We start from the raw sequence: 52,337 nt of genomic DNA on the forward strand, positions 1-52,337 counted from the left end.
ATAAACCTTCACATTTGATGTAAAAACGAAAACTTGCTCAAACCTTGCACTTACATTTTTAAATTACAGCATTACTGACAACCAGATACTTTCTGACTGACGTTTATTCACATTAAAAACATATGAATAAACATGTAATCTGATGTGTGAATGTCAACAATATTATTTTTTATTTTTATTGCTATGTGTTGTGCATGAAGTCTCATCTTCTCCAGAGGAAAAAAAACTCAAAGGTTTGCAAACTTAAGCAAGAAGTGTGAAGCTTGAGCTGTGGAGATGTGCTCTTTTTCTTTAAACACAAAAGCCCAGAGCTGCAACAAGACAATAAGTTATTTATTTTGTAACAGTTTCATCATGTTGGTACTTGTCTAAAAATGTGTTGCTTTTAGAAATAATACTTATCTAACACAACCAACCAATCTTACAGTATATACACATACAATGAAGACATGAAGCTCTAAAAAAGTAGTGCCAGTGTAACAACAAGCTTCAGAATCACACAACACCCAAATATTGCACGTACATTTATAAATATACACTTTGACATTGTGCCCCTTTTCTATAGCCTATGCATGTGGTAGCGTGTTTAGTGAATGTAAATGTAAACTGCAAGGTATTCAGCTTGGTTTGAAGGAAACGGGGAGAAATTAAGTTCTGTGGATTATAAATCCAGAAGCTACACTTCTTACACACAGATTTGCAGGAATTCATAGACACTCACTGAACTCATTAAATGCACTTGTGCATAGATCTCAGTTGTCTGCACAAAAACAAGAAGTTTTGTCCTCTCAACATAATCCACTCGGTCTTCAGTTGTGGTGCTTCATTGCAACGTATAAACAATTGACATGTGTGGGTAATTTAGCCTGACTTGTTTGTTGTTTTGTCCCACTTTGTGTGCTGTGACCTCACTTGTTCTGGTCCCAGAGTTCGTGGCACTGCCGGTTTTTTGCTTTGAGTCAGTTTCTTTAAAACAAATGAAGGTAAAAGACTTCCAAAACAGGGACTGGAGCATCCAGATATTACAGATCTCAGATCTGAATTAGGTCATTCAGAAGGTGCAGCTTCCTCCTAAACCACAAGCTTTTAATCAAGTGCTGTCATTCATCTTCTTCAGGCATCCCCAGTTTGATCAGATGTTAGCTTCTCCTGGTCAGAGACATTGTCATCTGCTGGCGGCCGTGCTCGATCGAAGAAACCACACTGAGGGAATCACATTCACAAGTCAATATGCAACAGAACAAAAATGCTGTCAAAGACATACTACAGAAACCATATTAGAAAACTGTGCCAAAGTTTAACGTTCTGAGTCAATAGATCTTGATTAATGGTTGCTCTTTGAGATCTTTCAAAGTTTTTCTCTGGACTTTTCCTGGTTTTATGCCAATTTCCACTCTAGAACAGTGAGACTCCAGAAAATCTAATCCTTTTGAAATCATAGTTCAGAATTAAAGGAACACTTGCTGTAAGCTTTAGCAACTGAAATGTATACATTTTTTATATTAAGTAGAGTGAAAGTCTATTCAACTGGGCAAAGAAATTAGTTGGCTGCAGAGCTTATGAAATAATGCATCTAAACTGGCCTTAGCCTTTCCAATTTAAAATATGGTGACTCTCTATTACAATTTATTGTGGTAATATCTGATATCTGCTTTATTGTTCCTTCACATTTGTACAAATCAAAGCTGGTTCAGGAAAGTAAGAACATATTTTTTGTTGTTGTTTCGACCACCTATGAACCGGTAATGGACGCAAAGGTAGTGCAGTACCTTTTATTGTAATGGGGTGTGAGAGTCTTTAACATGCGAAAAAACCTTTTGCTGCCAAGGCGGCAAAATATCTGTTTCCAACTGCAAAGAGGAACCTGATGACAGTAGAGGCTGCTTATCAGTGAGGCGTAGCCTTCATCTACCAGCATGACCTTGTCATGTCTCATCAGGTCTTATGCCACAGTTACAACAAAATCCAGCTCACAGTGGGCTGGCAGTGCTTCTTGTAATTTATCATACTGTTCTTAGTGGTGATTCAGAGCAGTGGCAGCATCCTGAATCATGAAAATACTATAGTGCTATGATCAGTCGCCTTGAATTCAAAGAATAGTTTTCACTTCTAAGGAGAAGTGCACAAATCTCCAAACTGTGCATGCAAGCTGAACAAAAGGAGTTGTGTCCTCTGGCCAGATACTGAAAATGCTAAATATTTTGACCAAACAGTCAATAAGACATCCTGCCACTGTAATTAGTGATGAGAGGAAGACAGGGTGACAGGGTGAGCAGCAGTCTACAGCAACTCTCAGTGAGATCATCTAAGAGTGATAAAAAATAAAAAATAAAAAAAAGAAACCGTTTTTATCTGGATCTTTGGTCACATCCTTACAAACTGTACAAAATAATCCCCGAGTTATTCTAGTTTTTTTTTCAGAACTATAAAAAATACAGAACATATCTGGATGTTATGTTGACATAGTACGGTAAAATGACTAAACAGAAAATGTCAGAAAAGAAGACAAGTCCAATGAAAAACTTTCAAAAGCTTATGGTAGCCTGAGGAACTATTGATGAGAGCCACAACCTAGAAGAACTGTCTTCCCTTTTAGAACCAAAATCTTTAAAAATCTTTAAAAATCAGAATTAGAATAAGACTGTTGCACAATACTGTGAAAACAACTTCTGCTTATTTACCTTCCACATAGCTAATGTCAGCATGGCCAGCACCAGCAGGCCTAGCAGTATGGCCAGAATGATGACCCAGAGTGGAACAGCAAACGACACATCAGGAGTCCCCCATAACACCAGGGTTCCCATCTGGAGACAAAAAAGATGCAAATGACGCCAAATTTATTTGACCAACCTGAGAATATACATGTATGGTGTTTACTTATCGTTTCTTTCTTACTGATATTCTGTGCTGAGGCAGAGCAGGGGGCTGAATACGATAAGGCACAGATATGACCATGAAGGACACCGTTGAGTTGAGAATGTATGGGTCGTTACGCCGCTTTAAGATAAAATACACAACTTAATAGGTGGGAAAACATTCAAAGCGCAATATTCAAACAATTTATGAAATTTAAGAATTACTACCTGTAGAAATGTATGTGCCCACAGTCTCGATCTAATCTTAAGCACAGCACTCTGGCCTCGATCCAACCGACCAACCACACACGTAATCCTTAGACAGGAGATGTTGGTGCAGTTCTGAATGTGGAAAGTAGGAAGACAGACATGAAGCACCTGTGGATCACTAATGAGTGTTTTTCTAGCTTGTTTTCTCACCAAGGTCTTGCTGCTATAACTTTCAGCTGTGCTGACAGATCGTTTGTGGCGGTGAGGAGGATCAGTGGTGTTCCTCAGGAAACCCAACAGCTCTGGGGTGTCCTGCAGAGAGGAGATCTGAAACAAGGAGACGGGGACAGAATATTAAGAGTCTGGGATTTAGAAATGGTGGCTCTAGACCATAAACGTTATGTTTATCAAGGAAGAGTTTCAGTTTTACAGTACAGACATATCTCTGTCTTGTTTTAGGGGTCTATAAGGTGCATATAACCATCGCAAATAAGCAGAGGAGGAAGCAATAAAAACAATGTTCAAATATCTTTGGCATGTATTTGGGCTTTCTGAAGACAATTCTTCCATGAAACTCAATGATTGCCACATACTGCTTATTTTATCAGCATCCAGGAGACTCATGAAGTGACCTTATCAACCGCTGAAAAGGACATGCAAAGCCCAAAGATTTAGACGACGTAATAAAATCCCACTAAACGTCCAGCTGCAGAAACAAGTGTAAAATCTGATCAAAGAATATCTGGTATAAAGTTGGATTTAAGGAGATTTAATTTCCCCGGTTACACTGTCACATGGACAATGAGAAAAAGAAAAGACAGGAGAAAATAACCCACATGTCCTCAAGTTTCAGATAACACAGATAGATTTTATTGTTTCTGCTCTGGAAGCTCAGCTTTGGAGGGCGGCCAGAGGGAACAGCTTGATTTAATATTTTAATTTAAATATTTGAAAAAGCCAGCACGCTGAGCACACATTGATTATTTTTTTCTCCTCAGACCAACTATTTTTGGAACCAGAATGCCATTTGTTTTCTTCCTCTCCTCCAGCCCTGTGATTAGAAACAGAACCACAGACTTTTTAACGAACAAATGAGGACATTTTATGCCACAGTTGGCCGATTGATTAAATGACTGATTCTGCAACGTTATCTCAGAAACATCAGTTTAAGAAGAATCTGCTGTAATCAAAGCAGTGTACACAAAGAAGCTAATATTTTCTCATTAAAGTTAAAAGAAAGATGGGATCACTGCTAATGGAAACTCTTCCAACGTCTGAAACGTGTGTCCCTCCTCCTTATTTTAGGATCTCGTTGGAGTAGCAGTAGGAACTGTATGCAGGACATTATTTTGTATAAAAATGGGATACATTTGTCTTTCACATTTATTGAAGCCACTGTAGACAGCCTTAAAATAACCATTTATGGTAGGAGTACACTATCACACTGAAAAATTTAAGCATTTTATATTGAGTACATTGCTTTACAGAGAAAACAAATCAGTTCAACCTAAAGGTTGACAATACATATTAACGTGGTTACATGGTTATTGTAGAAAGTTGAGTTTGTGCTTGGTGAACCTTTTCTGATTAATTAATTATTTATTTATTTATTTATTTATTTATTTATTTATTTATTTATTTATTTATTTATTTATTTATTTATTATTTATTATTTTTTTTTTATTATTTAAATGACAACTCATTTTCTGGTAGATGCTGTCAGATTTCTTTTTTAATTCTCAGATTTCAAAGAGTTCATGATGCTGTTCACCTTAGAATCATTCACAGACAAACGGCTTCACAGATCCTCCACCATGCAGAACAGTGGTTTTGAGAGATGTTCTACTATTATTGATCAATGGTTTCATGGCTAACTCAGTTTGCCAGTACTGGTTTTCTAAAAAGCTCAAAGTTGGCCTCCTCTCACCGATTCATGTCGTTCATTTCAGTTAATAAAGTTGGAGAAGCATTTAGAAAACTGTACATGTTTACGTTTGTGTGGGTAGGACAAAGAAGTATTTTGCCACGAGTCCCTTTACATTTAGCAAATAAATTAAAAGGCTGCTATGGAGACTTGGTGATCACTTGATACCAGTCTTCGCTGAATCAAGCTCTGACAATTTGTTTTTAGCCCCTTCCCACCGTCTCTGTGTGTGGTTCTCATTCAGCTTTGTTTATGCCACAGTTACCATTGTTAAAAAGTCAACTTTTATAGATGTGAGTAATTTAAGGTGGGTTGCAAATTTTTATAGCCGTGTCCTGACTTGCAATGATCAACACATGTCCGCCTTATTTGAATGTCAAGTTCTCTAGTCTTGCTCATTTCAAAGAGTGATAAAGGAGCCTCTGTGTCATGGCATGTTAATCTAAAATTGAAAACACTGCTAACCTCAACTTAAAATTGAGAAATTTAAACTACAAAAATGCTTCAGCTACATTTGTTTAGTAAGAATTGTCATACGGGGGGCAGTTGGTGTTGCACCCATGATTTTGTTAAAATAATACTTCATAACATGGGATTTTTGCTTCACTGAATGAATCCAAATAAAGGAAGAGAATTTTTTAAATATTCGCCGGAGGATTCTGCTACCGCAATGAAAACACGTCTTGACCAGGGGATGGTGTTGAATACAACAAAACACTTGTCAAATGAATCAAACCTTCAAAATTGCAAAGGTTCAGGACATATGTATATTTCATGTTTATGTATATTTATATTATTGATTTCCATTACAGCAAGTATTTCTATGAGTCCAAAAGTTTTGGTTTTGGAATACGTGTCCAAATGCATGAGCTTGTAAAACATTGATGAAACCTGGAGGCCTTGTGGGTTGAGGCTGGTGTTTGTCCGGCAGCTAATTGGGCCGTCAGTTTGAATCTCCATGGCGTACAGCAGGTTCTCGTCACGGAAACGGGCAGGCCAGCCGACCTGAAGCTCAGCCTGCCCAATACTACTGGGACCGGCGTTGTGGAGCTGGAGAGAGAGAAGCAAAAACAGAGAGCTGTCAAGGTTTTACCCTCTTCTCCCCTATTAGCAGGCCTCATGTGACCAGGGCTGTAATCAGGTTATCATAACTGTGGTACGATGAGACAGGCCACCTGTGTTTTCATGAAGATAATGCTAATGCAGCCTTCTGTCTCTGGGGATTGAAAGGCAAGACAAGTAAAAACTTCATCAGGTTCATTGTCAAAACTAGTGGGAATGAGTTATGAGCCTAAATCGACCCTCAATTTAATAAATCCTCTTTTTGCCGTCTTCGTCTCACCCCGACGCAGATCTCCCATCATCCCCTACCTATAATATACTGAAGCAAGTCACCCAAACAGGACAATGATTCTATCCTGGTGCTGCAGGGCAAGAATTAAAAAAAAAAGAGGAAAAAAAAACTCAGTCCTCTAGAACTAGAAGCAGCTGCCCACTGGGAAAAGTACCACAAATGAAAATCATTATCAGCTGCAGAACAGGACAGACAATGCTGCACTCAGGTTCAATGAAGCTGCCCGGCCATTTAAAGCAAAACGAAATCAGTGCAGACTGACAATGGCTTGCTGTAATCCGTCTGCAGTTCTCACTCCTTCTGCCTTTTTTGTCTTTATCTCAAAATGTTCATTTGCAACACTCATTTATTGCACACTTCCGTGTCTGTCCTCCCTCCTTCATTACTTAACTCCTTATTTCATTCTGTTTTTCTTCCTTCTAAGGCTTCCCTACCCTCACAGCAGTAATTACTGCTGAGCTGGAAACCTTTGATGAGCCACATCCTAATTCTTTATAGAGCCACTGGTTTTACTGTGACTGTGTTTTAGTGTTGCTGTTTACTTTATACCGAAGAGCTCTCGCCTCCTCTTAGCCTGACTGCAACGTTCAACACCTATTTTATCCCCTCATTTTTTCTTCTTTATCACCAAAATTAAGGACAAGAACCGCAGAGTTTGATGTGCCCTCCCCCTTCCCACTCCATAGCTCTCCACTTAATTTAATAGAAAACTGGCTAAGTAGTTTTCAGTTGATCTTTCTGTCTAATAGAGCTAATTGCTTTCAATTTTGACATATATGCATCTGAAATGTACCTCATATATGTGTGTTACTTGTGGACCAACGTCATCCTCCTTAACAGGTTTCTTTTTGGGTTCCCAGTTTGGGAATGGCAGCACAACCTGAGAGGGATGAGACACCCTGCAAGGACAAATTGATTGAATGCAAACACATGGTTTTATCTGAAAACACACACAGGGCAACAAACAGAAACGAAAAATGGCCCAACAAACATGCATGGACACGCCCTCACACCTTAGAGTAATTTAAGAGAGGTCAATTAACATGACAAACGTGATTCTGGACTGTGAGAGAAAGATGGAGTGCCTGGAACCCAGGCATGTTGGAGAACATGCAAACTCCACGTTTTTCCTCCTCTTTTATTTAGATGTCTAGGTTTCCAGTTAGCAGTGTGGTGTTTGCAAGCTGCATGGATATGCAATCAAACTATTTAGGCGTCACCCCATGATCAAGGCTAATTATCTCATTTCAACTTGAGAGTAAAATCGTCATCATGCTTTACAACAGTACTTTAAATACAACTAAAATGCAATATTCGTAATATTTCTCCCACTTCTCCCCATTGCTTCTTCGTTTGCGTGCTCAACTGACCACACCTAAACAACAGCATGTCGGGCACCAGGCTTTGAAGTGTGTGTGAGAGCTTGTGTGTATGCATTAGCATGGAGGAGCTGACAAATAACCCTGTATGAGTACAGCTTGGTTTGAATCTGTCAATAAATATGTCCTGTTGTATAGAAATCCAAGCATCGCTTCCTACAAACAAGCAAAAACTTGCAGACATGCTGGACTCACCCGCGTAAATCAAGCTGAGCTTTAGCAGCAACGGTCAAATTCAGACTGACCATGTTACTTTCAGAGTTGTCCTTGTTGGAGCTGCAGAGAAAAAACAAAATCACAAACACAATAAGCAGAAATGCCTTAAAATCTGTTTTTAAATACACTAACCAAACCTATTTAAAATAAACCCCTTTCAAAGAGATGCATGTTTGTCATAAGATAAAATGAAAACAAGATGAGTATTTGAAAGGACGGCACAACAAAAGAGTGAAAACAAAGTCAGAAATGGCAATTATAAGCATCTGTACGCTATGATGTAATAACCATTTCAAAACTGAAGACGCGGCTGTTCTAATCAAAAGAGATAATGAGTTCCAGCAATGATCTCAAAAACACATTTAACGTGATTTTGGTATAAATGCTAACAGAAGCTTCTGGAACGGCCCTGACCTCAGTCCATTTGGGAATGTCCTTTAAAGTCAGTCACTTTAAAAGAGCTGCGTGAATTTTGCCAAGATGTCCAGACAAATATTCAATCAGAATTATGCCAGAGGCTTTTTGATGGCTGTAAAAACAACTTAGTTGGAAGCAACAAGCTACTAATGTGAGTGGGAATGTGTGCATATTTTTTTTTACCATGCATGTATAATATTGACACTATAAAGGCAAAAACCCCCCCCCAAACAACAACAGTGAATTCAAAGTTTAGACTCATGTTCATATTTGTAGGATGTATTGAAGTTTCTTGTGTTATCATTGTACAGTGGAGGACAAAGAAAAGTTCAAATAAATCAATAGAATCTCAAAATGAATGTGACGTTTTCTTTATGAGTGCATGTGAAGTTTTCACCCGGACTGTGTGTCTTTCAATTCAATTGCATTCATCTCATTTATTACAAAGAGCTGCTGTAATAAACTCAAAGACGGTCATAATGAAAATAGTGTGATATTCAGCTGACTCCTTGAAAAGTTCGCTTTGTGAATAGCTGCAAGTACAAAATGACAAATGGTGCAATGGAAGAAACAGTTTGCGTTGCGTTTCTCCTGTCCCTAGCTCTCTCCGTCCCTGCGGCCAGCCACATGAGACGGCAGACAGTGGTGGTATCAGCACGGACTCGGGACACATGTACACAGATCAGAGGAAAGACAAACAAATCCCTGTGTGTATGTTGTGTGTGTGTGTGTGTGTGTGCGCGTGAGCTCATGATTGTGTCACCTGTGGATCTGTAGCTCAAAGCTGATTTTCGGTCCCGAGTCTTCCAGCCTCTGGACTGAAAACCTCAAACCAACGGACAGCTGTTCAGGAACATCAAGAAACCCAAGAAACAGAGAAAATGTATCAAAATCACGTGACGACAGAATGAGGAGGGACCCTATAGGAAGACGGTGAGGAATTAGATGCATGTGTACATCAAAGGCAGCGCTGAACAGACAGTAAAATCCTTGTAACCGGATCCCCCCCTCTGTTACTTCATAGTCACAATATCTGGATTGTGTATGCGTGTGTTGATAACAGCAAGTTTCCTAAATCTGACAAAAGCCAGACTACAGACACATACTTAAAAACCACAGTCAAGTTCCTCGTCTCTCCTCTGTTTAAATCTCCCTGTCCTCCAGGCTAACGCAAAACACGTGGAGGCTTCGGTATGCCATCGACTGCAGTGGCGCGTGTGTATTTACATGCACATGTGATCTTCGCTGAAAAACAGGACGAGCCTCCGATGCAGAGTGGGGGAAATGACAGCATGCAGACTTGTATTAAAAACTTCAAGAGCCATGTCTGCAGGGGGTGAGGGGCTACAAAGTCAAACTATCTTTACGGGACAAGTTAGGGAGACTTGGAAGGGAAAAACCAGGCAGGGGAAGATCTAAAGAGGCAGGCATCAAATTGGAACGAGCCTCCATCAGCTAAAAGAAGAGGATGGATGACAGGGAAACTCAAGGACAACACAGTCAACTCTGCTACTGGTCTGTCGATTGAAAACCTGAAAGTACAGGGAGTTGCCAAAAGTTTTATTTTGTGTGTTTGTTGAAAGAATTGATTATGTGTCTTCTTTGTGAAGTTGTATGTAAAAGAAGCTGCTATTGACACCCGTTTTAACTTTTCCCCAGGAGCTTGCAGTTGTCATGTCAATCTGAACTGTCTGTGTGTCCAAAACGCATTTAGGTGAAGTAAATAAACTTCTTCTGCGTCTGGGTATAGTAATCCTGGGGCTGCTCAGCTTTGGCTCATTAGTTTTAGATACAATGCAGAAAAACAATGGTTCTTCAGAGCAACATTGGGGAAAGTGGTTCAGGGCAGTGGCTTGAGAAATTCTTTGGGGTTATTTTGGTTCTTTCATCAGTCTACGTTTGCAACATTGCAAATAAAAGATGGTTTTTGTGCAGTTTGTTATAAATGTCACATGTCAACATAAGATATGTGTAAAACCATTTATTCACTAACTTATTAAATTGACTGAGGTTTTTGAAAGATTTCTGTATGATTTTCCTTACAGAAATGTGTCAACATTTCTTCTTAAAGATATAAATGCTTTAATTTGCTGTTATACTTAACTAAAGTATGACAAAAGGATTTTTATGTAAATTCTAACCAGTGTCCACACTTCTTTGATTTCCTATCGTCCATACAGCATCTTAGTTCACAGTTTTATCTGTAATAACAAAGCACCTTCAGATAGTTTGAACAGAAAAGCTCCACACACCATTTTATACCCATTTGATTAACCATACATTATCAGGTTAATTTTCTAGATAGTTAAATATTTTCATGAAATTTGGAAAGCAAGAAAACAATAATAGTCATGAGATTTGAACATTTTATAATTGTTATCTTATATTGAATTCTTATAAATAGTCTGGTAGAAAAGAGTCAAGACTGCACTGTAATTCATGGTGAAGGACTTAAAAAAAAACATTCTCCAGCTGAGACGCAGACAGCTCCATGTTGCAAAATAATCTCCTACTAAAGAGATAGATAATTACATTGATCGAAGTATTAGCTCTACGTGATCAAACGTCTTGAAATATCAGACATAATAAGACTCAATAAGATTAAAACTGAAGAGGTAAGCCACAGTGTCTTCATAAATTCCCAATTTTTACTTAAGGTTGGCCAGATCTCTTAAAAAGAGATTTTAAATCGCAATGAGACAAGCTAGGTTAAATAAAGTCTGTGTTCACAGGAAAACAAAAAGTGAATCATTTTTAGTAAACCTTTTGACACTTTTCTAAATTTTTCAATAACAAAAACATCCATAGCACAATTATAAACCAACTAATATTAGCTTCTTCTTTCATTACAAAGAGCAAAAACAATTTTCTTTTTTTTAAAATAATATTCTGCACATCAAGCCCAGAATGCACAACTACTACTAGATTAAGCAGCGGCCTACTCTTTTTGTATTTGGGTTAAATCTATGCATCAGAATAAAAACAACAATACATAAATGTTATATATAGAAATATGATTTCTATAAACTATTTTAGGATTGAAAGTTGGTTTTCTGTTTTAAATGAAAGCAATTAGCCCGTAATAAGTATTTCATATATACTATGATATTGTGTTATTTTTACCTAAGGCTATTAGAAATCTCATTCTTACATGCCAAATGTGCACCGTCCACAATTTTAAGCTTTCAGTGGCTAAACACTGACACAAAATGAGTAACAAAACCAAATAAATGCAAAAACAAACGTAATAGAAAACATGAAGATCTGCAATTAACCATTTAAGAAAACACTTTATTAGATTCCATGAATATTTTTCTGTTCATTGCAAATCATGTATTAGATAACATAGATAACATAGGAACTCCAATTTTCTGTGGAGTTCCACAGAAAATTGGTAAATGTTTGATAAACTAAATGAACTAAACTGTTTACAGTAAAGAAAGAGAAAATTCAGGCATAGCGGCAGACCAGTGAGTAGAAATCTGCATTTCTTCAGGCATGGACACCAATCACTCTGCACTGAGCCTCTACAGCCGTCATGTGGCACAAACAATGAGCTCTAGTGGTCCAACTAGAGCTTAGAGAGCTCATATGGAGTGTGTGTAAAGGTATGTTCTGCATAAGTTGATGGATTCCCGAGCGTCCAACAGGGCAAGGGGAAAAGTTGAATATGGGAAACATCTGGCCAGCTGTCGAGCACACAAACACACATGGCCCCCCTCCTCCAAACTGTGAAACATGACCGCATAATTGATTTATCAGAATGCCCCGTGTCAACTCCCAAGAGCTGACGCACCTCTCTGCCAGCCTTGACATCTTTAAAAGAAAGCCTCGTGCGACAGGCTCTTTTTTTTTTTTAGCCGAGTGCATGTGCAACAGAGTGCTAGAATTTCATGTAGGTAGAGACCGCTCTTTATCTTACAAAGCCTCAGCTTCCTGCATGTGTCGGCCGCGCAGGAGCTTAATGGATTATTACCGTGGCACGCATGCACAAGTTGAGCGTGACACAAGCACAACCATGGGAGCCAGAGGGTGAAGAATGAGGGTCAAGGTGATGATCGGTAAACTTTGGAAACCATCACTCAAATTAGGCTTGAAGGGGAGGCGAGGATTTCCTAGCTTGGATGTTTTATTAAAGCGCCCGAGTCTGTGTTTATCCTTTTTGAGGAGTCACAACTCACCTCCGTTCCTGTCACCATTGGGTTCCCGAGGTCACAAACCACCATTCTGGACTCGTTGATTGTCTTGTACTCGCAGTTCAGCTGAGAGAGAGACTGCAGGAAGAAAAACAGATGAGACTGAGAATGTTAGGAAAGAGAGAAGGAAGTAAGAGAGACCATCAGATCAGAGTCAAGAGGAGGGTGGAGATAGGCGAGGAAGAGTGATGGATACTCTGACACTAACAATATAATCAATCAAATAGCTCCATTACACACTCATTAGCACAAATACACACACACGTGGGGACGCAAACACACACACGCGCACAAGCTGACCCTATCCATTACCATGGTTCCTAATGCAGCCTGTTAATCATAATAGGGGCTTTTGGGCTGATGCCAGTAAAGCATATCCTGCTGATAGCCTCGCAGTAATTAGGCCAAATGCATGACTTAATGACACAACAGGAAGTGATGCTGCACCTTAACTGCAGCCTCAAATAGCACACTTCCTTAACTCATATTTGGCTGAGCCTCAACAAGAAAACTGTGTTAGTCTACATACATGTCATGTTAAGTTAAATTAGATTTTTTAGGGATGCATTTGAACCATTATTATTATTATTATTATTATTATTATTATTATTATTATTATTATTATTATTATTATTATTATTATTATTATTATTATTATTATTATTATTATTATTATTATTATTAAGTAGAAAGGAGAGATAAGACTAATTCAGAGACTATTTAAAAGAAAAACTAGGTGCACAAGTTCCATTTTAGTTCTGATTGTGTCTTATTGTCATAGTTTTAAAACCATACATAGTGGCTCATATATATTCATATAAGTCTTTTTAATATATAGATTAGCAAGTTGGGTACTGGCTATGAAACCAAACACTTTTCATAGCCAACTCTTGACAGAGGAGTTCATTAAATTTGTTTTTGTTTCTTGATATGGAACCCACTTTTAAACAAGGTACATATCTTTTATATTTTAGTTTATCTTAGATCCTTTCCAAAATCATAATGTTAGCCTGATTTATCCATTCAAAACGTTGCTTTATTCTGTGTTTAAGATCACTGCACTGTTGATATGCCAAGATGTCAAATTTACTGCTAATGAAGGGAAATGGAGAAAAATAACTTCTGGGAAAAGGTTTTAGAGTCAGATGAGACAAATATGAAGATGTATGGCCAGCATAGCAAAAACATGACTGAGATTGAGATTTTTAAACTTAAGAAAAATCTAACAGCAAGAATGGTGACGGTAGGATCATACCGGGGCTTTGTTTCAGTACCTCCAAATTCTTCAACGTTACCTCAGATGAACAGTTAAATGTTTGAAACATGGAAACCACTGGATGTTACATAAGTTTACCAAACATCCGAACTGAAAGCAGGTTAACACAACATCCAACTGAACTCAATTTAATAATTAGCAATTTATGGAGAATTTTTAAGAGCTAGATCTGAACCAAGAACATCAACCTGGAAGCTTACAAGACTGGTCAAAGATCAAGCCTGAAACACGCCACAAACTTGGTGATTGCTAAAAAAAAAAGTTTCTGGCTTCTCTGAAACTTGCTTTGGGAAATTTAACCCAATAGAAGTGTGTGTTCACTTGTGCACCCAGTTCAAGATTAAAACATCATGTCTGCGATGAGTGCATGTAAGCTTCTGGTCCTGAGTCCCTACCTCCACCCTGCGCTCCACTCCAATGTAGTCAGCCTCTGGTGGTATCAGTGTGTACAGCTCGCTCTCGTAGGCCCCCTCCCCGCGGTTCGCTGCGGTGATGGTCAGCATGATCAGATTGTCGTCTCCAATCACCAACTCTGAGCGATCCCTGGATTTGTGTGTTGAGACAACAGCACAGAGACAAAGATGGACAAAAAGACGCAAATTACTGCATTTATCATTTTTAGGACTGGAGTTAATGTGCAATCAGCTGCAAAGGAATGCAACACCCCCCGTCCAACAGTGCGTGAGCCTGTATATGTTAGTCACTGGCCGGTGAGAGGATATTTATATAAGGCTGCCATGGAGATGCCGTACAGCTGGAAACACTATACAGAGAAGGCTGTTTCACATACATGTGTGCACGCAAAATCTCTCACAGGTTAAAAAGGACCAAAATGTGAGCAGGTTCAATGTAAACTTTGTTCATTGGTTGAGGAATAGCAGATTTTCTGTCTTTTCTTTCTTGTGTGTCAGTTCTTAGGATGTCTAACTGTTGAGCATTTGCAGGTTGGGGTCAGAGGGCGTCACTGTTAAAGTCTTACATGCTGGCGGAGAGCTGCAGGTCGGGGATGCATATGTTGTCATCACCGCAGTCCAGCAGGATGTAAGCCTGGGAAGAAGAGGTTATGGGAAAATGTTTCAGGTAATTCTACACATGTGGTTCTCAAACTTTTCTCACCAGCTTTTGTCAAGCATCTCCTTCCTGACAAATATGTGCCAACAGAGATAAAACTATGTCAAAAAACCTTTATTATTCTCTTGGTACACACTTAGTGGTATTTACAGTAACTTTTTTTGTTTTTCTTTACAATTTCCAGGTTTAAAGATGAAAAAGTTAACAGAAATTTCCTCTGAGTTTCCCCTATTCCAAGTGAAATATTGTTGGAGGTTTCTTTCAACCCTGACCTCAATCCAATATGGCTCCCTTACATGCAGGACTTAATAGCCACAGTAAGAACAGTTCGTGGGTACTTTCTTTTTTTTAAACACATGCCCGGTACTTCTTAACGTATACAAACTATTGCTTTAGATTTTATTCATGAAACAAAAGTAGACAAAAAAGAAAGCTGGAGATCTGTCTGAACATTTACATGTTGAGTTCTCGGATTATCTTTTAACCTGACAATCTGACTAATTTGTTCGTAAAATGCTAAGAAAGTCTTCGAAACTTTCATCAGTGGGTGTTGAAAAAACACAAAAAGTCGAGACATAATTGATAGTGGAGTCTTGCAAATTATAGTCAACCTACAAACGGAGAAATTTGTGTTTTTCAAATAATTAAGATTAAGTAATCAACAGGTGGATGAATACTCTTTAGAAGTTTGATCAAATCACCTCGCCAAGCATCAGCTCGGGAAAATTTAGAAGCTCTCAGTGTTTATTTGAACACATCCAGTTTGTTACAGAGCAATCAAAGGAGGGCTTACATATCATCAGTTGCATATCTAAAAAAAAAATTTTCTGTTGGTTTTGTTGTACAGCAGGCCATGTCTTCATCATTTCCTTAACCATCATAGATTTTATGGGTAATGGGGTTGAGCCTTTATGTCATTTAAAGTTGGTTGATGTGTAATTTTGGCAGCATTTTTTATGTGCATGCCGATACTTTTATGTGTTGTATGTCAAGCTGGAACTTAGAATATATAAAACAGACACATCAGGGTTTTTATAATCTAAACGAGTTAAACGTCATCATTTCAAGGGTTGAGCATCTGAAAGAAGCATCTCAGCACTGAATAGATGATTATGTGGACACCCTAATATTCCAGTAGATCATCTGATTTCAAAATCATACGATCATCTGGTAAGGGTTTTCTAATCATCATCTAAAGTTTAATTGGTGGGCCACAGAGCAGTAAGCTTTTCCTGGAGAGCATTTTCCTGGAACTAAAGCCTTCTGTTGCACTTCTCCACAGATTCTTCACCCACATGTTCCTGGAGGAAGGTGCTGCTATACTCGTTGAGAATAGGAGGGAGAGTTTTGCCACTCGAAGGTGGGGCCAGGCTGTAGTTCAGGGCCAGTGCAATGGGGGTCAGCTTGTCCCTGAACTCGTCCTCCTCCTGTGAAGCAACAGAATTAAAAATAATGTGAACTTAATTATCATTGTAGTGGTTAAACTTGTAAATATATATTCTGTAACATTGTATGTGTGTGCGGCTGTGGGATTTGCTCACCTTCAGATAAATCTTGTAGCTCAGACACCCACGTGGGCGACTTTGACCGAGCCTGAGGAGCCCTGAGTGCTGAGCCTGCTGGGTGTCTAAGAAGAGGACTCTCTTAACCCCGCCCCTTGTGCCTTTCAGCCAATCCAGATGCAGCTCTGCCTTCAGATCTGAACAAATGTCAACAGAAAAGGAAGGATTCAGATCTCAGATAAGTGGACGTAATGACAGCAACACCACAACAATAGTAATGCAAAAAGATAATATTACAGTAAAAGAAATGCACCTCTTCACTGTCAGTGAAGAGCCACATGACAAAGTGGCTTGCAAAAGTGTTGGATCCCTGTCAACTTTTGCACATTTTGTCATGTTACATCCACAAACATCAGTGGATTTTTATTTAATAGACCAAAACAAAGTAGTGCATATTAATGAAAGATGGTTTTCAACATTAGAACCTGAAAAGAGCAGTGTGCACAGTGCTTTGAGACAACAAATTATAGCTCTACTTTTCTACTGCAACCACAAATACAAGTTTTTCGCGGAATGCCTCTACCAGATTTGCATCTGTGTGAAAACTGAGAAACTGTCCCATTGAGGCTCTGTTGTATAGATTCTGTTTCTTCTTCTTTCAGTGAATTCTGACAAGCTTCTCTGATCCTGCTTGAGAAAAAGTTTTACACTGCATGGTATTGCCATCACCATTTGTATAAATATGGATTTGGGATGATCTGCATTGTGTTTACTCACTAATGACTTCCAACAGCTGTATTTATACAGAGATTGAATGACTGCACTGGATTCAATGCCAATTAGGGAATTCCTCATAGCAATTGGTTTCTGTGGAAAATCTGTACACAAAATATGCCGTTAAACAATTTCTAAACAGTGTATTTTTCCATTTTACAATTAGGCAACGCCTTGTGCTGGTCTGTCACATGGAGTCCAAATTAAAACACACTAAAAGTTGTGGTTGCAAAGCGACAAATGGTAAATAAGTAAGTAGATCTAAGCTAAGTGTTATGAAACTATTTTCAAAACGTCAGTTTTTTTTCTGATGGATCAAACATTACTACAACATCAAAGAGGGGTCTTGGGTGTATCTTATTCCCATTTTGCCTTTTTATTGATCAAACTGGAAGGGATTCCGTTGCTTCGGTGAAACGGATCTGACAATTGCTCTTCCTCTCTGTAAAAGTTTCATCTTGTGTCCAGATGCTTACCTACATTGCTGGGAATCCCCATTCCACTTACTGCTGCACACACGTCCACCTTAAGGCTGGAGGAAAAAGAGAAAAATGTGTTTCGAATTAATTAAGAAAATCTTCTAAGTCATTCAAATCAGAACTAACTTTTCTACAAGTACAGGTGCACTGTGCTCTGAGCTCAACAAATCGAGTGCCTTAATTTATTTCTTACGTTTCTAACATGAGGTGAAATGAAAAAGCAACACACTAAGTAAATAAACTGTTTCTAAACAAGGCATCTGTTCCTTTCTTTCTCCAGGGTTCAATAGGAATTACAGTGGAGGCCCTACTATTAGACACGCAGACATGGGAGACTGGCAAACATTTCTGCATTTCCTCTTCTAATGTTTATTAAGCCATGTGTAAGTGTGTTTTTTTGTGCGTTATCACCTCTTTAATCAACAACAGGAAAGTGCCTCCCACAGGGGGGGATCTACACTGCTAATATGCAGTAATCTGGAGGATCTCAAGGGTGTAACTTACTGCAGTGAAGCAGATGACCTCATGCAGGTTTTGTTTCACAACTGGCACCTGAGAGTGTGTTTCAGTGTCGGGAAGGTTTGAACATCCAGGTTGCAGATGTTGTGGATGTGAGTGTCTCTGCTGATAATTAGGATTTCCATTCAATAATACAATAACGATGATAATCAGTCGTTAACATGAGTTTGTTGTGAATGGGAGTTAATGTGACAAAACATCAAATTGATTCTAGAAAAAAAACAAAACCTTTCCATGTGGTTGTGTTTTTGTTTAACATATGTTATCTAAATGAATGTGTGTGTTTCACTTGTGGCAGTGTAAGACTCTAATAAAGGCTGTGTGTCACATTTAAGTGCATGTTGCACAAAAATGACCCCCAGCTTAGTCATTACTGTATGCAATTTTCCCCGAAATGCATCTGCGCTTCACCATCCTGCATGATTGGAGACGGCCCTCAGTCTTTACAGTAAATCCTTTTCTGCAGTGCCAAGTCTGCTCCAGACAACCCACACAACTACATACATATATCATTATGAAATCGGATTACTGAGCTATTTTTTCCCTCAGACAAGGATGTATTGTTGCTGCATTAGTCAATAAAGATAGAGATGGATTTGGTTAAAGTCTTGTTTTGTTTTTTCTCTCAGAGCGCTTTTGCTTGGTTTGTGACTCGCTCACTGTTTATTAGGTCCAGCATTTCCTTTAGCCCTGGGTGCAGTTATTTGGCAGGTGTATGCACTTTTCATACTTAAGGAAGCCAGACAATGCGTTGCACCAAACAATTTCTTTTCCAGCTTAACTGTCTCTAATTTAAGTAATTACTCACTTAACAATTTCCCTTTTCACTGGCCCACTTTTATCTTTCCATTTAGCTCCAGGTGCAGGTCTCATGTCAAACTATTATATTAAGATCACTGAGCTAAGCATTGTCCTCGAAGGGAAAAAGTTTTGCAAAAAGTGTAATTTGAAACTCAACATATTTTTCTGAAACAAAGGAGAAGAAAAAAAAAATCATCACTTCTCTAGCTGGTCTTACAAAAAAGTATTTTTTGGTGGGGAACTTGCTAAAATCTTGCAAATGAATCCTGGCCGTGGAGGAGGAAAACACAACAAGGTTAGGATTGTATGTGAAAATACTGACTGGAAATGTTAGGCGGTTTTTCAGAAAAGCACAATATTTGTCAGAAAAACAGCTTGAAATAATACTTGTAAAATGATTTAAATGTTCCTAATAAACCATTAGAGTCCTAATTAATGAGCAGAGCCAAAGTCACTGAGTAAACTTAACACATCTTGGTGTGCTATTTGCTGCCCCCTCAGCCAGCCATGCAACCACAGCTTATGTGGCCTCTTTTAACCCTCCCACAGTCTTAGCGCGACGATCAGGTGAAACTTGGTAGATGTCACCGTCCGACAACGGGGGTGTCCAGAAACCAGTCGGTCTTTTAACGGGAGTGATAAAAATAATGGCGGAATTTCAAGTGCATAGTTTTTAAAAGCTGTATTACAGGCCGTGCACATGACTGTATGGAACTAACAAATCGGATTTTTTTAGTTTGAAATTATGCTCCTACTACTGAGAAGATGAAAACATTTCAATGGCTTCCATATATCTATAAAAGGACGTAAGTTATCCGGAAAACGCCAGACTTCGCCTGGGGAAAAAAGGTCTCATTTTGCTCTTTAATCTAGAAAAAGAAGGCTATATTTTCCAGCCAAAATGTTTTAAACAAACCTAAGAAGTCCATTGACATATACAGAACAGCAGCCAGCATTGTTTTAATGACTTCCAGGGTTAAAAGCAGTTGAACTTATCAGGAAATCGTATGCTTTACAATGTGACAAATATTTCTTACTGTGCAGCTTCAAGTCCTCAGAAATGTCCCCAAGTTTCTGAATGTCTCAATCATTGCTACTGGTCTAAAACTCTTTAGCAATTTATTTAAAGAGACTCAATTTCATTTTGACAAAACTTACACAATTTAGCGGTTTTTGTTGATCCAACTCAAACCCAGTTCCTTTCCCACTCGCTGCCAATACTCACACAGCGCCACAGAAAAACCACTAACCACTAGCCAAGTCCAACGTCTCTCGTCCAAACACTCCTTCAGCGGCTCCAGCGCCAAAACTTCAGGACCAACATCAGGCAATAGCCAAACAGCGGGAACATTTCGACTGGGTGTTCAAAGCCAGACTGCCACCCACACGAACAATGATATATTCAAAACAGAATTATGCAGTCTCAAAATAATTGCAGTCCTATAAATCTGAGTTTTCAGGAAATATGAGTCTGTTTCATCCAGGGGGCTGCTTCGTTATTGAATTGGAGAATTAGACAAACAGCCTTGGGCTGATGGCAGACGTTTAGTGCCCAGGGGTGAAATATTTGTTACATCTGTCAATGTGAGTGTGATTTTTGAAAGAGTATATTTCTTACTGCGTACCGTTTTAGGATGCAGTGTGAGCAGGACGATTTCTGCTACAGATATGAGTTTCAGTGCAGCAGTGGGGCTCATTCGTTTTATGTTTGTTTTAGAATTTGAGCTCTTTTTGCATTCTTTTACCTGCACACACATGACTAGCATAAGAGGGGATTAAATCTGGTTATGTAACCTAATCAGGTAGTCCACTGTGTCTCTTTTAATAGGTAAACTGGGGAAAAAAATACTTTGTTTAAAAAAAAACCAAAACGTAAGACTCTGAGTGAGTGACCTCCTCTAGTTGAAAATCCTCATCAGTATAAAAATGGTTGCTATGCTGCAGCACAACAACCATTTTGTTTGCTGCTGTTTTCCCCATTAAGCGCTTGTAAATTTATTACGTCTCCACCTGAGTGCAGTGGAGCCTACAAAGCAATACAACAGAGGTTCCTGTCTGCACCACTGGGCAACTGCTTTGCTTTGATGTCCTCCAAGAGGAAAGCATTCTGTTATGACCAACATTTGTATATTTCCACTTTGCGACACTGGTGTAGAGTTCCTTTTTGGTAATTTTGTTTTAAACAATGTTAAAAGGTCGATCAAAATGGGACGTCCTTGTCAAGAAAGAGCAGCTCAAAAATAACCCGATACATTGCATGTTTTGTTAAACAGAACCAGAGGAAGTTGTCAGTGGGGTGTATTTAGAAAAGGACAGACCTTTACAAATAGTCAAAAATAAAAAGGCATTCAATCTGACAAGCTTTCTGACCTTGAAAAGCTAATTTAACTTATCTGATCAAAAGGGTGAACCTGAAATTCTAATCTGTGCTAAAGTAAACTTGAAGAACTGAAAAAAAAAAACGTTTAGTATTTACATACAACACTGAAGTTTGGCAACTCTGTCTGGTAAGACGTGTGTTTCTATACTGTTAGTCTCTCCTGAGAGTCCAGCAAGAAAGAGCTCTCAGTGTTACTAATACCAACCAAAGATTGAATTTTGACCTTCGTTGCCAAACTATAACAAAAATACAGTTGGATGAAACTGTATGAAAATAACAAAGAACAACGTAAAACAAAACAGGACTGGGGACAAACTTAAAGTGCGGCTGACTGCCAATTCAGAAGAGGAGTCAGGAAATAATTCCCCAAATAAAAATTAGTTAGCTAATCAGGTAGCAATCAAAAGTTCAGAAAGTTGTAATTTTTTTTTTCATGTTCATTTAATGCATGGCAACTCAGACTCTCCATTTCCTGGCGCTCTTTGATGCATTTTAATTTTAGTTTCTTTTTTTGGTATAAAATAACGTTTGGGGACTCCTTTGAATGCATGAATATAGATAATAATTTTTTGTTTACCTAAAAACTACTAAGTCTTTCCTGAAGATAGATTCTGAGAAACCTCACATTTTTTTCTACAAGTAAAATACCATGAATGACTCTTAATGTGATTTAATTTAAAAATCCAGAGGCTTACAAAGGTAAGCTTACCCCTTTAACTTCAGATTTTGCTGTTACAATCACAAGTGTCAAAGTATTTTACCATAAATGTGGTGTTGAAGGACAAAGACACATTGGCTCAAAATGTTTTGCTAATATAACTCTGAAAACTGTGGCATGCAATGTTAGAAGCTACCTAATTTGTGAATATAGTCTTTCATATTATCAGCTCAAGATTCTTTTGCAGAGAAAAATGGGCAAAAAACTTTAGCAAACTAAAATACATGGAAGTTTATGGTTGCAATCTAACAAAATGTGAAAAAGTCTGAATACCTTTTCTGTATATATTTACACAGGTGCAGATAATTAAAGGAAAATCTGTTAGTGAAATTATAAAATAGAAATACAGAAGGTGATTTTACCAGGTAACCAGGTTATTAGTCTGAGGCAGGAGACACTGCCGGTCATCAGGATTCAGGATTCTGGGCGTTAGGCTCATTGTAGCTTCCACGGACACTACTGCTCGAGACCTGAACACATGCAAAGCAAAAGACTTCCAGCAGGATGAAACAAGAAGCACAAATGTGACAAAGTAGCATTGTTGTTTTTGAAACCTGTACCTGTAGACTGAGACTTGTCCTGCGCCAAACGCCCCTACGATCAGATCTTCACAGAGACACGAGGAAAGCAAGGGAAGAAGAGGGGGGAAAACAGTAAGCTTCAAAGAATGCAACAGATGGGACTAATTCTAAGGTCTCCAGCAATCTTCATCAAACGCAGACACAGCATGTAATAAACGCATTTAAACACACACACACACACACACACACACACACACACACACACACACACACACACCCGCATACTCCAACGGAGGTGCAGAGCTGACCCTCTGATATCATTTTGCATTTTTCTTTCATTCTTGGTCCCTTTTTTAAAACAGAGCTCAATAATGAAACAAAAAATTATCATGACATTTCTTTTTTTATTTTAATAGTGAGCATACGATTCGTTGCGAGACATGCGTGGACCACACGTTGCATACCAGGCCCAAGTTCACTCGCCCCAATCACAGTTTGCTAAACAACAACATTTCCCAACATCCCGCGCAGCGAGGACTCCAAATTGCAAGCAGCACCAGATCTCATCTATATGTGATTTTTTATTTGTTTTCATGGGCTTTGTGATGAACACATGATTTTAATCGCCTCCCAAAGTTTAAAATAGAGACGGCATTTAATGGATGTGGTCAGGGGACACATACCAGTGTAAGCCACACACACATACACACACGCTTACTCACGCACACATGCACACAAGTACTGATTAAAACAATGTGAAACTAGAAAAGAGCCACTTAATGGATACAAGCTATCGCTGCCAGATGCAGCAGGAAGTTGAGCTGTGTGATCCTGAGAAAAACAGTAACTTTAGGCTGCACGGGAGAAATCAGTTGTGATTTCGTTACCAAATAGTTTCTTATATTTTAGAGCTGCCTCTATTGAAAAATAAAACGTAAGCCATGTATTTGTGATTTCATTATTTAAAATCTGTACACTCTTAGCATAAAACCTCTTAGCAACCCTCCTCAGGAGGATGGAAGCAAGCGTTGCAATGTGCTCTTGCAGACCGTGCTTGCCAATTGGTGTGACTTCTCCCTTTGTGCATTTAGAAGGAACAAGACTAATTGAATCTAAGAGAAACACATCTGTTTCTGCCTTTGGCTACAGTCAATGAGTCCCCCTGAAACCACAACATTAAACATTCAGGCCTTGTCCCTTTTCCCCTGGAGTGCACTATGTTCCTATGTAAGTTGTTCTATGAGCGTGTGTGTGTGTGTGTGGGTGTGTATTCTGGTCTGATCGACATTATCTGGTCAGGGTCAGAAAGACCCTGAGCATCTCCGCTTCCGATACATGTTGTTGATCCACTGTGGCCAACTTTATGTCAGCTACTATCATGATGAACTGTGCAGCTATGTTTTTTTTTGAATCCTAGCCTATTTTTAAGCTTAAAAAGCTACTACATCATCGTGCAGCATCAGAGCCAGTGAAGTAAAAATGCCAAACAAGGTGATACAGAAGGCTGGCTTTGTAATCCAGACTGCTTGTGGAATCTTTGGAGATTCATCAAAAGACCAAAATTACAGAGAATGTTGAGACTGTTGTGCAACACTGTCTTCAGTCAGAGGCTTTTTTTAAAGTAGCTGCAATTTGGACTGCTACAGGTGATCCTTCCTCCTGACAGCTACCGCCATTTACAACAACTCTTTGAGGAAACTTGGAAAATAAAACAAAATTTAATCTTCTACTAGGATTATTAAATTTTTTTTATTTTTACATTTAATTAAATTATCAGGGAAGTATCTATTTAGGGCAGGAAATAACTAGAAAACTAACACACTATGTTTACGTTTGTTTGACGTCATTTTAAGGTATACAAGTAAGATATGAATGTTAGATCATTGCTGTTTTCCAGTCTGGGACTGGACCATGGCTGACCCGTACCACCTGGACTGATGTTCCTAACAAATGAGAGGAATCAGAAAACTTGCATCTCATTAATCTGAAACCAGCACTAAATGTTTTCAAAAATCATAGCAGCAGCTTTAAGAACCTCATGTTTTGTATGAGTTTTCCCTTTTTACAGCACTTTCAGAAAATTGGGAGCAACAGAGCAGGAGAAGAAGGAGGGCGGAATGACGGGAAAACAAAAGCAAAACTCTGCCTTAAAACCACAATCTGCAAAAGTCATCAGATCTAAGGTGTGGAAGAAAACCACCTCATCGTCCAAATACCTCAGTTCATCTTACCGTTGTATTTCTGAAACCATGTAGCTCAACTCCTGCCACAAATATGTCAGCTTGACCGATGTATTTTCTCCCTGATCTACCTCTCGTGTTTGCTCATGTAACTCTGCATGACATGAGACTGATTTTGGGGTTAAGTGTGTGTGAGAGAACATAAGTGTGCGCACGGATGATTGAAAAGCTAAATCAACTCAAATTCCATGTTTTCTTGTTTTATAAATTCTGCTTCCTTGCACAGAGGAAAGCTTTGCCAAATGCTGTTGTTTTTTTGGGGGTTTCTATGAACACTTTGACTTGAGCTTTTATTCCACAGGCAGATACGCGACACCTTTACAGAACTGGCAGGTACAGGATCCTTCTGGATAACTAGACTGCTTTAGCTGACTGCGTCTTTCCTGGACTGGAGAAAAACACATCTTCCTCTCTGAGTTTAGACAGACTGTCAAGCTGTCACTGAATGTCTGCTTCAACTGCCTGTTTGGCTGCAGGGAGACCGGCCTTGGTGAGGGAAGCCTGAGGACTGATGGCCCTTAGTGGTTAGAAAAAAGTAGTTAATGATTTCTTTATTCTCGGATTTGCGAAACCTTTGAAATATTTTGTTCGCTTATACCTATTTCGGTCTCAAAAACAGAATACAAACCATGCAGAGGGGTAATACTATATGGCTGGTTTAGTTAAGATTGTTTTGTCTGGAAGGCTAAAACACACACGCTAATGACGCAACCATATGGCATAACACGGTATAATGAATGAATAAAGTAAAAGCCTCACTATGAAACATGGTGGAAAAGTTTTTCGTCTGCAGCAAAGATGGATGGAGCTAAATACTCATTAATCTTGGAGGAAAAACCTAAAACTGGGGTTCCAGTTCCTGTAGAGCTGCTCACAGTTGCTGTCCACTCCATTTGGCTGAGCTTCCACTGTTTGGGGAAAAAAAAAGGGCGACAGTGGCTTGCATAACGTGTCTTAGGGACTGATCACAAATGTAGGAAATAAAACATCTAATTTGGGTTAAAATAATAGCCTAAGTCAATTTTGCCAAAAGTGATTTTTAATTTTATTCTTTTTTGTCTAAAATATCTTTTTTTTTTGGCTAACTCCCTTTGGACAAAACATGACAGGCCATTACTTTAAGAAGGTGAAGATATAAAGCCAAAATGCAACAGAGTGGAGTTTGTTGATTTGTCTTGATTTTTATTTATTTTTTTAAAAAAAGGGTGTGAATACTTTTGCAACTAATTGAAGAGCCAACTGAATTACCCTTTGGCTCCATGCTCGTCAAATAAAAATGATCCGCCATGACTGAGCGTCTGTTCCCTGTTCAACAAACGGCAGAGATTGGCAGGAGAAACACTGCCTGTTTTTGACCTTTTACCCAGAACCTGAGAGGCACGACGCCTGCCAACATTCAACTCAACACTCATCTTGGTTCGTAATTAGCCTTCATATTAGTCAGAGTACTTTTTAATGCACTGTCTACTTCTGTCTGTTATCTTTTCATCCAGATCACTTTTGTTTTGTGCAAGTTCAAAGTAATTTGGGGATTCATAGCCCATTAAACCTAAAAGTGGAGCTTAGTCATCAACTTCTGTCTCCTTCTCCAGTAAACTAATGACATTTAATGTTGATGGGAGCATATGGTGGCTCGTGCAGGCCTCCCAGACGCCTGTGCAGGCCCCTTGTGACGCTGATCAAACACCCTCAGCTCCTTTGAATGTGTGTGTGTGACTTTACTCTCCTGCAAGCGACACAAAGAGTGGATGTGTCATTAAATATCTATCTATTGGCAGACGGAGCATGCAGTGCATGATGGGGTGTGTGCGTGTGTGTGTTGGCCCAAAGCTCCACCACCCATGAGTTTCAGCTTATTTCTCCCAGTGGGTTTCCACCAGTTTGAATCTGATTTGCAGTGGGCCTGTGCAGGTCTGACTGGGATGTGGTGCCTGGCATACGCTCAACGCTCGAGTGAGTCCAACAATACTTGTGGGTGTGCGTGTGTGTGTGTGTTTTCTCCCCAATATCCTGTTTGTGGAGTGAAGAAAATCTGTTTTCATAGGCGAATGGGAAGGAAAAGGAGGAAGGAGAGTGGGGGGCAAAGAAAAGGAAAAGGGGGGAAAAAAACTAAACAAATTCTTCATTTCAGCCTAAATTGGATTAAAGTGGGACTCACGCAGCTTAAGTAATGCTGAGAGAAGAATGACTCCAAATTAGGTGGAAAATAACGTAGTAAAGCTGATTTTTACAGATCTGCTTTATTTGAATGCCTTTTATTGTGAGCCTAGAATTCATGGACACAAATAGCTGCGGAAAATGTCCTACGTTTTAGTTAGTTTTATAAATCGGGTGTAACATTTTTTTTACATATTTGTGAAGGTGAAAATGTGGGTGGCATATAAAACGGATTTGCTGCATGCAGCCTTTTCTGCACACAGATGCATGTCAGACAGATAGAACATGCAGATAATGTATTGTTCTACTTTCTCTCCTTCTTGACTACTGTGAATCCCTAAAGAAGGGATGCAGCTCATGTCAGACATCCCTGCACCCCCTTCTGATTACTTTAGCAGATAGAAGTGGGAGAACATGGAGAACACGGACATGGTAGAGCAGAGGAGGATGAAATGTGGAGGTCAGGAAGATTAAACTGTGAAAGAATGTGAGCTGAAGAAGGAATTTTGATTAGACGATGGATTGAACTGTCGACAGTTTACCAGGATACTCGTTGCCGTCCAGATCTTGGCCTCCCCTCAGAGTGAAGCCGTACCCTGGCAGGCTGCTGCTGGGCGTCCTGGTGGCTTGCAGCTCCTGGCTCAGGGTCAGGCCCCGTGTGGATACGTCTCTATTACCGTTAAAGATCAACACTCTGCCTCCGCGGTCTTCGCCTCCGAACGGACAGCCCACTGCCACGTCTGAGGGGTGACACACACACACACACACACACACACGCACACGTATGTTTTTGACATCAACGGCTGTTAAGAGCTCCTCCGAGACAAGAAGCAAAGAAAAAAACATTCAGGTTGGAGGAAAAGGAAAAAGGAAAGAAGAAAATAAAACAGCTTGACCTTTCAAACTTTGGAATGGCTACTTAGTTACTTCACCAAATGTTTATTTGCTTTGAATACTATTAAATTCTTTGCTCTGACCTTTCGTATCTGACCAGAGGCTGATTTTCTATCTATTTATGAGCATAACTGATAAGTGGAAGTAGAAAGAATAAATGTTTCTCAAAATTATTACAAACAAAAATCTGAAAATTATAGCCCTAGTTTATTTTCATAAATAAAAAACTGAATTAAAACTATTCACTGCAACCAAATTCCTTCTGAAGTCACCTATTATACTTACACCTAATATTACTTACAGGGTCCACCAGGGTGTAATTTAACCTCTGTGTAAATACAGCTGTCCGGTCAAGATCTTAGAGGGTTGTTACTGAACAAAAAGGAAATGTAGCTCCAGTGGAGATGGAGAAATCCTCAGCTCAGGTAGCAGAATCTGTTGACAGGAGAACTATTCGTGCCCTCCACAAAGACGGCCTTTATAGAGATTTGTGAAAAGGAAATTTGGTGTTGAGGGATAGTCAGAAGAAAGTCCTGTTTTCAGTTTACTACAAACCATGGCAGAGACACAGCGAAGCAGGTGGGAAAAGATGCTCTGATCAAGACTGAACTTTCTGACCTCTATGCAAACCCTGTGCATGACAGAAAACGACAGTTCACCCTGAAGATACCACACCCACAGAAAAGCATGTAGGAGATTATTTTGCTGGGTTCGTTTTCTGTGGGATCAAGGTTTGCATCGCAACAAGATATCTACTTTAAAGATACAGCTGGATTTAGATTAAGCATTTATGCCTTAAAATGGCTCAGTCAAATTTAAGACCCAATCTCTTAAAACAAATGTACAGAAGATGCTGTCCATGTAACCTGAACCATTTTGGAAAAGATAATGGGCAAAAATGTCTCTAGATGTGCAAAGCTGATAGAGACCCCACATATTAAAAAGAAACAAATTGAATTTCTTTGCCCTAGTTGTAATAGTTGATTTTAGTATTCAACATAAGGTCTGTGATATTTGTACACAGAGAAACGTTTGGTATCCAAATGGTTCTAAATTGATATGGCTTTAAAATACAGCCACTCAACTTTAAACACGTTCAACAAGATTACCTCTAATGGACTCTTAAGAGGCATCCCAAAACATTGGACGGATGGTTTTAGAAAGAAATTCAAATTCAACAATTAAATGTTCATCTTGGACGCTGATTTCTAAGTTATTGTCAGTAGTGACTCTCCGGAGCCATAAACAAAATCTATTTCCCTTTGTGAAGCAGTGCCAAGCCTTTATTTCATCTTTTCAGCTGTTAGTTTCTGTGTGTTTTAGTCTTTTTTCCTCTCAACAGATAGACTCCAATCCAGCCTGGTGATATATTGATGCATCTTCACCTTCAAAAACCACAGCTTTACTTTCACAGTATGCTTTGGGTCAGGCTGAACTGTGAAGCAACTGCCAGTCAAATGTTCTGTATTTGGCTCAATCTGACCTCACTATAAGCTGTAAACTGCAGAATTCAACCTATCGTTTCCCTTGAAATCGTTAAAAAGCAATAGTGACCCCATGCCATGGAAAGCCAAGCATGATATGTGGCACACAGCCTACATATGTTCTACAGATGATGCTGCTTCAGTTCACGTTCTGATTCCAGAGATCTGCATACTTTTGCCTTTCCATAACACAGGCACAGACTGATCTTATTTTCTTGTCTAGAGAATGCTGCTGCTGAAATGGATAGGCTTTTTATCTAACAAATACTGTAATTTACATTCTTGAAACATCTATAATATGCCTATATTGAAGATATGATGATATTTCTGTCTTTGGCTGTAGACCTCGTGGATTATTTATTTTATTTTTTTTTTGAGCTCAGGAGTATGTTTTATTTGCCACAAACTTGATCACTTTGTCTTTTTACCCATCATAGATTTGTCTGTACTGGCTTGGTGGATGTTTCCTACCTGCTTTGACAACAGATCAGTTAAAGTACTTTTTTTTATTTTACTCACGGTCTTCTGTAAGAAAGTATAATCACATTGCTGTCAAAATGACCGCAAAGTGACCGGGCATTTGCTGTCACTGCTCTTAACTTACCCTTCAACATTAGATCTGCCCATAGTCATGAAGACTTCAAATCACTCCTTAAAACTCATTTTTAGTCTTTGGCATTTATATAAGGCCTGACATTGTAATATTTTTGTCTTGTCTGTTTTCATTCTAGTTCTAGTTAGTTTGTTTTAATTCTTATGTGTTTTTATCTGTGGCTTCTTTAAATTAAAAAAAAAACTTTTTACATGAAATTAAATAACTTTCTGTCCAGAATTAATTAAAAAACAAACAATAAATATAAACTGGTACACTGTCATGTGCTCTACGTCTAAGAACGTGGGCAATAAAATGTTTTGGCTACAGGCTGTCAATGAAAAGTGTTGGTACAAAATGGATGTATGAATCATAGAAATTTACCTGGAGTCCCATATTTAACATGCTTTAATCAGCTCTAAATCTTTAACTTTACTAACCAATAGCAAAAATAATGCAGAAATATTCAACACGTCAGATAAAGCAGGTTTGATTTGAATATAAATTTGAGCCCACAATATAGGAGGCCTTCATATTGAAGAAAAATAAATTCTTCATCTAACCTGGACTTAAAAGTCAAAGTAAAGATGATAGTCTGTTCTTTAAGTCTATGAAATACTGTACAAATGTTGATTGTTGAAACAAAAGCACCTGTTTTAGATGAAAAAAAAAGCATATTTTAAGATACAAGAAGATTTTGGGATGTATTCTTTAACTTGTTAATGTCCATTCCTTTGCACTGTCCTACATCAGCACTACAACTGTCCAAAATCCCTCTAGACATCCTGTTTGTCTCTGGACCCTCTCTCTCGTAGCCTAAACAACTGGTTCCACATGAAGCAGATTGTGGGGTAGAGAGAGGATAAATGCAACCATGTGTGTATGCAAGTGTATGGGTGAACCTATGTGTGTTCATGTGTTCTGAGTCTGTATGTCTATGTGAGCCATTGTGTACATAATTGAATCGCTGTACAAAAATAATAAGCTCCTTTTAAAAAAAAAAAGTCTTCAAATAATGTGAAAGTCACTCATTGGTATTGCTCAACAGCGTCCCACACAATGCAGACAATCCAGCAGAACACCCACTGCGATCACTGAAACCAAAACTATAGGAGACTCTTACTCACAGACTGAAACAAGCTGATATACTGTACCCAATGGTGACAGGAAAAGCTGGTGTTGTAGGATGAAAATTATAAACAAGCGGAGCCACATGGCAAATTACATTAGCTAAATTGTAAGGGCTTACCAGCTGACACTTGGGGAAAAATATCGTAAATATGACAGAGAACGGGTATGGTTCTGCTTTTGAGAAGAATTTTGGGGTTGCTGTGGGAGATGGAGGGAGATCAGTGTCATTTCATAAAGAATGTCTGTGATTATGTTCAAATCAGAGGGCAGGTTTAATGGTGCCTTGCAATAGAACACATGACCCTTTGAACTTTCGTCACATTTTGTCTTATTACAATCATAAGATTCAATGTGTGTTATTGTGATCTTGTGTGATAGACCAACATAAAGTGGAAAAAAGTATATAGAGTTGTCTCAAACATTTTGCTAATAAATTTAGAAAAGAGCTCCATGTTTTATAGAGTCACCTTTAGTAGCATTCAAGGCAGCAAGACTTTTGGAGAATGTCTGTGGTGCACAACTAGAGTATTACGTTTCTGGCCATTATTTCCACAACAGCCAAAGGTCAGTTAGATTGGATGAAGTTAGTGAACTGCAATTTTACTTCAGTCTTGCTTTACATTATCAGTGGGATTTAGGCCTAGACTTTGATTAGGCCATTGTATCATATGAATATGCTATCCTCTACACCGTGCCACTTCAGCTGCTTAGTATTAAATGTCCAACCAAACTCCTGGCACAGTCTCAAGTATTTTGACTGTAAATGGTACAATTGTCTGAATTTACAGTATATATCTATTTTTTAGTGACATACTCACAAATGAGCACATATTCATACAGAAAGCTAGAAACAAATTCACAACTAATAGATTTTCTCCCAGTATTGCCCAATACTTAACTACATCCATCATCTGTGACCAGCTTCTATATCCTTGCTTAAGAAAAGCATCCCTTACAGCATGTTGCTGCTACTTTTATGTTTCAAAGTAGGATGGTCTGTTCAGAAGAATAGTTCATTTTCCTCCACAGTTGGCACTTTACATGTATTTCAAAGCATTAAATTTTGGTCTTATCTGACTAGAGAACATTTTGCCAGATGCTTTGCTGTGTCCTTCACATGATTTTTTTGTCTCTCTTTCAACAACGGCCGTCATTCTCTCCAGATAAAATGTTCACTTGTTAAGAAAGTCTTTCACCTGAGCTGCAGATTTCTTAAGTTATGCCACTTTCTATCTCTGTGAGATGTTCAAAGCTTGAAACATAGTTTTATAATGCTTTTTACCTCTCAATATCTTTATTCCTGACTTTTCTGCTGTGTCCCTTGGTCTTCATGATGCTGTTTGTTCACTAATGTTCTCTAACAAACCTCTGATGCTGTTACAGAATATCTGGATTTATAAAGAATTTAAGTCGCGGACTGACAAAATCCAGAAAAACACTGCTGAAATTGTAAGGTAGTACAATCTGAAAATGAATGCTTTTTTGAAAAACCATCGCACACGAACAGCATAGTGTAACAATAGCAAGAAAAAAAACAAACATCTCAGAAATCCTAAATCCCCAATCTGCCAGGATGACTCCAAAATCCTGAACAATAAAATCCTGCACATATCCGAACTGTTTCCCAGAAATCCTCATAGTGTCCCAGACTGACAGACAGCAGATGTGATTTATGTCTGTAGCAAGGAAAAGTGTCAGTATTGATCCCTTGGTTATTGATCTGCTGGTTAATGGGATTTAAAGGAGTGGTGTGCACTTTAACACATGCTGCCCATGAGTAAATAAAAAATAAATCAGTAGGACTGATGTCATACAAGGACCAGATGTGCGTCCCTTCATTCATCTTTAAAGGGCACAATCCACAGGTCTTAGCATTTGGGCTCCAGGCTTTGTGCGTGTCAGTCATTGTCTAATTAACGTGAGAATAAAACAAACACTTCCCTGAGGAATGAACTCTGGGCTGCAGTACAAAAAAAAATCCCAGATGATTCTATCTCAGGCCACATCTGGTGAGGTAAAAATAGCCCCCAATACACACAACATATGTGCCTTCAACGCAGTCGTCACACGATGAAGCAAGGTTCACACATGCAAAACCTTTCGTTGCCGCACTTCCTGATTGGCTGAAAGGATTTAAGGAGCCTGACAGGATTTCCTCAGTCAGAGAACTAACAGGCAGACAGTCACAAGATCACAGAAAAAACCTGGTGCTCATTATAAAGACCGCCGTAAAACGTAAACCGCACATAGAGATGTGTAGCAGCAGCACATGAAAGATATTCATAGGATTCCTTTTTTCAAATTTCTCTAACTTTTTCATCATCAGGAAACATATTTTCTGCATACCATTATATCCATCCTGGTTGACATCTCCCAGCGGTGCTATTGCGGTCCCAAAACGTCCAAAAGTGTAGGTACCACTGAGAACAATGGGTTCAGAGAACAGGACCGGAGCCAGCTGCAGGTACAGATACACCCTTCCCACCTCTCTGGGTTTGCTCTCCATCTCCCTCTCCATGTAGAGGGGTGCTCCAACCAGGATATCGTCCGTGCTAGGTGGACATACAATAAATGCTTTCAAGAACAGAAGCCAGGATGGCGGTGAAATTACCTTTGCTTCAAATGACAAGGGAATTCTCTGCTTACTCATCGCCGTTCAAGTCAGTGACGGCCACCGAGTAGCCAAAGTAGGACGCCATCTGAAAGACAGACAAGGAAACAAATATATAGTTTTTATCCAAAAACTCTATAATAATTCAATCTTAGGACAAGAATAACAGGTTCTTGGGTCTGGGAATGTGATGATGATCCCACCTGTTCCCCTGTGAAGTTCTGGATGAAGGTGAGATTAGTGGAGCTGATCATTGCCACCTGAAACAAACAGACATAACAGGGAGAATGTGTGACGCTTGCCTGGGATCAGGTATTGCTGCAAAGCTAATGACTTGATGCAACCAACTGCCCACTGGAAGAAAGACGAGGAATTGCTGCAGAATCAATAATTGCAACTTTTTATAAATTGGCATTGTAAAGTGTATTTGACTGCATTGTATTACATCTATAGTGGGATGTATGTGATCGAATTTAAATCTGTGTGTATAATGTTTTGGATTTATATTAGAGCTGCACAATATTAGGAAAATATATCATTTCAATACAGCAACTGACCATTTTGATGACAATATTTATAATTAACACATATTTCCCTGAGTTTTTCTTTCTGTACCATAACATAATGTCTCCTCCAAACTTGGTGAGTTTCAGTATCTTTAGTCACTAGTGTGAAAAACAAGCACAGCTTGAGGCTGTCCAGATAGGAATATAATAGCCACCATACATTGTATTCAAACAGGACTTTGTGGTTGTGATTTTGCTAACACTGATGAAGACTGCCATTGCATTTATTGCGCAGCTCTAATTGACCTGTTGTATATTTCTGTTTATGAACTGGACCAGCTTTTCTTGTAAATGGTCAGCAAGAGATATTTGCAGTGAATTGATGTTATATAAAATAATGACTTGACTCATAAAAACACCAGACTTTACCATTGTTGCCCCTCAGGATCAAACATATAAACCACATGACAGACTTTAATTCAAGAAAAGTAATAAAAAAGCTTCTATAAAACTGAAAGTTTCTTCTCACTGCTCTCTCTCTCTCTTTCTGCAACACACCACCTCCTTGCCCCCCATGTCTCTCTACTACCCCCATCCTAACCCCAGTTTCAGGGAAAGACAGAAAGGGGAGGCTAAGAATTCCTTCATAAGAACTAAAATAACAACCACATGGAGGCAGCCAGAGGCTATGCACACATACAGACACACACATGTGCAGGAGGATGCATGTTAACTCAATCACTGATCTCCCAGAAATGATCTAAAGAAGTGTAGACTTACAGAAATTCACAGACAGATGATCGTGTGTAAACACAAACACTGGATCAATAGCTTGAAAATTAACTTTCCTTTGGTCTCAATTGTTGGATTGGTCACAGAGGAAACCTGATCAGGCCTGACAGCCGTTCTAGAGCCAAGCTTCTAACATGGCTTACCTGCTCACTCACAGCCGCCTCTGCTCAGAGAAATGTTTGGACTGGACAGATTCTTCTGGCATTCTGTTTGTGGTGAGGCCTGTGGTTACACTGCGGGTTAAGGGGCTGTGAGTGTGTGTGTGTAGAACAAGGTTAGGAGGGTTAGGTGGGGTCAGTGCCCTCTAAATAAAGCGGAAGCTCTATGTCATTAAGGAGAATTGACACAGTTAGCCCTCGGGACATGTTCCCATAAGAAAAAAAATATTGAAAACTGAAGATGCACAAACAGAACTGGTGTAGCCATTTGACACATAGTAACACTCAGGACTACATTCATTTGGACAAACATCATTTCGGGGGAATACATTGATATAAAAAATAACTATGTGACAACTTAAAGTATTTTAATGTTTTTAACAAAATGTGTCCAAACTGTCAGTAATTTGTGCCAATCTCTGGAGTGCCAAATGCAGTCAATTTTTAAGAAGCCCTTGCCATATTTCTACTAAGTCAAATCACAATAAATTTGAATATCATCGAACAAGTAATTTATTTCAGTAATTCAGTTTTAAAACCTCAAGTGAATCATTTGAGAGTTATTTTAAGCATTTATACTTGCAACTTTGGGAATGTCATGGGCTACAGATAATGAAAACCCAAAATTCAGTTTCTCACTAAATAAGAATGTTACAATGTTACAGAGACCAGTAAAAAAGTATTTTTGGGAATTAAAAGTTCTCTGTTATGGTTATGTTATTGTCTAGAGAAAAATAGTGAGGAAAGTTGTCTGGCAGACAATTGCTGATGCCCTCTACAAGAAGGTTAACTACAAGCTTTTGGCAGAGTCTAATGTCCACACATAGTAATGGAAAGTTGAGTGGAAGGAGAAGGTGTGAAGGGAAAATGTTCTAAAGCAGGTTGAAAGGACTGTCAAGCACAGTCCGTTCAAAAGACTTCAGGAGAAGCACAAAGCATGGACTACAGCTGGAGCCAGACCACACATACATGTACCCAGGTGATGTGCCACAACTGGTCTAGTCCTTCTGATAGGCCCCTCCTGGGCAAGAAATGGCCGAAAAGTTTTACCTGAAAAATGAAGAAAATGACTGTACTGTTGCCCTGTGGTCCAAAGTCCTCCTTTCTGTTGAAAGTAAAGTTTGCATTTCATTGCATTGGAAATCAAGATCCTCAGCTTCGATGGAATTGTGGAGAAGCACAGAAAACAAGCTGTTTGAGGTCCAAGGATAATATGGGAGTCATGTCATCTGCTGGTCATAGTCATGTCATCTGTCCATTGGGTTTTTAAGTTCAAAGTCAACACAGCTAACAATTGGCACACTGCTCATGGTACCAATAGAAGAGTGAAGAGTGAAGAGTGTGTTTGTCTGGTCTGAACTAAACCCTCACAGACAATCTATAGGGGATTTTCCAGAGAGATCAGAAATACCATCGCCAGCAGTATAGATGAACTGAAGGTTGCCATTAAAACAACTGGGGCGTCTTTAAGATCATTCAACTGAACCACTGGATGATCTCATCCACGCTCCGCTCCATCGATGCAGGAAATCATGGAAAGAAGCAGCCTTGACCTAGACTGCAGGGACAAACTTTCCAGTAGGTATTCATGTATAAAAACCATTTTTTCATTAGTTTTACGTAATAATGGAATTTTCTAAGATACCGAATTTCGTTATCCGTGACAAAATGAACAGAGATAAAACATTTAAATATATCACTGTGTGTAATAAATCCATAAATACGAGTTCCAATTTTAATTGTTTTGTTCTCTTTAGATGAATCTACATTATTGCTATGGAGACCATGAATGTACCATGAAATATAATAGCAGACCAAACGTTGCATTAAAGTTATTATTTGTATACACTGGACATTATTTGTGTATTGTTTACTGTGCCCTTTGCAACGGGGATATAAAATGAAACTGCATTCTAATGAATACTAATGAGAATATTTTTTTTCTCTTCCCTCAGGTTAGAGGCAGGGTAAAAAGCATAAAGGGAAAGAACACAAAGCCAATAGGCAGGCCTTTGTTGTCCCAACAGGACAATGACTTATGACAAAATGTCAGAAGAATCCATTATTAAAACAAATGGAAAATTCACTTTATGAGTAATAAGTCCCCTAAAGCAGGTAGAGAAAACTGAAAACAGCTGAATGATTTTTTAACATTTGCTTATATTTTCTTTAATTAAAAAAAAAAAAAATCATATCAAATAATATGTCTGGGGCTACAATATAAATAAACACATTAAAACTCTATTTGTTTGAAATTGTATCAATACAATTTCAACGCACAAGTTCAATAAGTTTGAGTGTTTTAGTTTGGTGTAAAATGAGTTTGACATTTGTGAACTGTGAATAATCTGATTTAAATAACATTTTACTAAATGAATTATTTGGCACCTTCTGCTGTCCATACTTACATATCCAAAATTTTGTGCTCCTCTTGGGACTCCAGCGACAAGCTCTAGGAAAATAAAGACATATTTAAATTTGTTTTGAAAATGATGCACAGACATGAAAACATCCTGATAAAAAGTTATCTGGGAGGCCACCACCCTCCCATCGGTCCCACAGCCAAACCCCACCGATTGGGCACTCAGACTCTTCTCCAACGGTGATTGATGAGTGCAGCGCTCTGAACTTATGAGGATGATCAGAGGGTCCCACCCAAAGAGAGCAGATAGAGTCCCGACTTCCTGCCTTGTGGGTCTGAACCCAGCAGACTCGACTGCCAGACTAATTCCCCGCTCCATCTTTGCTCTGAACTCCCAGTTACAACCAGTTCTCCAGTCTGACAGTGGTTTAAAGAACACGACCACAAGGAGCTTTGTACCACAACACAGCGCATCAGTGAGCATGTGTTGCCTCTTTAGACTCACTTTAAGACTCTGTGACATGTGTTGTGCTTGAGGTTGTTGAGAGGCTCTGCAGGGTTGGTATGAGGGCATGCATATGCAGAGCTGTCCCACAGAGTTTCCACTGAATGCTGATTGGTAAAGATGGCTGAGAAAATGGGGAGTAGCTCTCTTAAATTTTTGACAGACTGTGTGGTGACGCTCTTTGAAGAGAAAGCTATAAATTGTGTGAAAAATATCATGATTGTGGTGTTGTCTGTTTTGTCTTTAATAAAAGAAGAGCTGCTTTTCTGCTGAAATTCCTTGTGCTTTTTATTTGGATTGCAGAAAAAAAAAATGAAATGAACTTTAGAACTTTAAGTTGAAACCAAAATGGTTGAAAGAAGAAAAGCAAAACAGCTTGCACATTCCTATATGCAGAGCTTTGAAAAAATATTTATATCCCAGGAACTTTCTCACATTTTGTCACTTTGCAATCACAGACTTCAATGCACAGAAAGAAATAATAATTCCCTCCTTATGTGTAAGAAGAACTATACAATTTTCAAAGGTTTTGCAAATGAAAGACTTAAATACATCACGTTTGTATTCACTCCTCTCCACTCCGAAACCCTGAAATAAAATCATGTCCGATCAGGCTACACAGAAGTAACCTAACTGTCTTATTAATCAAAATATAGTTATAGCTATTCTGGGAATGTCCTTATGGCTATGTTAGTGAACAAACAGCTCCAACAAACTCAGCAGACAAGTTGTTGGACAAAGTTGCAGTGAGGCTTAATGCAGGTTTAAGTGATGAAACAAAATCCCCAAATCTAAATATCCCACAGAAAAATGCTCTGCCAATCATCTAAAATATAAACAGTAAAGTGCAACTGCAAACCTGCTGCCCATTTAAACCTGACAGCTTTAAAGGTAACTCTGAAAAAGCCGCAGAGTTCTATAGCTCAGGTGGAAGGATCTGTTGAAACACAGAGCCTATCGCTCTGAACAGACCAGCTCTACAGCAAAATGTAGAATTGCCAGAATCATGCTGAGAAATTGCTTTACTTCAGCAGGGAGAGGAAAGCTGGTCATAGATTGTAGGAAGAAGGTTGAACAGAACACTGACAAAAACAAACCTGTAACAGGCCTTCTACCACAAAAACCTCTTAGAAGCTGCAAACGTGTAATTTCAAGATGTACTAAACTAGTAGACACGTACCCCCAGTGACTAATTGCAGGGAAAGGTTGCTTCTACATTGTATTTACTCAGGAGGTCAAAGTACAAACGTACCTCCCACTTGTTTTGTTTGTAAAAAAAATATTTTCACCATCAATCTCTCTTCTTCCACTTCACAGTTGCCTACTTCATATAAAATCTAAATAAACAGCATTTGAATTTCTGACTGCAGAGTGACAGCGTAAGACGCTTAAAGGAATCTGAACGCTTGTGCAAGGCCGTGTAAAACCTTTTTACATTTTAGATTCCTAAGAAGTTCAAACTCAGAATTAGATTTCAATAAAAAAATACATTCTTTGTTCTTTAAGCTGTAAGATACTAAACATCTACCTTAAATATTAGTATATCTGTGTAACATTTTATCAACATACAAATTTTAGGTTTAAAAAATACTATTTGCTCTCCTAGAAACAACTTCTAGGAAATGCCAACATAAAGTCCATGTTTGCGTACAAGTTGGAGTCAAACAAACACAGCAAAACATGTAACTTCTTTGGAATAATGTCAGATCGGAGCCAGACAATGTTTGATTTTGAGCCAACAGTACCAAACAATAGATTTCCTAGGATGAAACTCCCACCAAAAAAATCATGAGTCTCTTCCTGGAGGACTCCTCTGATTGTGTCTTTGAGCACAGAAACGAGACCTCTCTTTTTTGTTGTTTTTGTGGGTGCCTGTATCTCTTTGCATCCCATATTTCATCACCTCCAGACGAAAGCCAGGATCAGCTCTTGACCTGAAAAGGTTTGTGAAGTCTGCCAGCAATCATCTTAACCGGTCAGAACGGTGGACAGGAAATCCCTTTATCAGGGGTTCCTAAAGTCTTGTCCCTCCTGGGTCATGACCTAGGTGGTTTGAGACTTGTTACTGCTTCTGACACAAGACAGCATTGTCCACTCCTTATCCATCACTGTATTAACCATTTTATTGTGTAAAATCTTCTCTCATTCATCTTCTAAATTAATAGCATTTCTGATTGAATTATTTTTTTTTAATCGAAAAACTTTGTGACATTTACTTGTAGTCATGTTGTGAAACGTTATTTGCAAGTAGAGTCTTCTTTTTTAACATTTCACTAAATTGAAGCTTAGAAAGAGAGAGAGATCTTTTTAGTTTTGCACAATCACTCTAGAACATCATGAGTTATGGCTCATTGCTTATATTCTATTCCATTTAGCTCATCCCACATGATTTCTCCAGGATTTAAATCCAGATCTTGGAAGAAGGTTCATTTATCCTGTCGAAGAAGACATTGAAGACTGATTTTTTTGCTTATTCATAGATTTTACCTGACATTTAAAAACATCTATGATGCCATGGACTCAAACAAGGACTCAATGTGGACTCAAAAGGGGTCCACATTTCATTTGCTGTATTTAATAATATGAGATACTTTTCCACTTTATTTCAAGGCAAACACACCAGGAGTGTTAGTTTTCCAATTCTCAGCCTAAGTCCAGTTTACCAGTGGTTACAGCTAAAGTCCCAGAAGACCTCAACAACCCACACATGGATTATGTTTGTGAATGTAAGACAGGAAAAGCTTTTTACTGCCATGCATGTCGAACCGATGACAGATATAATAGAGTCTATCTGCTGTTATGCCGACTGTATGACCCTGAGATGTCCCAATGTCATCAATGATCTTTGGAGACGATTCCCCTTTTCTTTGCTCTCTATACAGTCCTCTGTGTTATGTTTAAAAAATCACTGATTACTATTAATTCCTAGAAATTCTGATCAATGTCAAAAACATTTTTTTCCATTGAGTTTTCTCTGCAGTTGGTTAGAAGTCTGCTCACCTTGTTCTGAGTCTCCTGTAAACTCGCCCACTGCAACAGAGTAACCTGAAGAGACACACAATGTTGGAGCTCATTTTTAAAGATAATGGTTTTGGTACATGATGTTGTTCACTCTTGATAATTAGGCTGGTTATCATTAAGCTTATGATTCATGTGTGAGTGCATTCCTGAGCGTTACCAAGGTAACTGTCGTCATTTGTGTCTTCAGCAGCTCCGGTTTGTTTCTCTCCTGGAACTCGTCTCAGGACTGCCTTTAAAGAGTAGCCATTCAGTATCTCTGCTATCCCCGCTGTCATCACCTGACCTGCACTCACACACACATAAACACACACAAACTTGTTGGAGAAAAAACAAACAGACAGAAGAGAGTCCTTGAGACATCTGCTCATGGACAGTGCTTTTAACCACATGGGAGCTGAGTAGGGGAGCTAAAGTTTGGCTCAGCTGCCCGCTCCATGTGAACCATTCCCAGAGTAAAAAAGTAACACATTCCTGGTAAAGCAAGAGCAGAAAAAATACCCCAATGTTTCTCTGAAAAAAAAAAAAAAAAATCACAAATCCTCCACTTCTCTCTGCAGAGAGGATTATAAATGATAGGTGGGCACTCAAACAACACCCTTCCTCTGCTGTTCAACAAGAGGTTAAACAAACAAATGATTTTATCTGTGGCCGTCCTCTACCTTCCATAAATCCTCCTTTATGTGTGAGTGAACTGTCGGGAAGGAAAATGTGCCCTCTTAACCCCCTCACCCGTTCCTCTCCCACCGTGCTTTGAGTTTATCTCTCAAGCTAACACGTCCAGTCAATATTAAACCTCCCTCAGATTAATGAGACAAACTGTTAACACAGATGCATGAGTCACTGCTGCTGATTTGAGACGTTCTTCACACCTGGCGATAACAAGGTTGTATATAAGTCTTATTTTATGATGAATCAGGCCGAAGGCTAAAGATAATCAGTGTATATTAGAGGCCATAAAAATCCAGGCTGAGTGCTTTTATAAACATTTGTAGGAAGTGTTTTAACAGGAGGCAGCCTGCCTTGCTACGCTGCAGACAGAGAGGGAACCATCCATTAAGCTTTTTATGTTGCGTGTGTAATACGGGTCTTGTATGTCGGACCATTCATTATTTAACATCTGGCAGCAGCGACAGCATTAATACTACAGCGCATGTAAGAAGTTTACATATACTCACCATCTGCAAAAATTCTTTATTGATTTGGGGATTTTGATAATGCATTTGAATATTTTATTTATCAGGAAGGACAGAGTTAGAAATACACTTACACCTATCACAATATATCTGCTTTTTAAGGGAGAGATACTAGAGCATGTAGTCTGAATTAACCAAATCACACCAGTTTAGTTTAATGGTAAAATACAAAAGAGGGCTTAATAATTTTCACAATTCACAAATGAAAACTACTACTAAAATTATAAGGTGTAAATTCTATACTTCTATTTAAATCTATGTACCAAAAATAACAACATATGGTTTTGATATTATGATTACAGCTGAATTAAGCAGAACAAATAACTTTTGTGTTCGCTGTGATTCCCTAAAACTGTGATAGTTTTACTCATACCATGATGTTATACTTTTTGGTAAATTTCTCAAAACAATATATCAATTTCTTATTACTATGTTGCAGTTTTGAGCTCCGAGGGGAAAAAAAAACACAGATAAAATTGTAAAGAGCTTATAAGCAACTTATAATTAAGTTCTTATATTCCAATTCAAACGTGACAAAAAATACATGAGAAACTTCAGTAACTTGTTCTAAAACTGAACTATATAACAAAGTAGCAAAACTTTATAAAAAAAAAGACAGTGTTCAAATAAAATTATTTGTATTAATACCCGTCCAATACCGGGAAGAGAGAGAAAGTACTGTGACCTGTTGCTGTTTTAGAATTTTGTGTAAAATCTCCAGTTCATTTAACAACAATCAGAGAGAAAAAATATATTATTAATATCACCTGATAGAGGAAAAAGTGCCCAAATTTGGTATCAGTAAGTGAGTTTTAACAACACTGTAAATCAAGCTAGAAAACTAAGTCTGGTACATCTCTAGCTCAAAATAGTTAGCAGTAAGTTTTGGGATTTGATAACAAAGAACACAGAAAGGAGTGTGTGCAAGTGATCAATAACAGTCTCCATGTTCCTAAGAAACAGGTGCACATCTTTTTCTATTTCTGGCTGCCTTACACATTCCTAAACACCTTCAAACACCTGGAGCTGGAGGAGTACAGGCACACTCCAACAGCTTCCCTGTCACACTCCAGCTACACCTATTAAGACACTTTATCCCTCTGCTTTAGTCAACCATGCATCTCGTTTTTTTCTCTGCCTGACTATCTGAACACTCCCTAACTTCTCATCTTTCTCTCTGAAGAACCATGTATCTGTCACAACCACAGTAAAAGCTCATTTCTAACTACTCTCTCCTCACCGTGCACTCTCCTATTTTATTCCCCTTTCTCTGAAGCTTTCCCTAACCACCCTGTGTTATATCTCTGAGCAGAGGGGCAGCTCCTCCACACTCCATTTCACCCACGATCAGCTCATTACAACACCTAAACACCCACTTCCTGTTCGACTGCAGCCAGCGAGAGGCATTAAGCAAAGGAGCAAGGGAGGAAAAAGCGGGAAAAAAAGGCGGCAGAGGGAGAAATTGATTCAGCCTTTTAAAGAAAAGATTCAGCAAGTGCATCAGTGTGCATATTTGGGCGTCACTGCTTGGTCTCATACCGCTCATTCTCTATCATTTCAACACTGCTGTTTTAGTTACCTTGCCAGTAGAAGCTTCCAGGTCCTCCTAGTACAAGCCTTCCCTCCTGCAATGATAAAAAATTTGTCAGTTTGCCATAATTTATGAAGTAATCTGCACATTTTTTGTGCAAACAGAAGAGTTACACTGTTTGGCTTTGCCATGGAGGCTATAGCTGTGTGTGTGCACACATGTTTTCTGCTGTCATGCCTGTTGACATCCTGCAGAGAATGACAGCTTCCTGTACAGGAGGGTAGAGTTGGCCCATGAGGCAGAGGTCAAGGTTCACACTGATTTTACAGTGAAAGAATGTGCGCATGTAAGTGCATGTTAAGAGGCAGTGGGTCACTTTGGGAGGCGGGGATTCTCCAAGGAAGAGAGCTGCCTCATTGTCTATAAATCTCTGAAGGTCTTCAATTTGAGAATCCAGGACATCATACCGATGAAAACTTGCGATGCATCCTGCAGGTTTTTACCTTAGTGAAATCCACACTGAAACCAGCCTGGCAGAATCCTTGTCCCTCTGGATCTGGATCATCTGAAAGTAACAGAAAACACATGCAAAATGTATGGAAGACTGTTTTTCACTAAAGACTTTTTTAAGGGATCTGATTGCTTTGCATTGAACATCAAATCTAATGCATGCCCAGATTTTGGCAACAAGGTCAAGAACCAACAAAATCTCCCTTCTTCTGGTTGCAGATGATCAGCTCTTTTTAAATATAATACCTTGAAAAAGTATTGATGTCCAGCCGCTTTTATTTTTATACCACTAAGTAAAATCTAGTGCAACTGGAGTCACCTAATCAGAAAGTGGAGTTCAATAAAGGCCATTCACAAAGATCAAATAATACCAGACAAGTCACATCATCACCACTGTGGCGCACGGTGGTGGCAGTATCATGCTGTAGGCAAGACAGTCAGAGATAATAGGGAATTGGATAAATAAAGAGATACATACATGGATATTCTGGAAGAAGACTTGTTAGAAGCTGAAATAACTTCAGTCCGTAGCTGAGAAAGGATAGTCGACACATACCACAAAACACTGGCAGCTGAACAGAAAGGTTCTTCAGAGTATTGACTCGAGAGGTTTAATAAGATTTTATTTTCCTTTATAAAACGTTTTGAAAACACACACCTTTAACAATTATGTTACATTTTGGTGGCTTTACAAAACATCCCAACAAAATAGATTGACGTTTGTGGTTTTAGGGTGAGAAAAGAAAGCTCACTGGATACGATAATTTTTTAAAGGGACTTCCCATCTACCGGCTAATACAACATAATTTACCGAAACCACTGCTAGAATTTTCACCACTTCTTCTAAATCTTCTGTGAAGTGAGCACGTATTGACATAAAAATGTGAAATAAAATCAGTGTAATTTGTAAATCTGCTGGATGTCCTTGGCTTGAATGTTTAGACATCCCAACAATAAGAGAAACTTGAATCTCACATAAAAAAAAACCTAAAACTAATCATCTTTTTGTCTGTTCTAAATGACATAACCTAACTGCACATAAACACACCAAACTTACCGTGTGCATCATAAATTTGTCTTCATTTCCCTGGCAGCCTGAGGTGAAACTTAATGATGCGTGACTATACAAGTGCATTTACAGAGTAAACAATAAGTCAGTTACAGCAGAGGTCTGAGCGGCCGCCAAAATATGTTAATATGAAGGAAAAAAAACAGCTGGTGGCAGAAAACGCTGCCTCCAGCACACAATACAGACCCAGTCCTGAACGCTCTTCAAGCTCTTAACCCTATGGGAACTGTTGAGTTTACAGTGCAATTATTCATGTCTTGATTAGTCAGCACAGACATAAATAACATAAACTGAAATATTTAACTCTGAGCCAGTTACCAAAGAGAGGTCGCGTGTATAAAAGCGTGAGCATAATGGAGGGCACATCAAGGGCAAGACTTTATCTGCTGTTTACTTTGAACCACCTGTTAGCCTTCATTTCTTCAGATCATGACATGTTGGCAGTGTGCAGTATTTACCTACAGAATTTAGAAACTCACATGGAGACGGTGAAAGACACAGAGAAGAGTTGGATGCATGAAAAGAATACGCGTAGGAAAAAAGTGTGAGGGGTGCCATAAATCTAACGTACAGTTGTGATGACAGAGGGGAGAGGGCTGAGGAGAGAGAGACTGATTAACTGATGAAGAGATTATTTTTAGGTTTCCATGGGGGCTTGTAAAAGATTGGGCTAGGTGATTTGTTATGGGGAAAGAAGAGACAGAAATTGCCCTCTTGTTTCTGTTTAGTCATGCTGATTTGTTTCTGTTTCAAGTATCTCACATGTACCTCATTAAACTTTGAAAAGAACAAATACAATATGTCTTAGCGATGATCTCATGAGAGAAAATAATCACTAGTGTGAGCATTGGCTGGGAACAGGCATAAGGTTATACTCAGGTTTCAAAGGTTATGGTCTCTGGACGGCTAAAAATTACTGCCATGCAGTTCCTGTGTCTTAAAATGTCAGAGAACGTGCTGTTTTCTCCTGCTGTTTGAACCAAAAAGGAGCATGCAACTTCTCCAACCCAACCTACTGATGTGCACTGCTTGTCAGCTGGACGAAAAGAGTCTCTTACACGTTTTCCTTGCGCTTTAGAAAAACAAATCTGGTTGTGATGCAAAACACACAGATCGACTGGGATTAACTTTAGAAAGGGCAAGCGGAAAGGTTCTCGTAGTCCTTGTTAATTAATTGATTAATTAATTTTTTTTTAAAATATCAAATGTTTTGCAAACACTGATACCCATTGAAAAGCCTGCATGTATAAGGATTTTGTTTGATTTTATGTTAACAATAAATACACAACTATTTAAAAATAATGACATCACAAAGAACTAACACCTTGACACCTTGAGGCACAGAACCTTACGAAGGTCCAGCCATAACTTTTTATAAGTTTACACTGTTCTAAAAATGCAGTAGGCAAGATACAAGTGGTATGACTGTGCATCTGCCAATTGCAAGATCTGCCTAACCAACCAGCTAATATCAGTGTCTACAGTTGTGTGAAGATTATAAAAATGTTCCTACCAAGCAAAATAGTTCTCTCCATCAGTAAAGATTCCCCTTGTTATTGAAATATTAGTTTTGCTGTCCAGGGATTTCCTTCTTATCCTCTTTGCTCCTATTTAAAAGCATGTGCAAAATGACTGCACATCTCATCTTGAAGCTGGGTGTTCCAGCAGGACAATTATCTCAAATCTGGGTAAAGAAGAAGGAACACCGGGCAGCATGAAGCTTCTGGAAAAGTCCTGTCCACCTGCTGGAAATTTGTAGACTGTGCCTAAATGTCAGTACCATCTATGTCAACCAAACAATTCAAATGAACTCTACCATTTCTAATTTGAAGATTTAAGTCATAAAATAATAATTCTGATGTCCACTGCAAAATACGTACAGCAAAATACAATGTTATTGATTTCGGTGGCGAATTTGCTTTTTTTTTGTAAAACAAGGTTGAACATAATCTAAACACCTAAAAGCACAACATGTAGATGAAGGCTTTTGCAGGTGAAACTGCAGATTTACTTACTGGTTCTGCAGGGTGAGTACTCTGCATAAGCGCTGAAGTTCTGGACAGCAACATAGCAGGTTCCCACGGGGTCCTTCTCCCCGTCTCTCTTTACCGTCCGCCAGTGGTAGAGAGGCGCACAGGCCTGCAAAGAGTAAATCTCTGAGTTTCATTTTATCAACACCTCCAAACTACAAGAGTTACGTCGACATCAAGTCCACTCACCACCACTTTTCCTTTGTGCGTCCTGACTGATGCTCCAAACCACTGGTGGGACTTAAACTCTAGAGGCTCTCTGGTGCCGTTTACTTTAATCATTCTGTTATCTGGTACAAGAGATAGATGGGCAGATGGGAAAATGGAAAAGGCATAAACACAAAAAAGGCAACAAAACAGAGATTTCAAAGTGCTTGCTGTAAAAGCGACGTAGAGCTTGGTAATGTGGTCTGTGATCATTTGTCCTTAATGAGCAAGCGTAAACAGCAAACTCCTAAACAGGCCTATAACACACACAGCAAAACACCATTTGCCCCCCTGAGACTAACACTTGACAGGATATGGTGGCTTTTTTTTCTGTTAAATCTCTCTCATAAACAAGTAACTCTCAAGAAACTGACTCAGACTGAGACAAGATCACAAGGAGGACGGTTTAGATTCCACACTGGAAATCTCTATAAAATGTCCTATTTGTTGTTGATGAAGATATTTTCCAACACTTTTTAAAAGACCAGCTGGGCCTCATCAGACCCACGCAGACCCCTCCTCATTAAGCCATTCTGCTTTAGCACATGTGTGCACACACACATACAGTGATTTACAGGAATACAGTGGTTTCAGACAAGCAGGTGTACAGTGCATGCTTGACTTAACACTATTAGGCTTTTGTCTTCTTTCATCTTCTATTAGTGAGTTCAAGAAAAGTGCTGATTCACATTGCAAACTTCTTTCTGAACACATAAATTCTTCTTATCATAATTGTCAAAACGAATAAGATAAAAATATTAATATCAATGCATTTCATTGGCATTCTATGTGAGAGACCAACACACAGAGAGATGCATAACTTAAGGAGAAAGAAATGAACATGGTTTCAACTCTAAGTTCAGTTTTGGTCTCACCTGACCAATTTTTATTTCAAGTGTTGGTTTCTTATAGGTTTCTTTCAAAAAGATGCTATCTTCTAGCTAATCTTCCATAAAAGAAGGAAACGTAAAGTGTGTAAAGTGCACAACCTGTGAATTGCATTCACAGATTCTCCTATATGGATCTCTGCAGCATCTCGCTGGAGAAAGGCTCCAAACCCCTCCCAACCCTCCAAGGGACAAGAGTGTAAGAATATGGATTGTTGGATGGATGGATCTCTGCAGCTCCTCCAGAGTTACCAGGAACTTGGACACGGTTTCTTTAACCGTGTCCATCTCAAAACATGTCCAAGTCTTCATCCCCAACCTGGATGGATGGCTACTATTCCACTTTTGACATACTATGAATGCAGTTTCATACTCTCTCTAACTTAACACCAGCATAACTACCCACAGTTTCACTTTCCATCCGCCTGAAGCTTATCTCCTTAAAAGTCAAAGATTTAATTACGGCCTTCTGTCCAACGTGCTGTGTAGTTTTGCATCTTTTCTTGAATTTGTAAAACATGTGATTTCTCCTTAAAAAGAAGTAACCACTGCTTTTATCATTCAGTTTAATCTGCAGTTCTTCTTGTGATCTCAAAAACCATGAAGGAAAGGGACAGACTGATAAAGAATCAGAGTGGGACAAGGGGCGTGGAAAGGACACAGGCGTACATTTTCAAGATCTAATAAAAAGCAGACCTCACCCAATCCCCCGGTCTTTCGACTGGGAACCAAATTCCCATGTGCTTACAGTTTAACCCCCTCCCTCTCACACCCCCTATTCTTTCCCTCTAGTTCATGAACACACACTTTACTAGTCAGTGTGTCAGAGACATAGATTGGACACTGATGATAATACATTGGATAGCAGTATGAACACGATGCAGCAGACTTGTGGGGTGATTTGTTTTTTATTGCCAGGAGAAATTCATGAGACCCACATATTTTATGTCTTTTTTTTTAAATGCAGCAACACACGTGATCACTTATGAAGAATAGGGACATTTGTGTTGAATCAAAAGTGAGCAACTGCTTTATTATCTCATTGATTAAAAACTACAGTCTCTATTCAAAAACCAAATCCCCCCTTTTTATCTTTTATATTAAAGATCTTAAAATAGTGAAAAATCTAAACGATCAAAATTTCTGAGAAGTTCAGACCTCAGAGAAAGTTGTAGTCAGTATTGGTCAAGAAAAGCCTCATTGGTGGATTTCTAATGAACACGTCTATCACGACCTGATAGATATGTCTATTCAGTCCCTCCAAATCCCTTTGGAGGGACTGAACAGAAAACAGAATTATTCAAAATCTGCCAATGTTTTTCCTGTTGTGATCCGAAAGAAATAAAAAGTTTGAAAACGCATCAGGTGACTCACTGGAATTATCAAAGGGAATCTGTGTGCAGCTATCGGGCTGTCCTGGCCAGGGACAGTAATAGACGGCTCCAGCCTCCACGATGCCCGGCTGGGAGGTGTTCGCTTTAGGAGCCCCCACCAGCACACTAATCCTGGTGGGCACAAGGGGGGAGGAGAAAAGGGGGACAAGGCATACAAGACAGAAACAGCTAATTGATAATTTAACATGATCAGTATAGGGGAATAATACAGACACTATCCACCTCACATTTTTTAATTTAACCATTTTATAATAAATAATTGGAGGGGGGGGGGGGGGGGGGGGGAAACCGAAAACAAACTTTTAAGGAGTCTATTGGAACTGATTTGGTCACTCACGTGTTCCTCTCAGTGCTTGCTTGATAGAAGTCAACAGAATATCCGAAATAACTCCCGTCGGGTCCGCTGTAAACCGTGGGATGCTCTGCGTAAAGGTTAAAACTCCAAACGCGGTTTGGCGCCGGCCACAGCACAGAGAGCACCCCCAGCATAAACATCCCAGCGGAGGAGGCACAATCCCACACACGCTCCATCCTGAAGGAGAGCAGGCTGCGCGGCATTCCCCAGAAAAGGAGGATAACTTAGAGGGCTCCCTATGTGCAGGTGAGGGAGAAGTTTACACGTTTGTCCAGAATGTGAAGATCGCTCTGCTGCACTCCGTCAGATCTGCTTCTTGACACCCGTAAACCACCAGATCTAGCCAGAGCCTCCGCTACACAAGACTGCACCGCCGGGCTCCCACCCTCTGCACAAAACGTACCCCCCCCCCCTCCTCCCCTCCAACACACACACACGCACGCACGCCCACACACACATAAACACACACCAGGCACAAACCACATCCAAGTGCGCAAAGGGAGGTTGGCTGGTCACCGCTCATTTTCCAGCACAGCTAATTTATGAACCCCATCCCGAAGTAATTTATTGTATTAAAGTAACATTTATGTAACAAACCAGTTTTCAAATGCCTGCGAACAGAGAACGCGCAAATAGAGAACGCGCACGCGCGTAATTAGTGAATTAAAACACCTTTCAGTCCTTTTTAACAAGCCATCCATACCCCTAAAACAGGAGCGCGTTTCCTTCCGTTGAGAATAATCTCTTGTAATTATGTCGCTAATTATTAGGTCGGCTCACAGCAGAAATCTCTCAAGTTATAGGATGTGGACGTTTTTAAAGTAGTCTGGCGTGCCCCCACCACACCTCCGCATCACCGTTTCACTCAACACCAGGCGATTTTACCCTCCCTTAGACCGCTGAGGTAACAAACTTCCTTCATGTTGGAAATAATATCCTCCAGTGAAAAGCCGTCTTGAGGTGACAGGCCACACCAGACTGCCTCCGTATATTTAGTTTTGCACACTTAGGAGCATTTGTCTTGTAAAATCTTTGGTATGTTGAGCAGAAACTGTTGCACCCTCTTTATAAACGCAGGAGGGGCTAATTTACATTAGCGGCCCAAGGTTGTATGGGGCCTTGAGCAGAATTTGATTTTCGAGCTCGCCTCTAGTTAAGCCTGCAACTACTAAGGCAACTAAACACCGTTTAAGTTATCTAGGCTTGATTAGTTTTAATTCTGCATGTACAAAACCCGTTTTATAGTTATCCAGTTAGCCAATAAAGAATTAGACTATGGGAATGACTTTCATCCCAACCACCAACTGTTCCAGTCTGTGCTGAACCTGAGGACATCAGCACAATGACAATCTGCGAAAGGTCAGGGTGTGGTTCTGAAGTTACCAAATCAGACATCCAGCGCTCCTTGATCTAACCTTTGAACAATAACATTTTCCGAACTGGTGACCACTAAAAATAGACACCAACCACCTTATCACCCTGCAAGTATTAACAGGGTGCAAACACATTCATGGATAAAAGTTTGCCTTGGTTTTTGTGAATTCAAATTCCCTTTAGTCCCCCAGGGGGCCATTGTTAATTTCAAGGTCTGCCTATACCTCGAGTCAGTCCAGGTTTAAGTCATAAATTAACACCTTAAAGAAAATAAAAATCAGGAAAGTGTGGCCAGGATAGAAAACAAATTCTTACCTGCCAAGTGGAGACCTTCATGTGACCCCAAATGTTTCACACCAATCCATTCATTCTGTCCTCCATTTTTTTAAAGTTTAACATAGGCTTGGTTTATCTCCTTTAGAGCAGTAAAGAGGGTGTCAGACTAAAGAGCGAGAACAAGGAACAGAAGAGGGTCTGGTCTATCTCAGGTGTTTCTTTGAACATCTAAATGAACAGAGAGGAGAAAAAGAACTGCACAACATGAACAGTGGGATCAGCTGCATTTTTTTCTCCCTGTGACCATTAGAGAAATAAAAGGGAGATGAGGAGGATGATCAAAAGTGAAAACAGTGCAACCATAACGCAATGCTATTTATCTGGTGTCTAAGTGTAGGAGTGTGTTGGTGCAGACTTTAAAATTTGTCTTCAAGTCTAGCAGAATCCCCCATTACAGCATAACCAG

The 52,337-nt window shown here is 39.2% G+C and overlaps 1 protein-coding gene across 1 annotated transcript; it reads right to left on the reverse strand.

Moving 5' to 3' along the window:
* Positions 1–312: 312 nt before the first annotated feature.
* On the reverse strand, positions 313–50,590 carry itga8 (integrin, alpha 8). The gene is made up of 30 exons (XM_044117701.1): positions 50,204–50,590; positions 49,847–49,977; positions 47,568–47,668; positions 47,364–47,487; positions 44,273–44,334; positions 43,818–43,863; positions 41,203–41,328; positions 41,025–41,069; positions 37,566–37,609; positions 33,905–33,961; positions 33,737–33,789; positions 33,437–33,642; positions 27,532–27,729; positions 22,632–22,677; positions 22,434–22,541; positions 17,651–17,706; positions 16,440–16,597; positions 16,194–16,325; positions 14,807–14,874; positions 14,223–14,370; positions 12,537–12,629; positions 9,119–9,198; positions 7,918–7,998; positions 7,137–7,242; positions 5,881–6,039; positions 3,276–3,392; positions 3,084–3,197; positions 2,896–2,997; positions 2,682–2,804; positions 313–1,203 (listed from the first exon to the last, which is right to left on the reverse strand). The coding sequence occupies exons 1-30, from the start codon at positions 50,422–50,424 to the stop codon at positions 1,114–1,116; spliced, it is 3,195 nt and encodes a 1,064-aa protein (XP_043973636.1). The 5' UTR covers positions 50,425–50,590; the 3' UTR covers positions 313–1,113.
* Between the last annotated feature and the right edge of the window lie 1,747 nt (positions 50,591–52,337).

This window comes from Gambusia affinis, linkage group LG05, assembly GCF_019740435.1.
Source record: "Gambusia affinis linkage group LG05, SWU_Gaff_1.0, whole genome shotgun sequence".
Classification (NCBI taxonomy): Eukaryota; Metazoa; Chordata; class Actinopteri; order Cyprinodontiformes; family Poeciliidae; genus Gambusia; species Gambusia affinis.

What these genes read in the sequence shown, in the direction of transcription:
- itga8 (XM_044117701.1), bottom strand. Translation starts at nt 50,424, where the DNA reads ATGCCGCGCAGCCTGCTCTCCTTCAGGATGGAGCGTGTGTGGGATTGT. An exon ending in GATTCCCTTTGATAATTCCA is followed by an intron (nt 47,669 to 49,846) that starts GTGAGTCACCTG and finishes CTCTTGTACCAG; the next exon opens with ATAACAGAATGATTAAAGTA. An exon ending in AAATGACGACAGTTACCTTG is followed by an intron (nt 41,070 to 41,202) that starts GTAACGCTCAGG and finishes GTGTCTCTTCAG; the next exon opens with GTTACTCTGTTGCAGTGGGC.